The 72,089-nt window shown below is 37.9% G+C and overlaps 1 protein-coding gene and 1 pseudogene across 1 annotated transcript; both read right to left on the bottom strand.

The window, feature by feature from the left end:
- The window catches only part of LOC139742042 (uncharacterized), a 17,183-nt pseudogene extending 1,280 nt beyond the window's left edge, over window positions 1–15,903 (bottom strand).
- Window positions 15,904–21,676: 5,773 nt separating this feature from the next.
- On the bottom strand, window positions 21,677–65,095 carry LOC139742051 (protein O-glucosyltransferase 2-like). The gene is made up of 10 exons (XM_071652610.1): window positions 64,798–65,095; window positions 57,941–58,149; window positions 54,392–54,600; window positions 39,397–39,474; window positions 37,485–37,657; window positions 32,510–32,747; window positions 30,276–30,485; window positions 24,884–24,973; window positions 22,785–22,886; window positions 21,677–21,748 (listed from the first exon to the last, which is right to left on the bottom strand). Exons 1-10 carry the CDS (start codon window positions 65,007–65,009, stop codon window positions 21,731–21,733), a joined length of 1,539 nt encoding a protein of 512 aa, XP_071508711.1. The 5' UTR covers window positions 65,010–65,095; the 3' UTR covers window positions 21,677–21,730.
- Between the last annotated feature and the right edge of the window lie 6,994 nt (window positions 65,096–72,089).

The raw sequence follows: 72,089 nt of genomic DNA, 5'->3' as shown, positions 1-72,089 counted from the left end.
GTACATAGGCCTACAGTACCAGGTTGCTCACCTTCAGAATGTTTCGTTGCTCTTTCCCACATAATGTAGGCTCTGAAAATCCTGGAGCCAAGACAATCTCTTGGCACTCTTATGAAGATGGTAGTAGATATCAATCAAAATTTCTTCTCCAACCTCCAATTCCTTTCCAGCCTTTTCAGCACAAAGGTGCAAAAGATGGCAGGGGTAACCTGACAGATAAATGTTCTCCTGCTTCTTTCTTGTGAAGGCTATGCAGCCTTTGCTGTGCCCTGTCATCACACTTGCATTATCACTGCCAAAGGCACAACAGTTGCGCCAACACGTGTTCTTTTTTTTTTATTTCGCTTTGGAGCACTTGAAATATGCCCTCTCCCATCGCATCAGTGTGACAAGATGGAACAGAAAGAAGTGATATCGAAATTTCTGTGGTGTCTGCATCAAAGTAGCGGACAACAATGGGGTATATATGGCGCGCCAGAAGGGAATCAAATATTTATGTTCGACACCAACTAAAAAACTATTTCATCCAGTAAAATTTCATTCAACCAAAATATATTCGACAAAATATTTATTTTATTCAAGATTCAAGATTCAATCATTTATTGTCTGATTTAAAAAATACAGAAAATCTTCCTCCACTGGCAAGATAACAGAGCATAACATGACAAGAATAACAAACAGATCACATATAAATGCACATGCACATATAGATACATGATAATCAATTAACAATTCGACACATCATCAAACAATATATTGTAACTACTTAAACTGAAGTACTAATGAAATGAAATATGATACCTTCACTTTGCACATTATTTTTCTTACCGAGTATAGAATTTATATGAAACTACATCTTTTTTGAATTATTTTTTACTGAGTCAAATTTACTAAAATAATAACTCCTTTTTGCTCTTCGCAAACAAGCTGTAACATGATTACGTAATTTCTTGTATTTTTCATATCTATATTCTGACGAGCATTGAAGATATTCTCTATAAACTTTGTTTTTCTTATTGATGATCTTTAAAATACGAGAGGTTACCCATGGTTTCCTACTTTTCTTACATTTCTTCACATGCTTAATAATTTTCGGCAAGTGTGTGTTATATAAACCTGTAAATATTGCACAAAATACATTATATGATGCATCAGGATCATCTTCCTTATACACATCTGACCAATCTGTTGTTTTCAACCCTTCTATTAGCTCACCGATACTTGCCCTCGTTACATTCCTGTAACAAAAGGATACCTGCTCAACATTATCATCACAGACAGCTTCATTAGATAAATAGAATACAGGAAAATGATCTGATATTTCAGTCAATAAAATACCACACAGATTACAGTATCCCACATCATTTGTATAGATGTTGTCGATAAGAGTGGCAGATAATGAATTCACCCTTGTGGGTTTGTCTATAGTTGAGCAAAACCCGGATGAAACAACTGTATTAACAAAATCAAATACCTGTGCATTGTCTTGTTTTTTCATCAAATCAATATTAGTATCTCCCATAAGGTACACTTTTTTACTCTTCCAATCCTCAGTGTTCAACAAGTTATCAAAGAAAGATGTAAATGCAGACACTGATGATTTGGGCTGTTGATACACGACTCCTACAATTATATTATTACGGGATTTACGTTCAATTTCTACAATCAGATAATCAACACCTTCACATTCCTCATAATTATTCTTTAACGTAAAATTCAAGCTTTCATGTATAAACAAACCAACTCCACCACCACGGCCACTGGGTCTATCCACATGGACAAATTTGTAGCCATCAATCACAAATGGTAAAGTCAAAGATGAGTTTATCCATGTCTCTGATATTCCTATCACTGAGAACGAAAATTGGATACTTGAGATATAACTGTGAATTTGATCAAAATTTCGGGACAGACTCCTTGCATTAAAATGTAACATACTAAAATTATCTGTTAACATTAATTGCTGAACTGTTACATCAAACTCGTTAGCCAGATAATACTTGACTACACTTGAGTGAGTTTCTTCATTTTCAACATTTTCATTTTGTTCACTACAGAAGTAGTTGATTCTTCCAGAAAAACAGATGTTAAGGGAGAAACCCTCACATCATCATGCACTATTACTGGAGTATCTGTATATAAAGTATCTGAGGTTCCGTTGTCTTCGACCACTTGAGTAATCAAACTATTACAAGGCTCAAACATTTGGGGAAAAAAAAAGAAAAAAGAAAAGAAGTGCAAAAGTTATACAGAAAAACAGAGATATACAAGTGTGTACATATAATTCAAAAAGAAAAAAATATATACAAAATTCAACAAGTTACCCAATATCTGAGTGCCTATTTGGGATCAATTTAGGCCCATGTCAAAGCTTTTCCAAGTCACATTTACTACGGATGGTCTTCTTTATTGTCTTTCTGTTTGTTGCTGGCAAGAGTACGATGATTCGTCCATCCATTGACCAAGCGTCTTTGACCTTGGGATGTTTTTTTGCTGACCAGAGGAGTTCCTGATTCATGGGAGTGAGAGCTTCCATAACAGACATACCACTGCCTTTGAGTTTCCTACAGGCACGGATAACCGCATTGCGAATACGGTAAGAACTGAATTTCACTATGATCGTGCGTGGCTTGTTGCTGTTATTGTTGGAGTTTGACGGCTGGGATGTCGCGATGTCGTTGTGGGGGGCAACACGATGCGATCTGTCAAGATCATTGAGAGTAATGGGCACATCGAGCTGGTCGGAACAGAGCTGGCGGATGAGTTGGTCTGTGTCTTCTAGTCTGCTCTCTTTGACACCATGGAACTTCAGGGAGTTGCGGCGGGAATATTGCTCTGCTTCATTCATCGTCAGTTTGAGATTGTTGACAGCTGTTGCTTGAACATCAAGAGCGGTGGTGAGACGTTTTATTTCAGCATCTTTTGCTTTGAGGGATGCTTCCAGGTCAAAGATGCAGCCATCATGTTGATCGGACTTCTCCTTGAGACTGGTGCACTTTTGCTCAACTAGGTCAAGGCGCTAGACAAACTTTGTCATTTGTTTATTCATGGCTTTTTCAACAGCTTCTTCGATGGCTTGAAGGATTTCAAATGATCCGAGTAGGTGATGAAACCATGCGCGCTCGTTGCAAGAGTTGTAGGCGCGTTGCCACAGTACTGTTGTACTCGCGTTGTTGGGCACCATGGTTATTGTCTCTAAGTAGGTATTATGACGTCATATAGGTAGGCGTGGACCACTGAGTCTCATTTCTCATCAACCACAAGTGAAACGAGGCCCTCTTGGCACGGCTGCATGCTTCTCCTTCTACTTTCCTTGTCGTCCTCGTTCCACAACCTAGACGTCGTAGGACGTAAGCTAAAGACCCATTGGAGAATCCACGGCAGCCGACCTCTATTTTCCAAAGGTCTACCTTCCATCTCCGTTTTTGAATCTCCAAAAAGAGGTATTCGTATTTGTCACGTTTTCTCTCGCGAGCTCTTTGCATGCCTGCTTCATCTGGGACAGTCAGTTCAATGATAAACACCTGCCTTTTTTCCTCCGACCATATCACGATATCCGGGCGTAGGCTCGTGACGAAAACAATTTGAGGGAAGACAAGTTTTTTGTCTAGATCCGCCAAGATTTTGCAATCGTTTGCCTCATCTAAGCACGAAGAAAAGGCCCTCTGTGATTTTGTCTTGCTTTGTTCACCTTCCTTCACAAAATTCACATGACATCGTTTGGCTTGCATAGGTTTGGTGTTGCATTGTCCAATTTGATTGCTGCATGCCTCAGCGATAACGCGCAGAACTCGATTATGCCGCCAAGTGTATCTTCCCTGTCAGAGACTCGTGGGGCATCCCGCGAGAATGTGTGTAGTGGTGGCTCTCTCTTTGCACAGGTTGCAAGAGTCTTCATGCGCTATACCCCATCGTTTTAGGTTAACAGGTGATGGTGTGGTATTATACGTCGCGCCAAGTAGAAATTGAAGAAGTCTAGGACTCGTGTCGAAGAGATTTCTCCATGAAAGCTGTCTCTGTCGCACATTTTCCCACGAAGTCCATGCCCCTTGCACCGACATCTGGACCACGCGGACATACTGGATGTCGTCATTTTCCTCACAGCTAAGCCGACGATCTCCGCGCGGCGCTCATTAGGCTTAAGTTTAGAAACTGGTTTTCTGATTTGACCTGACCCTAGGTCCTGACGTCCGAACTGACCTCCTACCAAGTCTTCCATGCGAAGGGCGCCCTCGGCCCTTATATATATATATATATATATATATATATATATAATATAAATATATGTACCCTCCAAAATTTTGGGTACACCTGAAATAATAATAAATTGGCAGATTGTTGTTGTTGTTGTTCATTTTCCATCTGTGAAGATGGCTGGATAGCCCATATTCAGCTACACTAAGCTGGTCTTCCATGGGGTCCAGTTGGATGTGGGGTGGGACCACTTCACCGGGTTAGACACCCTGCTCTTTGCGATGAATGAATGAAGCGGGATCTTTTACGTGCATGAGTTGTGACTCTCTCATACACGGGACCTCCATTTTATGTCCTATCCGAGGGACAGAGTGTTTTGCCTCTTGCTAGAGGGGATGGTATGTTTACACACAACATTGCTCAGTCCAGACTCGGGTTCGAACCCGGGCCGCATGATCGTGAGGCAGACGCACTACCGACTGAGCCAACTCACCGCCCTAGATTTGAATACCAGTATTGCATCCTCCAGTCATGAAAGTTGGTCCATGAAACCATAGGAGTATTTTTAACGAGATTGCATCAAAATTTTGCTCAGGTACGGTCTGGATGACCTTTGACCTTCAGACCTGAACAACGGCCAAAAGCCTGGCAGAGGCTGTCCAAAGGGCCCAAATGGGGGGGGGGGGGGGGGGGGGGGGGCGACGCATTATTATCATCACTCAGCATATGTCAGAAGAGAGAAGAAACACGTGGCCAATAAACATTGAGTCATTGTCTGTCAGAAATGGTAATAGGTCCCAATTTTCTTTTGAAGGACTATTGAGCTAATTCTGGTGTCTATTTATATATTTACCACCCTAATAAATCCATAGACAATGTCAAAAATCCTGGCTGCGCGGGGGGGGGGGGGCAAATGTTGCCGTGCACGCATAACCGCCACGCTGCTGCATGACTTTTTTTCTTTCAAGTCTTACAAATATTTTGACACCAAGTTTGCGAAAATCAAGCCTCCTGTTCTGAAGTCACATGACCTTTTGCAACCAAAGGTCAATCTAGAAAGTGAGATTTTTTTTTTCATTTTTTGTACAAAACAAATAGCGAAGTTCATTTTTTTCTCATTTTGGCTTGTAAATCAGTAATTTTTTTCCGTTTTTGATTTGTACATCATTCATTCAGCTTGATATTGATCCAATGGAAGATCTCAAAACAGCAGAAACGATATAAACAAAATTAAAAGGATAAAATACATAATGAATTCATAAACAAAAAAAAATGTATAAGACTAAAGGCAAACTTGAAATTTGTTTCAATTTGTTTTCATGTTGGAAAGGCTCCTAGAAACTTCCTGCATTAAAAATATTGAATAGAAAGTGTATTTTATAAAACTATTAAGAAAAAATATGATTTATACATATAATTTGCATAAATTATAATAACTAATAAAGTATGTTTTATAGAAAAATGCCACCAAGGCCTTTCTCTTTACACAATTTCTGATTACCCAAACCTTGTATAACCAATTACTTTCTGGGAGTATTGAAAATATGGATTGTATGCAATCACCAAGTAAAAGGTTATTAATTATCAAGAGCAAGAATTAAAAAAAAAAATCCCTAGTATAACTGAATACATACCTCTGAAATAGATCCGGGCAAGGGAGATGTAGCCCTTATAAAAATGTCGCCCTGTCCAGCCAGATGCCGAATGGCAGCCCCATTCCATGTATGACATCTCGAAGTTTGCGGAGCTATAACTTGACAAGACTTTCACATTTTCAAATCTAATGAGGAAGAAGGGGATACAGAGGTATTTAAGTCTAATGGTCCATGCCCTCAAAACAGGGCTAAGTTTATGGGAAAATAGGAATTAGAAAAAAAAATTTTTGCTATTTTTCATCTTTCTACCAGATACACTGATGATACTCCAAGGAGTCCAACTTTGAAAAAATAGATGTATACAAATTTGTGGATATAATTTGTTGAGGTAACTCTCTTTCATTCTGCTGTTATTGCAATTTCTTTTCAAAATAGCTTCTAAATTAAAGCTTAAAGTCTAATTATACAAAAGTGTAAAATTTTGATAATTTCATGTGTACATAGGCCTGATGAGCGATTATCATTTTACACCACCATGTACTGCTAGTACTACAGAAGATTCAAAATAGACAAGAGAAATCCATAAATTTCTTTAAAAGTTTACAATTTTGTTTATGAACACATTTAAAAGATTGCAATAAACTAAATCGTGTACTACTTAAGTAAATTAAGTGCGCTTTAATATGTGGATGGCATTTTTTATATCATAGTTTAATGGTATTCTTACACACCAAAAATACAGAAATTTAGCTCAAACATGAATGAAGTGTGAGTGAATATTCCAAAAATGATTCAAGAGTCTCCAAAAGATCAACTTTCAATTTCTTTTTCAGCTTTAACTGCGATTTTACTTACAATTTTTTTTTTTTTTCTGAGCACCCTGTTTTTGTACATAACTTGAATGAGTCTATCTTGATATTTATTGATGGGTATAGGAGTAATAGGACTGTACTTCAAAAACTTCACAAATATTTGCCTTGTGTAGTCGTTTTATCTAATGTGCACTGCACTGGTATATAAGTAAACGCTCAATTTTAACACTTTATCTTTTACTTCACCCTGTACAATATCAAGGCCAACCCGTATGTTTGAACTTCATTATAATTTTTAGGATCCTTGTTGAATAAGCTTTCAGAGGATATATACTTTTATGTACTTCAAGCGTAAACTTTTGGGGATTTTTAGCCTCATAGGCAAGGAGGTAAGTACAGCCTCTCTCGAAAATGCACAATTTTTGCAATCTTTGTAATTCCTTTGTAATTCCACTGTATTCCTTTAGTGTAAAAATGCTAATTAAATGATGTATAAAAAGATCATGCAATAACAAACTGAAGGAGGAACACAAAACTTAAATTAGGAAGATGCATCCATGGACAAATGGAATAAAAAACCTAACCCCAAACAGACATCAATTGCACATTTATGGAGGCAATGAAGAAAAAAATACTGTTACCTTGGCCTTGGGAGATCTTTTAGTTCATCACTGAACAGTTCTTCAATAGCTTCAGCTTTGTTCATGCTTTTGGAAAAGACAACTGAGCATGCTCCGTATGGGGTACGGGGGAAAAAAGGAATCCTTATTCAAAAATTGGTAAGTCAAACATCAAATTTAGGAATAGATTAGACCCCAGTTCTCCATTTCGCATATAGCCGATATACAGCTATATCAGCTATCGCTATCAACATCCGGGTATTTTTGCTGGGAAGCTCACTTCCGGTAACAGCTTTGAAATGCAGCGCAGACGCGCCCGGGTTATGCAAGCACACAATCTTACTGATCCTTATTTTAGCTAGACGTGTTATACCCTCAATGAAAGTGCGAAGTTTCATTGTTCTTTTTCTGAACTGTTCACACATTCCGGGAGCCTGCGGGTGTGGTACATCAGCAGGAACATGGACATGAGATGCGTGGTGTGCTGCTCGATCGTTTCTTCTTGTGCCTGATCCACATCAAGACCAAAACTGTTCCAAAAGAAATATTTTGGAGGGTTCTTTTAAATTCCATTTGGCAAAATATCTGTCTGATCAAGGTGGCGTGAGCAAAGTCGCAAGTTTCGAGTTAGTTCGAACTTGTCTTTTCCCCGCAGCAGATTTCTCCATATCCTCTGTTGCTGCCGGTTGGTTGGAAATTTTACCCATGACAGTTCTTTCTTCCATGGGTATTTCATCATATTTTTCAGCTTGGCATCATCTGCCCAACACAAGGCTGCCTCGCAGGAAAACCCCATCTTTTCACTCCTGAAAAAAAAAAATACCAAGCTTGACTGCTTGAGGTAAAATCAATAATTACAAACAGTGTCGCATAGATCAAATTTGCACAGCACGTAAACTGATAACTTCGTATAAAAGCAAGAAAGCCGGCCGGCCGGCCATGCATGCGCATATATATGCATCGATCGCCAACTAGCGCGCCAACACCGGAAGTACCCTTCCCTGCACATCTGGGTACTTTAAAGGGAATCGATAGCTGATATCACTGGATATCGGCTATATGCGATATCCAGAATTAGGAATACATTAGGCCTAGATGCTCAATTAGAGCTGATCAGGTGAGGATAAAATGCCCTTTTGAGGGCATTTTTAGTTGTGAATTGACTTCGCGCTGCTGCACAGTACGTTTGAAAAGGCAACTGTTACAACAGAATCTGTCTCTGTGAGTAACTATGAGGAGTGCTGACCATGTTACAAGTACCAACATTAGATAAGCCCAATGAGAAGAGACAAATCTATCCCATCAGTCTAGGTTGCATATTACTAGCCTATCGTCTTATTAGTAACCTTGCAGTTTTATTTTGCACATGCAGAGCTGCCAACTTTTGGAAACAAAAATTAGTACTCAGCACCTCCAAAATTAGTATTTTTCCTCCAAAATTCAGATTTTTTTTCCTGGCCTTTTTTTAAACAAACATTAGGTATTTTAAAGCTTTATCATGTCTTAACAATGATAATGCATATAATGAGGTCAATATTTTGTTCTTAATCAAGTTTACACCATTGTACTTCACTTTAAATGTTCATCAGAACAATTTTGTCTGTAAACTCACATGCAGATCTTTCTAGTTCCATGTTCTCGCTTCAACCACAAAATCCCCTTACACAAGTGACTCCATATTAAAAGGTACACTCATTTCACAAGTTAAACACAGAGGTTCTTGCAAAAGGCTGCAATAGCTGCTATAGCACAGTTTGCAGAAAAAAAATGTGTCGATATGACCAAAAAAAAACTTTTAAAAAAAGTTGCAGAGGCGGCAAAAGTCAACACAGCATAATGTACATGTAGATAAGCAAGTATCCAAAGGAGTTGTAGAAGGCTGCAATACTGAACAGTCACTTCAGTCAATATTGAAGCTGAGCAAGGCTGAAACACTGCACATTCAAGTATGAAAGAGAAACCTACAAACATTTCAACTTAAGTTGTAGAAGGTTTTGAGTTCAGAAGTCTGCTGTAGCTAACTCTTTACTTGAAATTAATTCTGCACACTACAGTGTAGTCACGTCAGATAAATGATGCACTGAGTCAAAATGTGGCTCAAGTAAAAGACTGCAATAACACAGCTCACAGTTACACAGAGGTCAAGATGATCCAAAAGGCTCAAAAGAAAATTTGCAGAAGGCTCCAGTCAATACAGCATGGTGTACATGGAGATACAAAAGTTGTAGCAGGCTGCAACAGTCAGTACAGTCTATATTGAAGCTGTGCAAGGCTGCTGAAGCACATATCCCCCAAGTAAATGAAGAAAAAATAACCTGCAGAAGTCTTTTCTCAAGTTGTAGAATGCAAATCAGTCAGCTGCAGCATGCTCTGTCTGCAAATCAGACCTGGCTTCTGATACGTGTACAGATGAGACCTGGTTACTTATTGAAGGCAGCAGCAGCACCCTTGCACTTTCCCAAGAGTGAATCTGAGAATGTCATCTCATAACATGATCGATTTGTTGCTAAGGACATCACTTTCTGCGTAAGCAAGTCTGAGAGTGTCTTAGTAGCAAGGCTAGGACGAAACTCGGTGGAATTCTTCCTCACCAGGCTGAAAATTCGCTCATCTTCAGCATTGCTGTGCGGAATAGAGATGATGGCTAGCATGATCTTTGGCAGGTACACATACTTCAGCTGAGAAGTTGACCTGTCCTTCAGCTTCGAAATCTCAACCCACATGTCATCAGCTCTTTGCAATGGAGAAATGTTGACATCAGAGAGGTCATCCACTTGATGTCGGGCAAACTCCAGCTGGATTGTATCCCTTTTGTCTTCCAACATGTGAAATTGGTCAAAGAAGAAAGACACCAACTCAAACTTGGACACAAGCCTCTTTCTGGGGTCCGCGACGCTTGCATGTTTGAGAACTTCATTGTTGATGGGAAACTTCTTCAGAATGTAGTCACAAATGGCTGTGAAGAACTTCCTCACAGAAGAAAAGAACTCAGTAGTCTGAGAGGAAGAAAACTTGTGTGAAGCAAGGAAGGAGGTGACATCATGACCAACAATCAGTTCTTCATCCTCCCTCTGATTGCTGACACCTTTGTAGTTGCATGAAGCTACAGTAGTGGAAGAGGCCATGCTTGTTGGCTTCACAAAGTGTAGCAACATTTCTGTCAGAAAGTCCTGCAGTTTGTCATGAAGAAGGTGAATTTTGGGTGCATCTTCTTGCAGTTCAAGGTTGAAGCGAGTGAAAGTGGGGATGACTTTCAACAGAAAAAGACAATACAGTTTGTTGTAGTCGTTCAGCCGTCCAATGATCTGGCCTGCTTTGTCTCCTGAGGCAAAAGCAGGTCGTGACGGTGCTGTCTTTGTCCCAGAAACCAGCATCCCTGATGAAGTCTTCTTGGTAGCAGAACCTTTGGTTGATGATGGAGGCTTAAAGATGCTGGAAGCCAGATCTGTGGTCATCTTTGTAGAGGAAAGGACTGTAAGGAGATAAAGGGAGAGAAAAATTTGTTTAACATTTTATCAAAAAACTGTACAGCACAGACAAATCAGTCTTTTCTTCTTCTTTTTTTTTTTTTTGGTGAAATGTGTGTATATATATATGTATAATTATATACATACGATTTTCACTATGATTTTCTTCGTGAGACAAGTAATCTGTTCCCCTATCGTCCAAGTCTTCACTGCAATGGTCAACATCTTCACAAGTATATACATATAAATCAAATGACTGAGCTTCAACCAACCTTGAATTGTAGAGGGCAAGCTTTCGTCCTGCTCCTGAGGACTTTCTAAAGCCTTATGCAGTGGAGTGTTGTCTTGCAACGGCAGCAATGTCTCTCAAAGTTCCGATATGTCGGGTGAAAAGTCAAATCAAAAGTGGACGATCATCAAATAAAATAAAATGTAAGTTACGATGGCCTGGCACTGGTCACGTCTAAAGTTAGTACGTACCTCAAGACGATCGTTCGTACAAAAGTTCAAGTCGCATTACAGGCGAATCCATCCATAATTCGTATCATTCATAGAAGTCGTGCTGATAATCCCTTTTCAATCGCTAAATGCACACGGTAAATTCATTCAATTACTGTAAAAAAATGCTAGCTCCTTTCACTAAGAGCTCAAGACTCACAAGCTCATCGCCGAGCATCGTCGCGACGTGACGAATACGTATACCACGCCGCCCATCAGGAGATCGAGAAGTTGTAAACAAACATAAATGTTAGTACTTACTTGGTACGAAGTAGCTGCCGCTGAAACAGCTGGGGCCGGTGCACCGGCCTGGTGCAGCACGCTGGTTAGACATTCACCAGACCAGCACGTTGCGTGCGTGATGCCCAGGGTAGGGGATAACGGGATATTCAGTACTGTATTCAGCAAGCATTGTCCAGCGCAGCAGTATTGACCGATTCTGTGATGCGCTATGTGTATTTTTGGCTTGGGCGCAGCCATAGTGGGTGTATTAGCCGACCCCCCCCTCCGCACTCCCCCACCCCTCTCCCTACATTAGCACGCGCGCAGAATGAAAAACTGCTTTAGCCAATAGGCGTCTCGTACTGAGTGCGCAAATGCTTGCTTAGTGCGCGAACCTTTGTTACAAGTGCGTGATAAACATGTTGCCCCGGGGTGGGGGAGAGCAGGGGGGGGGGGGGGTCGGCTGATACACCCACTATGGCTGTGCCCTGTGCCGTAAAATGTCTGCTGCCCTCAACGAAACCGAATCGGTCAATAAGCATTGCTGTACACTCACACACACACACATAATTTGAGTACCTCCAAAACGGTCGTTAGGATCGTTAGGGAAACATTCACAGTCTCAGAGGGGAAAATACTATAATCTTCATCACGAGCTTGGAATTTGCATGAACGAATGCAAATATTTGTTTGGTGCAATTATGTTTTACTACAATAGTTTCACGATTGTTACTGGCGCACGGGTCGGTCAGTAAATCTTTCCACACTCGAATATAAACTCACTTTTCAATTGCAGAAATATATTGCAGTAACATTGTAAAGACCATACAACACTCTCAAAAGTCAGTCCGTACTTGGGAGGGTAAAGGAATAGGCGGACGAAGAAGTAAAGAAGAGCAAAAAAAATTGCAGAAATTGGAGGCACAATCCTGACTCTACCACTTTTAATACAGTTTACCTACCGTACGTCCACGTACACATACTGTACATGTTGCGTGCAGCTATGCAGCCGATCAACGCTAGCTGGGTGGTGGTCGACCGATCGGGGAGATGAGGCTGGGCTACCCACTGGTATATCGTACAACGTAGAGCTCTACCTACCTGCTAGCTGCAGCTGGCGATGCGATGGCTGCCCACAACGTGGACTGCAGTATATGCACGCATGCAGCCCATAACACGTGTTAGCGCACTTTTCTCTTCCGTGCCTGTCTACAGTTTAGTACAGTGCGTGCGCGCTGCATCGGCAAGTAGCTAGATACAGTACACATTACAGTAAGGTGATGCGTCTTTGTCATTTTATTTGTCATTTCTTTTTGCCCGAAATTTGTACTATTTGAGGGCATTTTCGTATTTTCGTATTCCCTTTGATTTTTCGTAACAAATACGAATTTTTCAGAATGGTTGGCAGCTCTGCTCAGACATTGAAGTACTGTGAACGACATGAGCGTGGTATGGTTCGTGGGTTCGAGCCCATGCCAAGCCCGACACGTTTGCCCTTCAGCAAGGCACTTTATCCACATTGCTGCTCTCCACCCAGGAGTATAAATGGGTACCCGGTAGGATGAGAAAGCTTATGTTGGTTGATCAGCATGTGCGCGCCTGTAAAATGGCTGCGACTGGCTAGAATGCTCCCCATGGAGTGGAGAATGAGCACTGTTAGTGCTGGTTGGAAATAATGTATCCAGTGACCGGGGTAATAATAGTCTGTAAAGCGCATTGAAACCCTGAAGTGTGTGAAATGCGCTATATAAAAACCAGCTATTATTATTATTATTACTTTTTTCCCTCTGCCTGCATCCAAAGGACCTTGTGTAGTATTCCTACTGCATGTAGTTGGGGGATGCTTGGAGACCTTGGATGGTTCTTTCCAAAGCAAACTTGAGAATGCACTCTCTCCTCTTGAAGGAACTTTCTGGATTCCAGGTGCAACTTCAGGACTCTTTTTGGACCCAGATAATAACCGACTCTGTTTGAGAATGACTTTGAACTTGCTTTGCAGAATTGAACTTGGTCTCTTCTTTATGGAGCTCTGTCCAGCACTTGCAACACTTTTAGACTGCTCACATGCCTTCTCTTGTGATACCTTTTGCTTCTTTGGATTCCCCTCTTCATTGTCTTTCTTCCGTTTACCTCCAACAAGCTCAGCATGTGCCTGTGAGCTTTGACCTTCTCTGTCTGAAGACTTAGACTCTTCAGTAACCTTAGCCTTCTGTTTTCTAGGTTGACTAGCTCCATCAGACTCTGCCTCCAATCTGAAGAATTCTTTGAGAGGCTCCCACTGTTCAGTAAGCCTTCCAACAGCTCTTTCCATCGAAAGCCAGCATGTACAGACGTGTTTCAGGATCGCATGGTTTTCTGCTCCCAACATCTGTTGTACTGCCTTGAAGGCTTTGTGTCTCTTCCTTGACTTTTCTAGGTAGTAAAAGACTGGAGTTAGCAGATCAACAGGCGAGAACGGTAGTACACTGGCTCCCTTCTCTGCAAATAGATAGGTGCAACAGGTGACATGGGCACCCTAAAGATGAAGATGTTTTGATTCTCCTTTCTGAAGAACGATGCAACTCCACTTTGAGATCCCATCGTTACTGCTGCATCGTCAGCAGCATATGCAATTACATTCTTCCAAGGGATATTTTTCACCTTTAACCCGTTGAGGACGAGTCCAGAGTATACTCAGGCAAGGGTCTATGGGAAATGCGTGTTGTAGCAAAATCAAACCGTCCTCAATGGGTTAAAACACTGTCCATACGGAGAAAAATGTTTCCCCTATTGAACGTTCCTTTGTTGTTGCTATTTCTAGGAGACAGCTCATAACTCTACCGCTATCAGAATCATAGTAGCATACGATAATGGGATAAAGTTGTTCCTCACATCCCCTGTCACTACTTCCATCCGTTGAGATTGAAAATAGCTCTTTTCTCAACTTGTCAACCAGTTCAGCTGTTGTTAAAATCAAACATAATGTAACATTACTAGTCTACATCTAAAAAGCTGCCCAATGGAGTAATTTCAATTTGTGTATTTATTATTATTATTATTATTATTATTATCATTTATTTCGGCAATTGAAAACAACATACAATAAGTCAAAAAATAAAAGCAAATAAATGATGCTGGCCAAACATGCTCAGGTTGCCTGGAAAAGGAAAAGTAAAACAAATTACTCTAGCCCACGGACTTTCTTCCCCTACCCAAGCATGCATGGCAGCATCAAACAACAATAATCATACAACAATACATATATAAAGCATACCATAAAAAAAAAACATTGAGAAGATAAATGAAATAAAATAAAATGTCAACCAGATCAGAAATTGTAAAATTTGTGTTTGTTTTTCTCTATGACATTCGTGTACCGGTACACTTTAATAATCATTGTATTCTGAAATTAGGTACATGTAGTTTATATAAGCTCCTAATTGTTTCAAAGGCAATCTTAAGGTAAATTATATGAAATCAAAGATCAAATCTAAAGATTGCACACATAATATCCCACAAAAAATAGAAGGAATATTACTTGAAAAATAATGAAGTAGATTAAAAATCCTAAAAACACCACCACCCCAGATTAAGGAGTATGATTACAAAGCAGCAACAGATACATGTAGGGGTCTAGTAAAAAGGATAATTTTCTGGCATTTTTTTTTTTTTTTTCATGTTTACTCATATTTTTTTCCTCAAAACTGAACATAAATAAATTGTTTATTTCTACTGAGATATATTACTTGTGTGTGTGTGTGTGTGTTAAGAAGTCATACATTTACAGGTACAACAACTTCATAGAACAATACATGGAACAACCAAGTATATGGAGAAGTGTTTAATGTCCCATCTAACTGGATAACTAATTAACTGAAGTTATTGGAAAAAATTACCAGAACTTGAAATACTATTAGAATGATAGAATTAAAAATAACTCGGCTGAAACCACAAATGTAAGATGCAAAATTATTCCAGTCTAATGACCATGTGCAGTTACATGTGTAATCCCAAACTTCTAAAAGTTTTATTAAGTCACTGATCTGGTTTGCAGAACTTAAAACTTCGCCTACCTTTAGCTTCTTGACCCAGGGTCCTTGCAATTGAAGTACTGTAAAACATGATATATTCGCGGCATGAAATTTTCGCGAATTGGAGCCGATAGCCTTTTTCGTGGCATGAAATTTTCGCGAATTGCCACTGGCGTTCAATGCATGTAGTGTAGACAAAAACTTTCGCGTGCATTTTAATTTCGCGAATTTTGGCGCTCGCGAAATTCGCGTAATTAAAATGCACGCGAAATTCGCGAAATTAAAATGCACACGAAAATTTCTCGTTTTACAGTAGTCTTAGTACGTTTGCAACTGAAGCATGCAGCGATACTGCTATCTGGGAACACGACTTTCACAAGATCCGTGAAATGATCGGCTGCAGGGAAAGGAATATTGTGTTCTATTAAGTAGTTTGTCGTCAAGGTCTCCGCCCTTATCACTGACAAATCCGCCTTTTGTTTCATGAAAGTAGCAATGTCGGGTGATTTGGGAGAAGCACTTCACTGTAAGCAATCCTATAGTGCATGTCTGTAGTGTACTCGCGCACGCTGCATACGATCTCTATGCATAGGAATTGCACACAACACAACGGCACAACCATGCATGCGCTCGTTCTCACAGCCAGTCTAGTCATGTTTGCATAACCATACTCGGAATTTTCAAAAAATTGATTTTCGCACAGAAAAATGTACGGACGTATTTTACTCCAAAAAAGTATTTATATGTTAAAAACGTACTAATTGGCAGCTCTGTATGTTTGATATGCCATTCTGTAGTAGTCAGGCTTCACAATATGCTTCCTGTATAATGATGCAATTCCTTTTTCTCTAATTCAAAGACATTTGTTTTATGGTTTAGCATTCAATTCAATTCAATTCAATCATTTATTGTCTGATTTAAAAAATACAGAAAATCTTCCTCCACTGGCAAGATAACAGAGCATTACACGACAAGAATAACAAACAGATCACATATATGTATAAAAAAAAAATCACAGCATGCTGTAATTCAAGTATTTTTTACACACACACAAATGCTTGTGTTTTGTGTGTGTGTGTTCTTTTTTTTTATTGAAGTGCTGAATTTTTATGTAAAAATGTATATTGTAATAAATTCCAGTAATTTGGCTGGTTACTGGAATAAGATTCTAGTCTTCTCCATTTGTTTGTTTGTTTGTGTTTTGTTTGTGTCTTGGCAATCTTGACATACCAAGTATTTGGTGCTGTGATTGTATAAAATGACTGGCTAATGGGAGTGTGTTGAATGAATAATGTACAATGTAGCCAGATTTCAGTGACCTCTTCTTTTTTTTCTTTCAGGGTTAATCCATCACAAACCCGACAGAACACTGGAAAACACGATACCATAAATCAAAAATCTATGTTTGAAGAGGAGTAATGAATTGATACACAAACATCAATATGCATCGAGAATTGCCTACCTGGTATTATGTACTGTACTATGACTTTGATCTTAACCCTGCCATAAAAGGGGAAGACTGTTCATACCAACTTGTCCTTGGAGTCAGATTAGTTAATAAGCTATTCTACATATCTTTTAAAGAAAAAGCTGCCCTCTTTAAAAAAACACAAATCAAATAAAAAAAAAAAGATGTGCTAATCAGGATTTTTTCTATCTGTTTTTTAACAGCATATGTAGTGTTTTTGTCAATCTTACCACTTATGAAGAAAGAAAAGATCAGTGTAATACTTCTTTCAAGTACACATACAACTAAGATTAGATTAGCTCATTCAATTTGATTACATGGTGCCCTCTTCCTGATGCTTATCAAGGTGTGGATTCAATTTACATGTATTACTCACCTCCAAACACAGATTGAGGACCATTATAGCATAAATGAAATATCCAGAGACCAAGGACACATCATAGACTGATAGAACAAATTGCACACACATACAAAAGAGGAAACTGTCTCTACCATCAATGATAAGAAAGATGTATTTTCAAGTTGTTAAGCCCCAAACACAGGGTACAATTACATAAGACAGGAACATCAACATGATATATGCAATGAGTAGAGCTTTCGTGTTAAATAGGTGTGAAAATATATAAGTATTTCGACATTAGACGCATTTAACTTATCAGCGTTAAATTATCAACGTCATACTCGACAGAGTTGCCTTTCACTTCCAGTCATGTAGAAAACCAATAAATAAAATTGAACACAAGACATCATCTATATAATTTACCCTTGTCTAAAACCTATTGCCATTCATATACTCCTACAATATATGGTGAATGCTCATTCAAAGACTACAACTGTATTTGGTACATTATTTTGTACACATACAATAAACTCCTTATAAAACTATGAGACACCCATATCCAAGAGTATTACTAGCACAATTTTCTTGCTTTTTTTAGTCTTTGGTTACCATTTGACATGAAAAATATCAATCTTACAAAACCAAATAAATTTCACTAGAGCATAGTTGTCTAGTATTCATCTGCCTTCCCTGACAATTGTTGTATTTCTCCTTAAGTTTGAGCAATTAGTTACATTAAAATAAAGCTCACTGATCCAGACCTTTGATCTGGAAGATAGACCTTTAATAACCTTCCTCTCATTACAATATCTTTGCCTATATTTCTTTACTTTCTATACACTTACCAGCTGTTGGTCGTTGCTAACTGTTACACGTGGACATGAATATCCACCGTCAATAACTGGTGACCTGTGACCCTCACCCTGTCATTTCATCTGATAATGAACTGTTGCTATCCTAACTACTATAAAAAATAATATAAACCTTAACTTTCAAAGCTTAGAAATGGCTGAATTATATATTTTGCCAACTTTATTTACCTTTATTTACCTTACCTGCAGGGAATTTGCATCAAATCTATAATAATGACCACATACACCACCTCAAATAGTGTACTTGGACCAATCATCATGAAAGACTTTTAACCCAAATAGTCAGGATCAAGGATAGATTAAATTAGCAAAAAAAAAAAAAAAAAAACCCAGAAAACATCATGGCTCTGGTACCCTTTCCTGCAGAGATACATGGAGTTATGACATTACAGTATTAGTGTTTGACAAAGTAGAAGCGAAATGAAGCATCATTTCAAGCTTTCTTCATACCACTGATAAAACAAGAGAAGCACTCTGAGAGCGCAGACCTCTATCTGCCAAGAAGCTCATTTCCACCACTGATCTTGTTCTTCCATTGATATTTACAGTGATTTCCACGCATACGTATGCACGCTGAAAGTCACCTGATTTCCCAATATACGATGTAGAAACCTTTTGCTACATCATCAAACTTCAGGTGGGCGACTTGCCTCACCCTAGCAGAAACTAGAGCACACACTTTAGTGCACATACGAAAACCTAAAAAATGCGCCGCTTGAACTCCTGAGTTCATTGACCTTACCAGCCAAATTATCAAAAATCCTTCATAAAAGGCACAAAAATTACCACATCACTACCAAAATTTAATCATCTGTTCCTTGTGTCATTTCCTGACCTTTCCTTTAAGTTTTATCCATATCTGTTCTCTTCTCTTTGAGTTATTTTGCACATGGACAAACAAACAAACAGTAATGAACACATAACCTCCTCTCTTAGTGCAGGTAATAAAGGAGACTATTCTGCTGGGCACAAAACATATTCCTCTCCACAAAGTAATTCAAGACTACTGTTTGTAACACCACTGTTGTACATTAGGAGAGACTTCCAATAACAATAAAAGGATTTGACAAACAACAAAACTTTTTTTTTCTCAGAAATTGTTCATAATCAATCCTTGTCAGATCAATATTAATGCAATGCTGTCAATATGTTAGCAAGCATTGTTCATTCACTTTCACTAATTTAATGTCACCACTCCACATGACTATTCATTTAGATACACATTCAGGGCAGAAAGGCCAAAACTCATATAACAATTATTCATTCATGACTCTGTTGTATATCGTCGCTGGGGCGACAGACCTTGTATCTACAAAATGTCAAATGTTCAGGATAGCCAAAAAACATGGCGGCCAAAGCACTGTGGCGAATGGGATATCCTTTCCTTTGACATGCCGCGGTGGCTTCAGTTTTGGAGTAAGACAGTTGGGATTTGGACAGGACATTACTTAACTCATTATTTGACCATTAATCCAAAAAAGTCATTTTCACCAAAATTGCAGATACAAGGACTTGTCACCCCAGTGATGATATAATTATGCATATATATTTTTGATAATGATATTGTTTAACTTGTGTTCAGCTCTTTAGAATAATTTACATATATCTCATAACAATGTCATCAAAATAATGAAAAAAAAAGAAGTTTAAATCCCCTGAATAATTTAGAATGTGCATCAGTGGCTAAAGTGACCTGAATTACATCTCCACCATGATTGCAATCTCTTCAGCTGGGTGATACTTACATCTCCACCATGATTGCAATCTCTTCAGCTGGGTGATACTTACATCTCCACCATGATTGCAATCTCTTCAGCTGGGTGATACTTACATCTCCACCATGATTGCAATCTCTTCAGCTGGGTGATACTTACATCTCCACCATGATTGCAATTTCTTCAGCTGGGTGATACTTACATCTCCACCATGATTGCAATCTCTTCAGCTGGGTGATACTTACATCTCCACCATGATTGCAATCTCTTCAGCTGGGTGATACATTATACAAGTAGTTATGGCAAGAAACTGTGGAAGGTTTTGGAATTCATCAACAACATTTTCAATGGGATAGTAATAATTTTGAATAACAGTAACTTGCACAAATTAAACATCTATGTAAACATGAAAAAAAAAATGATATTAATCATAACGTAAACCTGTTGATGAGGAAAACAACTGTTTTAGAATGAAAAAAAAAAAATTAAGTCTTCTTAATAATCAGAACATAGCCAGATCTATTAACATTTCTCTATGGGTATTCAATTGCTTATATGCAATCTTTGTCAGTGCAATAACATTTCATTTTTTTTCTTTTTTTCACAGATTGAGTATTCATGCAATTTGAATACATAACGAAGAGGAACATATTTACCACTCATACAAGTGACTGAAATAAGATATTTTGTACTTGTCAACAATATACAAATGCATTGCTTCTGTCATCTGCACTCTAGCGTACACTTGAATGGCTCCACTGAATTGCAATCATATTTAGCACTTTGAAAATTGTTTCATACACTGATACTCCATTTATACAAACTTTAACAAGTTTTGTACCAAGAAAAAAAAAATATGCACAAACACCTCACTAAAGCACATGAACCGATACATTGCGTAGATTTGCACGATACAATGTCTACAGTAATTTTGTTACTACATATCGTCTGCTTGGTGATTTAACAAAGGACAAACATTGAGGACACAACAGGACTGTCTGTGACTTTATGCATGCAGTAAGGACACTTTCTTAGAGACACTCTTCCACAATTACAACCAATCCTAACTAAAACAATTACTCACCTCCCCCCCCCCCTCGAGATGTCTATCCAACCATAGTGTGAGTCAATACTCCTGTCTCCTTCTATTGTTGCATTACAAATGAGACTTCTAGAGTTGTCTGGGTTTTGTTTGTTTATTTGTTTTTTGAAGTTGGAAAGTTATTCTCTCATAATGAAAGAAAAGAGGAGTTGTAGGAGTTGTAATTCAAAATTTTCTCAGCATCATCAAATTGAAAAAAGGGAGACAGACAATACTATCCTACACTATGAGACAGCACACGACGTGACTAAAATCTCACAGATAAAGCTTTACTGGTAATCACATATCAAACTATTTTCAAATGCTACACACCACCTCTCAGTCCCAACAAAAATTGTTCCCCTCAATCCTTCTCAGATATGGGGAGATAATGATGAGTCAATGAGTTGCTTCTTTAACCCTCATGTCAAGGGCTTGCACCAAGGTTTAAAAAAAAAAATGACCCGCTTTTCTTGATATCAGCCACAGATGAAATCTATCATTGTTATCATTTCAGGTATGTATCCATGTTGGATTTGAAACAGTAGGAAGGAAAGACAAATTTTTCATGTTGCATTCCTACACATTGATACAATACATCACAACTAAATATATAACTAGCACAAAAGAGAGTTGCATATATTCAGCCTGGTGAAAAAGGTATGTCACTGCTCATTTAAATACAAACTATGGCCTGTCTAGTTGAAAGCACATCTTCACTGGGTGAGGCGGGTGGCATCAACCCAACAGATGGTGGAACTTTTTGAGTGTGATGGAAATTCCTCATGTCTTATTGGATTCTTCCTTGTCCGATCAGATTCCATCGTCCAAGACTTTCATAACTCCTCATGTTGCTGGAGAGAGATAGGAAATTATTGCAAGAAGTCATGGACACTGGCCACATTCTTACCTATAGTGCTCTCTATGGGTAAAATATGATCCACTTTATTATATTGTTATCAGTTTTAACTGCAATGAGGTCCCACTGTACACTGATGAATAAACCAGTGTTGGTAAATCTGGCTGATAACTTTCCCCTTCACCAACATCATGGCTTATTACGGACCAGGTTCAATATGCTCTCTCTTCAAACGCAGCTAAGTACACTCTTTTAGGGCCCCTACCTACATCAATATATCTTTGTATGGTGACAATGCAGTCTTCTCAAGACAACTCTATGGAGGACATTCTGCAAGGTACAGTAGTGTATATACAAGATATTCCCTTCTCACTGGCTTCCTGCTTTAAATATTGCACTACTACTAGGAATAGAAAATGCAGCTGCCAGGCTTGTGACCCTTACAAAAAGATCTGACAAACAGATCTGACCACATCATGCCAATTCTCTGATCCCTCCATTAGCTCGCCATACATCAAAATATCACCATTAAAGTCCTCATAGTTTTTAAAATAAGATGTAACAATGTTGCCTCATTTTATCTCAAAGACTTTATTTCTCTCCACTCCTCTTTTAGACCCAATCTCTCCATTCTTTCTCTACTTTGCAATTATCATTAGATAGTCCTCGCATTTTTACCCGTTTTTACTCGATGATAAGGGCATTTTCTGTGGTTGCTCCATTTCTTCAGATCAAACTCCCCTCTCACATTCAAAGTGCTTAACATTCTAAACAAGAGTAAATCGGTGCTCAAACTTGCTTATTCAATCAATCATAAATTTTCTTCCTCTTCTCTTTTGCTATACATATCACAATGGTTGTAATCATATTCTTTATTTCAATTTGACTTTTCTCTTCTGTAGTAATGCTCTTAGAAATGCCCGTATGAAGCGCTATGTCAATTATTTATCACCATCGTCATTACATTTGAGTAGGGTATCTGAGGATAAAACTAGAGACAAATCTAAGGCCAATATGAAGTACGTCCTTACCCTCGAGTCCGGGCAGTCACACTCATTGTTCTGAGTTGGATGCTCCACTAGCTCCATGCCTTCATGTACCCTGGGAGTTCCAACTTGTCTGGCAGCATACTCCTGGATTATCACCCAATAAAAGAGGCATGTATGAGCAATGGTAACCTCTAAAATAACACATCTCTACCTCCTATCCTGAACAAAGCTAATCAAATATAGATCTAAATATCTTCTGTCTCTATATTTGAGAAGGAAAGAAAAATCATCAGTAACTTGTCTGAAAACAAGACAGGTTAGGGTTACAATTCATCTATTCCACAGGTTTGTTATTCTGAAGGTTCATTAATTAGAAAATGAAATAAGGTTTATTATTCTGAGGGTTTGATATCCTGAAAGTGAAATAAGGTTTGTTAATCTGAAAATTACATAAATTCGTTACTCCAAAGATTTGTTAATCCAAAAATGAATAAAAAAAAAGTTTGTTATTCTGAAGGTTTGTTGATTTGAAAATGAAATGAGGATTGTAATGTAAGGTTTGTAAGGGTTGTTAGTGTGCAGCTTCTTTTCATTTTCAAATTAACAAACCCTCGGAGTGCCGAACCTCACTTCATTTTTGGATTTAACAAACTTAATGTCATTTTTGTAATTGGGAGCATTTGGAATAACGCACCTTCGGAATAATGCTACAAATGTTGGGATAAATGAAAAGCTTGGTATAAGGAAATAGTGCGTTTCAGAATAACAAACCTTGCGAATAACGAACCTTATTTGACTTTAACATTAATTCATCTTTAGAATAATGAACATCACCCCAGGTTGAATAGCTTTAGGACAGTCAGCCTTTACTATTAATGCCATACAGTCACTGTCAAGACACAGCGATGCAAGCCTGACATGGTATTTTCATGCTGCCACTGGAACTCTCTTGGAGAACTGAAGACATCTCTTCAATGTCTTGAGTTTTGTCTAGCTTATCTTAACTGGATACTAAACACACCATGCTCACGTCAATTTCTTGAAAAATCCATATAGACATAATAGTCACAGCTTACCACAAGCACAAACATTGTTTAAACATAAGCACATGAATGTGAAATTCTTTCAGATCAGAGTCACAAAAACTGTTGATTAAAGCCATTATCTAAGCACGAGATCAAAATCATGAGTACGCTCCTGAACCCTGATATCTTTTGCTCTGAAAATCTTCTAGACCTTCATAGAGAGTGAAAGGTTGGTAACAGGGTCAAAGGGTTAGTCCATCTTGTCAAACAAACAAACAAAAAAGTTTCCATGAGGTAGAAACATATGGCAAACTGTTAAGAGTCCTGGCTTGGAGGGATAGTCTATAGTACAACCCTATTTCTTTCTCATCTATCTGCCATTTTTTGTTTATGTTCTAAACTTGCAAAAATGTGTGCATACAAATCCACCCTTAGTAGTTGAGTAGACAAGCAGCACCCTCCCACATGCATACCACCACTTGTCAGGTAATATCACCATCAAACTATTTGAATGCATTTCTGTTTATGCCTGCTGCAATGAATGGTTCAGGAATTTTGAATCATTGTTGATTTTGTGCAAATTTACAAATGTCTTGCTGCATGATTTTGAATGAGTTGTTTAACAGGGTTGCAAAAAAGTACATAGTAACTGCTTATTTGGAAAAAAAAAATGTGTATATATATATATATAGAGAGAGAGAGAGATTAAAAAATAAACAAACAAACCAAATGTGAATTTTCCTGTAATGATAAAGATACATAAATTTCAATTATTGGATTTTGAATTTTCATAAGCAACATTTTGATGGTTGTTACAATAAATCTGACATGACTGAAATATCATTGTACAGTATGAGCTCAGCAAGCATAGAGCCTAAATAAATGAAAGGAGAGGGATCACCATTGCATATGTCAAAGCTAACATATGGAAACACTGCACTTGTTAGATAAATCTCTTCATATTCTCTAAAATTTCTTAAATTTACTCACTGTTGAGAATATTTGGAATTGGTTACTATTAAAATTCTAAGTGTTTCATAAGAAAATACCTACCTACTTGAATGCAGAATGTTTCATATCTTCATTGAAAATGTGTGAATACTGAGATTATCTCACCTCCAAGACTTTCAAGTAGTAGCAGTAGATGTGATTGGAAGTCAGGTTTTCTCTCACAAATGCCTTTCCTGTCTCAGCTATTGTCCTTGCCTGTAAATCAAAGACAAAATGGCTGTGTCTTAGCAGATGTCATATTAAGTTATGTCAATCAGAAAAGTTTATTCCACAAAGCACGCACACGTGGAGGTAAAGCTGTCACCTGAAAGCAGCAAATTACACACACGCACAGACACACACACACACACACACACACACACACACACAATCAACAGCAAGGCATGAATGATAGACTTATCAGTGGTAATTAGTGTTCAAACCACCCAAACAGTCCATTAATACTGATCACAAATAGCAAATTTTCTCAAAATGGTGCAACATGATCAAATTGAAAATGTTAGAAGTGTTTTGATCCACAACATGTTAGGAAATAGAGTTACTACCTTTGGAATTTAGTTAATGTACACTACGGTGAATAAAAAAACGGTAGCCCAACCCATCTCTGTGAGTGGAAAAAAAGAAATCCAGTTTTTTTTTTTTTTAAACCCATTTTTTCTTTTGTATGATGTTCACAGAGAATATATCAGAAGTCAAGTTTCTTTGCCACAATAGCTTGCTCAAAAAGGGAAAAAAACACAACACCAAACAAATGAACAATCCTGTGCCACTACCACGTTCAAATGGCAAAGAATATGTTGAAATAAAGAGAATTTCAATAACATGAACTGACTGAAGCGGCAAAGATGTGAGACATCATGGGGAGCATTTCTGAGAGCTTTGGTATGTAGACAAACCTCATGAGAAGTTGCTGTAGTGATTTTTTTTTCATGGTATGCGACACTGACAGTGACCTTGTTTCACCAAGCCAATGACTTTGCTGTGCAAGAAAATGTTATGAAAAGCTGAAGGATTAAAAGCATTACATTCATCGCTACAGTCACCTGGCTCATTGCCAATTTATGAATTTATCCGATTTGGGATTGACCCTGGAGATATTTTTGTTAATTCCTCCACTAATTCAAACAACGGGCAAAGCATGTGACATTCTTTCAGATGAGCATTTAATGGTATCTTATGTGTATTGTTCTTTTACTTTGTATATTCCAATCGATGTTTATTATATCACATTTTATGTATCCTTTGTATCCTTTTAATGATTATGTGGAAATAAAGTTGAATTGAATTGAATTGAATTGAATTGAATTGAATTGAACTACTGTTCATGATTTCTCCTAGTGTCCATTATTTAAACAGTTACCTGCAACTTGCTCGATAAAAAAGGGTCGAAAGTAGTGTACTGACTGAACAGTAAAGTCAGGAGCAAATGCATGACGTATATTTGGTAGCTGATTTTCTCACCACAAACTCCCAACATTCTGTGCACCCTACGGCACACAGTAAACAAGTAAACAAATTTTGTCTGGTTGTCATGAAGTAAAAGTCACTCATGACTGAACTTGTTACTTTTCTTCCCTTAAACAATACATTTTGTCCTTACTTGGTACTGGAAGAGGCGTCTATAAAATATTTTTTACACCCACCAACTTCATCAAATTCACATTGCATGACGCTTGCCGTTCCCTACTCTCACAGGCTTGACACACTTACGAAGGGAAAAAAAAACACACACACAAACACACTGCATATGAACGCCAGGCCTGGAACATGAATTCTCAGGCAGTTTAACAATAGATAAAGAATCATTTTGGGCGCGGTTCACATATCTCACACTCATGGTGGTACGTCAATAAAGCCTTGGATCTTTAATGGAGCAGAATGGCCCCAAATCTCTTAGACTTTTGTCAGGACAGAACAACAGCTCAACATTTTAGGAGCTATCTCTGGCACAGTATTCTCAACCTTGCAAACTTTGAATTGAAATACATGTTGAATTTTACTCAATTACAAACTTTGATAGAAAAATCTAAAGTAGTGTGGCATTGCAGTATTCTTATTTCTGTAGAATTCAAAACTGGTTTTAATTACATCAATCGGTTTTATAAACATAGATTAGGTTGTGCACACTATCTGAAAAAAAACCTTCATATTATTGTATACAAGAAGAGCTGTGAGGGTCACATCTGAGGACAAGTCAATACTCGACAATGCTCATAAATGTTTCTGAGATATACTTTCTGTGGCGTTCTATCTCTAAATATCAGGACTCAATCTCCTCCCTTTGCCCACACTATTACATTATTCTATATCAATGCATTCACAGCTGTCAATGTAATGATATAACAAGTACACACGTCCAATTATGATATCCTCCTACGTATATGCATGTACACCACTAGTTTAATAAAACAACTAAACTAGTCAGTGAATTTTGATCTTTTACAACAACAACAAAAAAACATATTAAATTGAGTGACCTCAATGTAGGTCAAATTTCATATCTTTTCTTTTTTCCATGACAATTTACTAGCAGGCACAGTCAGTAACCATGTGACTGGTTAACACTACCCTCTGTGTGTAAAATCCTCTCAGTTCATAAATGCAGGTAAAATGAATGTTGAAGATTTCCAACCAGCATTTTTTTTTCTCTCTCTCTTGTTTTCAGCTAAAATTATCTCATCTTTTGTCTCCACGTGTCCTTCAGGTTTTTTTCAAGTACAATAATCAGTCGAAAATCCGATCAACAATGCCACTGATTTTAGAATATTCCCCCCTAGGATAGACTCATTGTTCTAAAGCAGACTCAACACTGCTCTAATGTGTAGGCAGGTGATCTTATACTATCAAATCAACAAAAAGAGATGTACGTGACCATGAATTGTTTGCATGTGAGAACTCTTTTGTCATATCACGCAGGGTGGGGTATCACTGTAGCATGGGTGGAGTTTTACAGCAGTACAGTTCTTTGTATGGTATACAAAGAGATAAATACCAGAGATGTGATTTCTGAGAGAATGATCGACATGTTTCATCACAACACACTTGTCTGGTAAACTAGGAAACTGTGCCTGACTTTCACACCTTTTAGTGAAATCATTCTCCCACAATCTATCCCTCCTTCATACAGTTTTCACCCATCCATCCACCTTACTCCCGATCCATGACATTTGCTCCTGTGACAATTGCTCCCATGAGATATTTGCATGTTAAGCCAAACATAAATTCTAACCACAAATATAACCCTAACCCTAATCTTCACATCAACCTAAACCTAATACCTCATCACAACCCTAACCCTAAGTCCTTTGAGAAAATAAGACTAGAGGAATTGTCAAAGGAGCAAATGGCATGTCACCTTTAGTCTATGTCATTTCTTATTCCTTCTATGAAATACTCAAATCTTTAAAATACAGTGAACAGAATTACTTATTTAACCTTTATCAATTTATGTGAGTTATATTGGTTGTCATTTGTTTAAGGAGGGCGGAGTTGTTGTGCTACATTAATTTCATGTATACTCATTCCAAACTCATTGAAGGAATAATAAGTGAAGTCTGTCACATAAGAGTACAAAGGTCAGTTTGCATGTCCAATTTCAGCAGTCTTAAAACATGCACTCAAGGAAATTGGACACAGTTAGTAATTAATAATTCACAATTGTATGTGTTTGTGACAGTATTCCAGTTTCTTGTCAAAATTATATAAAATACTTATGACTCCACTAATTTTCTTTTAGGCGGACTGTGGTAGGGCATTTGTTCAAAGAGTGTTCAGAAATTGCACTACATGTTACACTGGTGCCAACAACTGTAAAGTAATTGGCTCTAAAAGTGAGAGTCTGTGCAAATGACTTACAGCTAGATTCTAAGACCCCATCTCCCCCCCCCCCCCCACACACACACACAAACACACTCTTTTTTATCTTTAAAGGAAGGTTATAAGTGGTTACTGTCAGGGACCCATCTTTTAAGACGTCACCATGTAAAATTACAAACAAACAAACATTCAAAAAGAAATCTCGTCAACGACCCTGTAGGTGAGTCTTTTCATTGCCTCCGTGACAAAGCTAACCAGCCATCACTGCCTGTAGGCTTCTTGGGGGTGAATCCAGGTTTTCAGGTTAATAGGTCTTGCTCCATTGGTGCAAGAGTCTGAGATAGGGATTCATACTCGTTGCAGCCAGGCAAAGAATGAAGACTCTACAAAAGACCATTCCATTTGCCAGTAAGAGGGATAGGTGTTACTACAGCTTGAAAGCATTAATGAAATGATTATGAGTGATATGTGTGAGCAGTTCATGGTTTGATACATACAATAACTTGCAATGAATTGCACTATGTACACTATAGCAAGCTGTACAGATACACTTACAGTTCGGAGTATTGTAAAAGCTATTATTTTCACACACAGATATTCTCATGAACGAGGAGGTCACTGACATTTTTGTGAGATGTTGTTTTCACGATTTGACACCAAGTCCATCATAAGTGCACTAATACCTGTCCATTCACATTTTTGTGCGCTGCTAAATTGGCAGCCCAATGGTGATTCGTGAAATTTGCGAAAATTAACCCTTGTGAAAACAATTGCGTTTACAGTATCTTTCTATCATTTCTTCGTCACCCTGTTGAATCCTTCTCTTCTTACCCCTTTGCCAGTATCTGAGTCATACCCCATCAAACTGCTGAACCTCCTGCCCATCACATCCCCCTCTACTTCATGCTCCTGCCCACTCTTCTCCTTTGAACCCCATCATCAGTCAAATACCCACCGATTATTCTCTCAGCTCCCAGTCCCAACCCATCCTCCTCATCTTACCCTACCCATTATGTCATCCCCCTGCCCCAACCCATTCCCCTCATCTTGCCCCATCCAGCAGCCCAACTCCCAGCCCTATCCCATTCTCCTCATCTTGCCCCACCCATTACCCCATCTTCCAGCCCCAGTCCATTCTCCTCATCTTGCCCCACCCATTACCCCAACTCCCAACCCCAACCCATTCTCTTCATCTTGCCCCACCCATTACCCAAACTCCCAGCCCCAGTCCATTCTCCTCATCTTGCCCCACCCATTACCCCAACTCCCAGCCCCAACCCATTCTCTTCATCTTGCCCCACCCATTACCCAAACTCCCAGCCCCAACCCATTCTCCTCATCTTGCCCCACCCATTACTCCAACTCCAAGCCCCAACCCATTCTCTTTGTTTTCCCCAACCCATTTCCTCAGCTCCCAGCCCCAGTCCATTGTCCTCATCTTGCCCCACCCAATACATCATCTCCCAGCCCCAACCCATTCTCTTCATCTTGCCCACCCATTACCTCATCTCTTAGCCTTATCCCATTCTCCTCATCTTATCCCACCCATAACTTCAGCTCCCAGCCCCAACCCATTCTCCTCATCTTACCCCACCCATTACCTCATATTCAGGTCCCAACCCATTCTTCTCATCCTGGCCCACCCATTTACTTTGGCTCCCCAACCCACTGCTGTTCTCACCTCCTCATCATGTTCCATGGCCCATTCAATCTTCTCCTCCAAGTCAGTCAAATCCTGCTTAAAAGGCACGTAGTGGATCCAGGGTTCAAGCTCCGAGTAGAAGTGCTCGTAGTAGATGGAGTCATGTTTGAAGACGGTGCTGTCACCCGCCATGAGGTAGGGCAGTCTGTACGCTGCCACTGTGCCATCCACGTTGATTTGGTACTTGAACTGCAAAGGCATCAATAACATTTTGAATAGCTCCACAGAAGATAATTTAATACCAAACAGAGTATTACCCAATCCTTTTAGTTCTTTATTTTGTTTATTGTTTTGTTTTTGTTTTGTCTTGTTTTGTTTTGCTTTTTTTTTTTTTGCTTTTGAGTAATGGTGCATAGTTCAGTATCATAAATCATGTAATTAGTGGATGTACTTCCAGTTTGAAACATTGACACGTCGCACAATGTACAGTAAGAATATCTTCACAAATCTCACTAAAAAATGCTAAAAAGTGACTTCATACAAAATACAATAATATTGCAATGGTGGAAAAAACGATGAAGGCAATTTTTCTAACAAGCAAAAATAAAAACTAAACAAAGCAAGCAAACAAACTAACAAAGCCACCCAAAAATCATACTTTTTTAAATTTGTATTGTCAGATTTGAATATCCCTTTAGGATGTTTGGTATGCCTCAAAATATTTGACCTATATGAAAATGGCATTCTTGGATCAGACGACAAAATATTTTGGCTAGTTTGAGTTCTACAGGTCAGATTCTCTCTCTCTTCTTCTTCTTCTTCTTCCTTTTCCCTTTTCTCTCCTCTTTTTGAACTGTAATTGGCTCAAATACTGAGTGTGATTCTGCATTGAAAAAGAATCTGTATAACACGGGGACAGTGTTTTCATTGATCAGTAACCTGAAATGATTTTATTCATTCCTTGCGGCAAGTAGAATCATTACACTTATTTCCAGGTGGCATAACTCACAAGCTGACCACTGACTATGGTCTGAAGGGCTGCTGGACAACAACAAAATCCAGTGTCATTTTGACTGGTCAAGATGTCTGTTTTAGGCACCACCGTGCGTGCCCTCAATTTTCCCATAATTCGCACATGCCAACAAGAACTTTTTTTTGTCAGCTTTAGTTCTACCACAAACTTTCTTAAGGTTCTCAGGATTCCTTCAAAAAGCTCATCCAGACATAGGAATGGTGACACTGTTGTAATGACATTAAATTTGTCGCTATCTATAGTCACTTTGTTTTGTAGGAGTTTAGTAGGTAATTCCCACGAAAATATTGAAGGATTTTAAATCACACTAAAGTGACTAATAGCTTTTCTTTTTGTTCGTGTGTGTTTGTGTGTGTGTGTGTGTGTGTGTGTGTGTGTTCTGACCATGTACATGTATATCAGTAGTAGTGTAGTGATGTAGAAAGGCTTAAATGAAGTCAATTGAGTGAGTAGATTTGGGGGTTGCCAAGGTTTTTGTAAGGTCTCTCAGTTTTCTGTCATCTTTTTGAGGAGCACCAGGTGAAACTAGTTCAGTTTTGTCAAAATGGAATCTTTGTCCTGCCACATTTCTGCTTCAAAGAAAGATCCACAGCAAAATTGTGGGAGAGACTGACTTCATCCTTGGTACTTTAAACAACTGCAATTATAATCTTAAGTAGAATGAAGAAAGTGTCAATACCTTAATAAAACCTGATAGAGTTTCACTAAATATCTTAATTGTAACCTTTGATTTTAAAGGCATTAGAAGAATTAAAAACAGTGCCTAAGAGTGAATATAGACTGATGAGATACTGTAGGAGGGATATACTTCAAGTGCAAGGAGGAAAAATGTCTTCCCTGACACATCAGATAAGTTTCATTGCCATATATTGCATTAAAAACATTTGAACTGGACATTTCCATTAATCAATCATCAGAAATTATAAGGTCTGATTGATGTACTTCCATGAATCAGAAATATGAATTCCCTGAATTTAGAACAATTGACTGTATTTAATCTTTAAACATGCTCTAAGTGAAGTGACTTTGGGGTTTTGATGCACAATAAATGTTCAGTTCTCATCGGTTTAAATTTTAGCAATTATCAATGTTACTATAATTCTTAATACAACATTTTGTGAAAGAGGTCCAAATAATTAATTGATAACACAATGTCATCTACCTACAAAAAAAAAAAACCATTCCATTATGTTCTCATAAAAAACAACCAAAAAAATTCCAGTAGAGAATTCTAACTCACATTGAAGAAGTCAAAGAACGACACGTGCTTGACCTTTGGCCCATACTCCTCTTCCTCAGTTCGGAAGAAGAAAAAGTTGGTGAGGGCAGCGTCCAGAATCTCAGGCCGCCGTCGTGATAGCTTGACCAGATTCAGCCTCTCCCTCCGGCTGTCCCTCCCTCGCCAAAAAGCCTTGGACGTCTTGTTTTCCCACTTTGGTCCAGTATTGGCCTGCACTGACATGATGTCCAGTGAGACTCTGTCCGAAGGAAGAAATGGACAGAAGAAATTGACCGCAACCCTCTACTGGATTCTTAGACTACTACCAGCAATATCTCATTATACATCACACAGAAAAAAAGTTGAGTTGGAGGGAATACATACAGTACTTGCCCCTTCAAGCTCTCTATTTCTTCGCCTGAAAGGCTTTGATAATGAAACACTGAGCAATCAAAAGGAGCTTCTCACTCCATTTTTTGACCATGGGAATATCACTGTGGTGTATTTGCAGATAATACTGAATTACGTCAATACAATGTGGGCTGTTATTGTTTTTTACCATCACATCATTCCAAAGTTTTGAATAGTTTATGCTTGCCAACAACATACTGTATGTTTGTTTGTGTGTGTGTGTGTGTGTGTGTGTGTGTGTTTGGGGGGAGGGGGGTTGCAAAATTGCTAACATTTTTATCTAAGTACTAGAGAAATACACATCACTGATTGTAGTGCGCCATGAGCTTTAATGTCATACAAGCAAAGATTTTTTGCCTTTTCTGTCATAATACTGCAGTCTTCACTAGTATTTATTTTGTAGCTTTTTTCATCTGCTATACAAGGAACAAGTCACAGTTCACACTATGTGACTCTAAAAAACATGAAAGTCTGATGCAAAGTGCAGTTCTAGAAGATAAGCAAAGGTATTTTTCTGCTTCTTCTTTAAATGATATGAAACAATTCTTACTGCCTCAAAGTGCATAGATTCCTTTACAAAAAAAAAAAAAAAAATGTGAGAAGTACCACTACAAATAACACTCAACTTCAGAGAAAGGTATTCTGCTGAGAGGTCGAAAGTTAAGAAAATATTTGTTTAGAAATAAGGAGAAATCTGCTGCTTTCACCAACAAGTTGCTTCTTCTTTGTCAAAAAACAAATTTTCAAGTCAGGACTTTGTAATCCCTGGTGACAATAGCAGCATCTCTTGAAATGCCACTTGTTTCCCACTTGTACTACTCCATTTGGTATCAATGCTGTAAGCTTATCATGTCATCTGTAAAAGTACTAGAGTATTGTCACTCCTCAAGCCCCCTTCCCACACCAAACAAAGAAGGAACGCGTACTTGTAATCCTACATGAGGCAATGTAAGCTGTCGGTACTCTTTCATATATCCACAAACCTCCCTCAAACTATTGGCATGTCCAATACTGGATCCAGTGCTAGAGACTTTACTCAAACACAGACAAAGTAAACATGACTTTGTTCTTTAATACTGAAGAAAAGTTCACTGGTTAAGACCACTCCCTTCACATCACTGTCACTTGGACACCCAAAAACTGCATAGTTTGTAATGCCACATGTTGCTGCCCTTTAAGTAAGTCTATGTGAACTGATTAACTACCCTTTACATTTTTACAGCAGCATTCACACTGACACCATCATACATTTTGCAGACAATACCACTACATAAGTCAGTAGGTTAGGAAATTTCTGTCATATTTCACAGGTTTGGTTACACCACTACTGTAAAAGTGGATATTTTCATGTGAGTAATTTTTTTTTTTTTTTTTTTTTTTTTTGGGTGCTCGGCCAGGTAAGATCTGTTTTGCAGGTAAGATGAGTTTCGCATGTTTTTAAATCCATGGAATCAAGACAGGCACAACTGGAACACATAGCAAGCAAAAATATTAGCATGTTTTTATTTTAGCGCTGGTTTCTGGACATGCGAAATGCGCAAAAATTTCACCACCACAAAAATTTCCACTTTTGCAGTACACTAGTAGTATCACTTCAAAGTGGAATATTTCCTTACTTCCTTTGAGTGATAACTTCTCACATGCTCCAAATGAGCTTAGTAAGAACATTTAAGGAACAAATTTAACGTCTCTATGAAATGTAAACCACAAATCCTGTGCTTCCAACAAGTTCAATGAATAAGATCTCAGGTAAAATTGAAGCACTCTACATGCTTGGAGACACTATACGGAATGAAATCAATGAATTGTCTGAATTTGTTCAAATCGAAAACAGGTCATTTAATGTCATGGAAATGATGAGCAATGCAACAGCATATAGGACAAACGCATTCCCTCAATATGATAAACATGAGGAAAAGAGCTTTTGAGACCTCAGCGGAAATCCTAATTATCCACCTGTTTTCCATGACAACAGTTATGAGTCTGCCTGATTCACAACATTCACCCATCTGCCTGATTTACATTTACCAGTCATGCCTGATTCACACACATGCCACTGTGCGGATTATCGCACTCTTTCTCAAATTATTGTGCTAATTCTGAAACAATCACAAGATTTCTTGATAATTGGATTACAATGCTGATCATGCGCTATTTACTGGGATCTTTATTTCCACACAGGCAAAAATCTTGAGAATTGTAGCGTGATGCAAATCTTGAGATTGATTTGTATCCCGCTTATTTGCATCAGTGTGAATCCCACTAACATCAGCATGGTCAAGTGACGGTGCACTTGGAGAATTGCACACTCCTTTTCTATATGCTGTGATATTTCCCTTTAAGGTAAGGCCATATTACAGGAGTGGGGAGCAGGAAGGGAAGTTAGTGGTACAAACAACTTCCATGTGTCTGAATCTAACAGGAAACCACTTACTCTGCCTACAAGGTTTGCCATGGGGGAGATGATTGCACTGATTCTAGCTCCAATCCAAGCAATGGTTTGAGTCCCCATTGGAGACATGTTAGTACCCCTGCCTGGGGACAGGCTTCACACAGCTGAGAGAGTGACTGATCACTTACACTCGGACACAAACAAGTCTGGAGACAGACAGGCTCGCAAACAGACTCACATACTTTAGATACACACGTATTCACACACACCAACTATTTTTCCAGTCTGTCACCAGCCAAAATACAGCTATTTAGAGAGTTCTTGTATGCAAAGCCAGTAAGGGTTGGATGAACACACAAAGGTGTTGTTTTATCAAAATGTGTCATTTCTGGTGCAAAGTAAGTTTTCCAACACCCACAAGAGGTTAGGATTTCTTGGTGAATAAAATGGTCAAGGGAGGGGGGACTTATGAGTACATTTCATCAAAAACATTGCCTTCATTCATTCGGTCAGACATTAATTATTACATTTCATGATTTACAGTAACTTATGCTGGAATAGATACTGAATGCATTATTCATATAATGTTACTTCTCATCAGGATGAACTTGTAGTATACTGTAGAAGTTGTACTAATAGTAGCAGCAATAGTAGTAGGCCTAGTTGTAAGAGTATTAGTAGAAGTAGTTATGATAGTAGTAATCATAGTAGTAGTAGTAATAGTAGTAGTAGTAGTCACAGTAGTAGTAGTTGCAGTAGTAGTGGTACTAAATTGTAGAAGTTGTAGTTGTTGCTGCTGCTATGTTGTTGTTGTTATTGTTGTTATTGTTGTTATTGTTGTTATTGTTGTTGTTGCTGCTGCTATGTTGTTGCTGTTATTGTTGTTATTGTTGGTGTTGTTGATGTTGTTGTTGTTGTTGTTGTTGTTGTTGTTGTTGTTGTTGTTGTTGTTGTTGTTGTTGTTGTTTTGTTGCTGCTGCTGCTGCTGCTGCAACTGCTGCTGCTACTGCTGATCAACAGTAGTAGTAGTTAGTATAGTACAGTGTAGTCATCTTTGTTCGGGCTAATTTGCACATAATATACTGATTCATGCTTGGTACAGAACTAGAAGATTCCCCAAGAAGCTATCAGCCATATTAGAGAGAGGTATATGTATCGTGAAAAATATATCCTGTTACACCCGAGATGAGAACTTGGCAAGAATTTTGGCATGAAATGCCTTCCTGCTTGCCAGTCTTCATGGCTTCACCTCCCCTGTCACTCCTTGTTTGCTTATCACAGATTTCATAATTTAAAGGACAAGTTCACCTTCATAGACATGTGGGTTGAGTGAATGCAGCAATATTAGTCGAACACATCAGTGAGAGTTTGAGCAAAATCGGACAATCCGTTAAAAAGTTATGAATTTTTGAAGTTTCTGCTCAGTCACGGCTGGATGAAAAGACTACTATAGCTTGTGATGTCACATGAGTACAACGATATAAAGAAAGAATAAAGAAAAATCAACATATTTCCATTTTTCTCGCATAACAAAAGAGCACTCGACTTCTCTCTTTCAGAAGGCAGGGGGAATAATATTACCCTTAACATATACGTCAGTAGCAAGTCGAAGAAATGTGCACTTTATTCAAAAAGTAAAGTTTTGTGAAATTCTCTTTTTCTTTTCCTTATATAGTCAAATTCCTCAAACTTTCACTGATGTGTTCTACTAATATTGCTGCATTCTCTCAATCCTTATGTATATGAAGGTGGACTTGTCCTTTAAGATGTCCTCATTAGTAGTTACAGTATAGTATCCCTGTTTGCTAATCATAGATTTCACAATGTAAGAAATCCTCAATAATTTGTGAACTCCTGCCTTAGCCTGTTACACAATGAAATGTTCAGAATGCCGTAACAAAACTACCAATCCTGAAAACAATTAGCTTAACTACGAATTATAAATCAATGGAATATGACGTCAGCAAACAACTGATATAAATCAAGGAAATACGACATCAGCAAAACTGCTGTAAACTTGATTGATCATCAAAATGATTTTCAATCAAGTTGCACAAAAAGAAGCCACTTGGGAGTATATAGAGTACTGTAATGAAGTATCTGCAAGAATATGGCATCCTCATTCATCTTGAGCGCTGCATTAATTTTTGGAAATAGAAAACATACGAATCATGAAAATAAATGGAAGACTACCTTCCCATGGTCTCCAGAGTGGACTCTGTGATGTCATAGGTGGGCAGTACAATGTCCCGAGAGTCTGTTGACCCACACCAGGAGAGAATGGGCAGTGGTTCATCCTCTGGATCTCTCTTCTCTAACGGCCAGTCTCCGAGGTTGATGAAGAATTCTACGTCCGGCACTTTCACCTGTTGTCATGTCATGAGATAATATGGGGCCCAATATCAGTTGTGGCCTGGTGCCTAGCTTGGCCAAGGGCCACCAAAATTTATGTCGGGCCACCAAATTTTACAAAAGGTTATCTTTTGGTGACCCGATCGGGCAACTACGATATAAAATGAATTGATATGGCTCCTTTAATTTCGGGCCACCAAAATGTGACATTCAAAGAAATTAGTAGCTTTAATGGGTCACTACAGAAAAAAAAAAAAGAGTTAGTGTTGAGCTCTGGATAATAGATTCGGATGCTGAATCTAACATCAACTTCTTATTTTCAAGTTTTTATACCTTCCTTAGCACATCCTGGATAATATTCTTCACTACCCAAAAGTCATATAGCAAAGCTTTTTATAGCTCTAGTGCACATGAGTATTACTAAAAATACTACTATGATGTACTACTAATAATTGATAGCTAGAGTCAATAGATATTCAAAGATGTACAGGAAAGAATCATTCATTACTGAAATCAAACGCCCCTCATTTTTTTTCCATGACATGACTGCTTTAAATCATGACAAAGTTTGACTCCAAGTTACAGCAATCACAAAATGCCCTAAGATACAAACCAATTTGTCCCCACACTCCAAACCCACACTCAAAAAAAGACAAAACAAACAAACAAACAAAAACAAGATGAAAGTTGCAGCAACTGGTTATTCTCTACCATCCTCCTTCCATTTTTTTTCTACTAATGAAATCGTAGTTTTCATACAGGCAAATACAATCTAAAGTACAACTGACCTTAAAGACCTTTCATGATCTAGATTTCTTAACTTATTCATTATGCACATGACACAATTATCATGATTCATTTGATATGAAATCAGGGAACGGATATCAACCTCTTTTGACCTAGGTGATATCAATCAGTTCCATCCAAGACCACCAGGTGTGATCAATCAGGGGTCTTGATTGGTACAGAAACTTGTTTCTTGTTTTCGACATTTTGATGGTTCCATTTATGTGGCATTACTCTATACACTTGCCATGGATAACTTGTAACAAACTTCACCTAAAGGAATCAAAAGATCTAGGAGAAAGTATCCAGTTTTCTGGAGACATTATGGGAGAAGCATGAGATTCTTTAGTAAGCTTCTCAGCTTCACAACATCCTTCAATTCTATATCTGGGTTGACAATTGACCCTAAATCCTATCTGTCAAACTGTTGTGGTAGAGGGATAAGTAATACCATGTGGACCATTTCTAAACTTCAGCAAAGTGTGAAAACAGTTTCCTATGCACATCTATTTTCTCCTTTATGACACCCCCCCCCCCCCCCCCACCCCATTTTTGTTTCTGTCTTAATGTTCCTTTACTGGTCTATCCAGGGAGGTCAGAGAGCCCCATCTCCCTGGCTCCTTGCCCCGCTCGTCTTTCTCTTGATTTTAGTTTCCCTTTTAGGTTTATCCACATGCTGAGGATAAACAAGTCATACATGAAACAAAACTCAAACTTAGTCCCCTTACTTGTTTCACAAAAGAACCAACATCTGTGAGTTAGTGCAATGACTAGAAGTTTCTAATTAAATGATAATGCTAGATAAAGTTACAGTAAAGGTTACATAGCAAATTGAATGTGAAGAATCTGTGACAGAAGAATGCATCCATACTGATAGTACTTCACTATCTATTTCTTATACTTGTTTACTTTTCCCAAAGTCTACAGATGAAGCATGCATCTTTCACATCAAAGCTTTTTGACTTACCTTGCGAGTAAGTGATAAAAGGAATGCATCTGAAAACATCTTGAATCCAACAATACTCCCTAGCGTCTTCCTGTATATCTGGGATTAGGAAGTATACAAAGAGAGAGAGAGACACACATGCACAGCAATTACTTTTAGTGCATGATAGGAATTAAAACTAAATAGACTTACCTTGCCATCTAAATACAATACTTCATCCCTTAACTCAGAAAAGCTTTATAGTTTCAGGATTGGTGATAGGGTGCAATTAACTCCACAATGGGTTGTAAAAGCTGCTGACCTGCAAGGGTCATCAAAGCACTGTGCCATGCAGAGGCAAAAACTCTCCAAAATTCATCTTCAAGCATCTCCCTTATCTTAGTGGCAAATGCCCTGAAACTTTGCAAGTACATCTAACATGGCTATGTTATGTGCTCCATGCAAATTTTTGTGTATTTTTTGAGATATTGGCATCTTGCTGTTTGAGTCCTTGGTGTTCTCTGGCTCATGTTTCTGTGCATATATTCACTGATTTTGTGATTTGCGATCATGTCATGCACCATCACAAGCTACGCAGAGTGTGAAGTGCAAACATCAGATACTGTGCAACATTGAACCTTTACTACATCAGTCATGAAATCAGTATGACTGATATCTGACCTTGCATGTGACCTGCTTTCAACCTCTGACCTCAATCAACTCAAACTACAGAGGGCTCACTCCACATGGAGGAAATGATTCTCATCTCATCTGACACATTCACTTCCTCCCCAAAATTACCTTCACTGTGACATCACATCATTTTGCTGCACTCTACACCTATTTGTTTGACCTTCTCTGACTTTAGAAGGATCAGGGCAGTTCATCTACTTTTCCAACCTTTATTCTTTAGAATAACTTATTCCACTGAGGATTGCTGGAGAGACCCAAATAACAGCATGAAACAAAACCTCAAAGACAGTCTGGAATGGATTATCAAATTCATGGCACTAAAGTTATGGGGAAATGAAATGTATGACAAGTCAACTTATATAAGCTGAGTATCCCTGGTACTTGGAAGTAGTACTGTGCAGTGTACACTAGATGCACCCTGACTTCAAAGCCAATGAAAATATGTCCTACCAAGTTATGCAGAATATATCTCTTAGTGCCAAATACAAGACTTAGTCAAATTACTGTAGCTTGAAATAAATAATATTACAAACAATAATTGATACCAGATAACCTGATACACACTGTCCCTTGAAATTGACTTTCAATAGAATTAAGCAGATATTGATTTTTTTTTCAAACGAAAAAAAAGAAAAATTTTATCTAAATTTCAGTGTTTACAACAATCGATAACATTGTTTGCCAAGTCATTGTATAACCAATTTTCACAGAATTTTGTAACATTCATTTAGAATGCCATACCACAACTTAAACTTCAAGGTCCCTATATCACTGAATAACAATATAATGGAACAGAAGAGTCGGACAAAATACAAACATAGGTCCGAGTCTTAAGACTGCCTTACAGAAAAAAAAAAAAAAAAAATCTGTTAAATTCAAGCTATTTTCAATTGACTACTGTGGGCTTTGTGGGCTTTTTTGTCATTTGCTGATATCAAATAAGGCAGCACAAACAAATAGAAACAAGACAAAATTCCTCAGGATTCAATGAACCTGGTCACAATCACAGGAATTTTCAAATAATTTTTTACAGTACGTTGGTTAAGGTGCTATAGCTTCTGACCTTTACAATATGTACGGTCCAGGGTCACTCAAAGTACATACAGAGTGCTTGGTATCCAAGCAAGGTTTCCAGGCAACACTAGCTCCACCAAAGAATTGTGTAATCTGGCTGGACCAGTAGCCTTGAAAACACGTACTGTTTGATAAGCTTACAAGCTCACCTCCAATAGCAATATTGACACAAATCAGAATGAATAAAGGAAGCGTGGGATGAAGCGAGCATGGGAAGAGGTGGATAGGGAGGAGAAAGCAGTATGTGACGTAGAGAGGGTGGAGCCAGAATACCAAGAGTGAGAACAGACTTATCTACTTGAAAACAAGCTTTTCTATCTAAAGCTATAGGAATTTGATTACACATGTTGATAGCCTATACTATACTACTAATACTACTACTACTATTACTACCACTACTACTACTACTTCAGAAAAAAATGAAGATGTATAGTAGTAGTATTAGTATTAGTATTAGTAGTAGTAGTAGTATTAGTAGTAGTAGAAGAAGTAGTAGTAGTAGTAGTAGTAGTAGTAGTAGTAGTAGTAGTAGTAGTAGTAGTTTGTTGTATGTTTGCTTTTAATTGTGGATCTGCATTTTCCTTGAAACATGAATATATGACAATAAAATGATCTACAAATTGACGTGAATAAAATCAATTGCAAAGCAATAGTTATCAAAGAGTTACAAAGTGTCATCAGTCTCATACTATGATACCTTGTACAATATCATGACAAATTCATATCTTGGAAACAGAAAACAAGAGAGAGAAAAAAATGTGCAGGAGACTACTATCATAAGCAAAGCTAGAAGAGAATGGAGGCCTACAAACAAATAAGGCAATCCTAAAAATAAAAAAAGTTAACAAAAGTCAAAAAGAATGATGAAATGTGCATGTGAGATTAGACAAGTGTGTGTTGTTAGCTGCAAGTGTGTTTGTGTGTCTGTGCTTGAAGAGGTGTGTGTGTGTGTGTACTGCAAGTGTGTGTATGTGTTTACTTACATACATTGATGAGTAAGGGGACAGAGAACCAGGGGGGTGGTTTCATCAACGTTTGTCAGCGCTGACAATCACCATAGTAACAGTCAGTGACCAGAGCATCTCATCCAATCAAAACCAAGGATTTTGCTGAAATTGTCAGCGCTGACAACTTGTCAGCACAGACAAACGTTGATGAAACACCCCCCAGAAGGTACAATCAGATTTGTTAAATCATGCTTGTAGGGCATAAGATGTAATAGGAGAAAACTGGTGGGGTATACAATACATTGAGAGAACAATACAGTCCCTTACAGATTAATGCAAGTATGTGTGTGTGTGTGCCTGTGCATGTTTGCTTGTATTTTTGGTATGAACAAAATTCAGGTATGTGTGATTAGAGTGAGGAGATCTACAGCCCTTGTCTCATTCAGTCATTGGTATCTTAGAATTTTACTGTGAACAGACAGTAAGTTATCGGGCTTGAATGAAACTGTGGTAATAAAGTTGTTGTTTTTTCTGCAATGCATCAAAAGAATTAAGTTTGTTGCACTGTTTGATGTTGTTCAGTATCGGGAACTCAAAATATTTGGACCATGGCATCTCATTGATTTTTTTTTTTCTTATTGATTTTTCAGAAGTTCTAATTTATTTTGTTCGACCTGCAGTTTAGCATTACAGTAGGCCTACATATCATGGGAAAGCATGAAACAATGATACAACAAAGACATTGACTTTTCTTTCAGGAGAAATTTGAGTCTACAGAAAACTTCAGTATTTCTGGACACAGTATAGTAGTTCTTTGTTGTAGCACTGGTAGTACAAGAAAAAACAAGAATAACAGTACGAAGAAACATTCATTCCACTCTGCTTAAAAGCAAAGCAAGTCATCATTTAACATGTGAACAGGGTGGAGCCTGTTGCTACAAGAGATGCATGAGAAAGTTGGGATTTTGAAAGCAATAACACATGCACAGAAAATGTCACAAAGACACGCTTTTTCACACATTTTCAGACAAATCTCTGAAAATGTGTATTACAATGTCCACTAACATGCATCTTCTTGATGTAGTTTTAAATGTAGGCCATGATGACCTTCAACACTTGCTCTTTCTCTAGAAAATACAAAACAAAAACAAAACAAAACAAAACAAAACAAAAAAACCTCCAAAAAAATCAATCAATTTATTTCCATGGAATGTTTGGGTCAAAAGTTTCTCTTGATGGAATTGCTTTGAACAGTTCTTTAGTGATAAATAAAATTCATAGGTTGACCTGTGCCTTTAATCTTCGACAGTTGTATGCAACATAGTTGGATACCGTTATGTGAAACACCACTAACAAAATCATGTAGAACAGCTAAATATAAACTGCAAAATCTGTAATCTTAAAAAAGGAGAAAACAAAATGATCTCCTAATGATATTGATTGTTTACCTCTACACACTTTATATCATTGTATGAAGTTTGATGAAACACATATTGACAACAAATTCTCAGTCACATACACACAATACACATAAAGGGTATGCAAAGAGGTTGGTAGAATGGAACATATAAATACAGCATGATGAATAACATCAAGGAAGGGTCCATGTTTTATTCTACCATAGGGTAGGTCTATGATTCTACCATGTCTGTTTATATCGCAGATTTACCCACGAAAACATTTACACAAAGCAACCCTTGAACAAGAAGTATACAAATTTGCTGCCTCATTGAACTGCATTTTTTGAAACCTAGAAAGTTAGTCAAAGATCTAAAAGCTGATCAAAGTTCCTACAAAAATACATTGTCTTTTTCAAGACAGAAAGAGGAGAAGGTATGGAGAGAGAAACAGATATGTGTCAATGTCTTGTTATATTTATTTTGTCCTTTTTCTATGGTATTGGATTTGGGAAGCTTGACAGATCATATTGATTAAGCTGAGGATTTGATTGTAAAAAGAAAAGAAAATTAGCTTCTTTTTTTTCATATAAACAGATCTCGCAGATAACCCATGCAAAACAACCATAATGTGGCAAGTCTATTCTGCTTTCTTATTTCACTCGTCACAATGAAATAAACTCACATGTTTTTATCCATGAAAAGAGCTCCTAAATCAATTTCTCTGTATAGATAATAATCTAATCTTGGTATCTTGAACTAATTGAAGCATTGTGTTCTGTCTCTGGCTAATACCAAATATCAAAAGAGGTACTGTACACAAAACATTAACAAAAAATGAAATCTGTCCTCAATTTTAACAGATTGAGACATTGCTTACCTCAGTCTATGAGTGTGTGTCTAACAAACACCTTTAAAAACCAGGAATGTGGGACACATCAACATGGAAACAGACCCAAGTTCAAATACAAGAACAAAAACGTTTGAATAGAGCCAAAAAAAAAGAACAAAATGTCACTATTCCTATTTCACTATTCATTCATTAGTAAGGAAGCAGGAGTACATTCTTACAATACCAAGTGAAGGGTAACAATATGTAATAAGAATGAATTAAAAAATGGCTCTCGTAAAGCTGTGAAAAGATCATAAGGTTGCAGTAGATGTATGCAGGTAAAACATCACATTTAATATATCAATTGTCATCTTGTCTTATGTCAACCCCAGGAAACATTTGCCATTCAACTCACTGCATATGACATCAAAGATCAGAGTGACTTCAAACTAAATTATCTGGCACCCAGTCATCACTGGCCACATTTGGTGGAAAATGGGGCTTTGAAATACCAATTGCTCATACCCAAACACCCTTCTGCTTTCTATCTGAAAACTCCTAATGATTAGAATGATAAATAGGTAAGAAAAATGGCCATGCCGTACTTATAGCTACTGCATTACATGGAAACGGTCTGTGAACATCTTGAGAGATTGACTAATGGGTCATTCCATGGGGTTGGGTCTTCTCTAGATTTTCATGTTGTGCAGGGAATAAAAGTCATATTCTGAGAAATTTATCAAATAATTGTCTGTGGTTTGCAAAAATATTCTTGAAGAGAAATGTGTGAAGAATTATTTGATGAAAAAAAACCAAGCCTGTGTACAAATGTATTTTGTCTATGACTGTTTCACTAATGATGTCCCATGGTTTTTTGTGGTTTATGTTGTGACATAAATATATGCCATTTTCATGGCAATGTAAAACAGGAATATACAACCTTTCAGCATTATGCCTATCATAATTAAGAGAGGCAAGGTGACTTCTTCAAAGACTATACGGCACATAAACATTTGTAACAAAATAAGAACACCAGAGCATCTTCAAGCAACCTCATACCTACGTTACAAACGATGTCCATGGCAATTTTTGTTGTAACATAGGTATTGCATGGTTTTACATACACTTCCAATCATAATATGATCAGAAACTTTATTTCTATAATGAGATTTATATTTCAGAAGTATTCTTATCCAAAAATTAGCATCAAAATCCTCCAAATAAACGAGAAAATACGGAACATATCACTGTACTTCAGTGCGATGTCCAGCCTCTTCGTGTAACGTAGGTATGGAAAGACGCGTCTCGCGATAAAAAGAAGAGCTACTAACTTCAGCAATCGTATTCATGTCACTGGCAGTCCTCCCCCAATGGCAGAAAAACTACTTACAGCCAATATACACCTACCTGGACAGCACAAGATCTGTTTTTCTGCCGTTGTCCATGTAACGTAGGTACAGGAGTTTTAATGTTTCTGATGTCAATTGGTAAGATTTTACGCTATTTTACAAAAATAATAACATTTGTCATATTCTATAACTCTATTAGAGGAAAAAAAAGACATCTAAACCTCTGAACTGGCCAAAAATACTGTGGACGATGATACTGTAGTCCCACATACTGAGATATTTGTTACAGGTTCATGTTCATAATTTTGATCGCCAAATTTTCCGTCCATGCCGGTCTCTGCAAAAGGAGCATATAATTCCTCTCTTAGAAAACCATACAAAAGTATATCAGTGTATCTTCACTGCAATATAAATTTGTTTTACCTCCCGATTATTGTGAATTTTTGGACCCTTTTGTCATAAGGTATCTACCACGGTAGACGTGCTAGAGTTAGTATTAATCACTATATACTAGTTGGAAAACGTAGATGTCCAGACTGCATCTGAACTAGAGAAATAGAGTTTGCCTTATTTTGCTGGTGATATCGAGGGAACTAGGAGCTGTGAAATTCTTTCTCTTTAACAGATTTACTTCGAAAATGTAAATGTTTTCCTTCCAAGATTTCACTGATCTGTTAGATGCTCTGATGAAGTTGTTAACATTTCACGAGGATTCACCATTTCCATTCCATGTTCACCCACTGTGAAGTCTCAAAGCTAAAATGCCAGTGTCCTATTCAGTTTGGGTGGGTAGTGGGTAGGAAAGGCTTCAATAAAATTATGAACCCCAATCAAAATTGGACTATTATTGCTCTACACTATCATTCAAAAAGAGGGCGACAATTTCGATGGGGGATGAATATAAAATAGGGCCTAGTATTATTTTGGGAGTCTATTAAGGACTATAACCGTAACCGTAACCCTGACCCTAGCCCTAACCTTAGCTAGGACACTGGGGGCAGCGACCTGCCCTTCCTAGCTTACATCAAAACAAGTTTTTAGCATAGAGTATGAAAATGATATTTTCCTATGTTTTACATGCTATATTATTATTATTATTAATATTTACATCATTTTAAGCATAATCCATTTTTTTTTTCCAATTTTGGTGGGAGGTACACATGGAACTCTAGCTAATGGGTATGCCAAGAGGTAGAAATGTAAGCAAAATTGTTGAAATTATTTAATTCCATTCATAAATACACAGATACATCAACAGGAATATATAGTCAATCCCGACAAAAATTTTCTTTTAATTTTTTTTATTCTATTTCTCTTTACACCTTTTGTTCAGTTTGTTGATGAATCTGCCATGGCTCCTCCTCTGCCACCGCTACATTTTAAACTACCATACATGAAAGAGTGAAAAGGACACATCCACAGCACTCCACAAACAGAGAGGAAGCCGACAAAGCAACACCCAAGAAGAGCGAATGTAACAAACTAGACAAGAAGAAAACTGCACAGAGGGAAAATGGACAGAAGAAAAACAAAAATCGAGGGCTAAATGGACATTGGACAAAAGAGCAGAAATTAATTTCAAACAAAGAACATGGAGAAGACAAGAAGACTTGTCTGATTTCTCTTTATTAGTTTTCTTAGTTAGTTAACAACTAGTTGATGATGTTGTTAGTGCATATAAGGTCAAATTGTGTAAAGCTTCACTTTCTTCTTCTTCTTCTGATTAAGTCTGCCTTCTTTCATACCAGAGTTACAAAGAATTGAAGTCTGTGTAACATTGGTATTGTTCCACAGGTGTGCAGTAGATATAATTCCAAAGAACTGTTACAATAGTGTTATTTGTGGGAACATACATAAAGTCTATATGTGTAGGTTTTAACATCTCACACCACAATAAAGGAAATCAGTTGATATGTCGTAGTGTACCTATGTTACAAAGACATACTGTCCGTGTAACATAGGTGGTACACTGTGGGCGAGGTTGTTGACTGAAAACCCCTGATTATAACAATAAAATTATGTTTTCACTTGAATACCCATACAAATCACTTGCTCCAATTGTGGTGCTTTTAAGAATATTGCCATTGTGTCACTCTTGATGAAAAAGTTAAACCTTTGATTGAAATTGTTAATGGCTTGTAGAAAAAAACATGTTAATTAAAGTGGCTTGCAGTTGACATCAGAATATACAATCTTACTAATAATGATCTCATGCGCCTCTTAAATAACATGCTGATGTGCTATGGACGAAAAAAACGTGGATGTGTTCATTGTTATCATTTCAGAACACAAAATTATGAAGGATGTCAACAAATGAAGTCCATGTAACATAGGTATTTTGCCATACCTGTTTACCCATGCTGACTGAAAGTGTGCGAAGTAATAAACAGATTTCTAGTGGAATAAGTTGAAGAAAGGGAGTAACAAATCAGGGGGAAAAAGGAAATTTCAATTTACCCAACTTGAATTTTCAACTTGTATGTCACAATTTCAGTCCCAACCCCATGGAATTACCCTAATAGCACATGTACAACAGAGCTCAACATTAGCGCTCATCCTGCTATCCCAGGGAAAGTTAGAGATAATATAAAGTTTTGGTACCTCAAAAGTTTCCCTGAATTTTTGTGTTTCAGGTTAAAGTACCTTTCATATAACTGACACTGTGAGACTTACTCGCCCCAAAGTGCTCTCATGTCTTAGTAATCATGCAATTAACTGCGACAAGCAGCCCCATACGCATAGCGACCAGCAGCCCCATTATATGCATAGCGTAATGGGGCTTCCCATTGTAGCATTCAGGATCATGGCAGATGTAGTATCGCGGGTAAATATCAACTTAAAATCCATAAATTTCTTCAATTTGAAGACTTACCAATTAAGTTGAAGTATTTAAAACAGGCTTCGGGCAACGTTTGGTTCTGTCAATAGTCCCTTTCTGTTCGAATTGATGACTGAATGTGACTCGGTCGAGAGGACCTTGGGAGAGCTACATACACTGAATACTACGGCCAGCGCATGCGCACACATCACATGCGCACATGTGATGGGGAAGTGAAGGAAAAACTAAATGTTAGGAACTGCATATAGCATCTTAATACAGACTAAGTGATAGCAACTCAAGGCTATTCACTCATGTGTTAGACCTGCCAAGCTTACTAAAATTTTGGCACTCTATTGAGTCAGCAGTGAATAAGACTAATCAAAGCTGAGGATCAAAACAAATATGACACACTGTAAAACAAGGAATATTCGCATGCATTTTAATTTCACTAGAGCCAAGATTCATGAAATTAAAATGCACGCAAAAGTTTTAGTCTACACTACTGTATAAGCTGTTATTTTCGCGAGGGTTTAATTTTTGTGAATTTCACGAATCACAGTTAGACCGCGAATTTAACAACACATGAAAATGTCACCATATGCTAAGCTATGCAGTGCGCTTATGAAGGCCTCTGTGTCAATTCACGAAAACAGCATCTCGCGAAAATATCCATGACCTCCTCATTCGCGAAAATATCTGTACGCGAAAATAAGAGAGTATACAGTATATGCATTGAATGTTAGAGGCGACTCGCGAATAATTCATGTTGTGAAAAACGCCATCGGCTCCAATTCTGGAAAATTATTCCGGAATTGTTCTGAATTATCATTTCAATTATCTTCAATCTTCTGGATCTACCACTGGCCATTTTGTTTTAGTTGTTTACTGCAAGGCAAGACTTGAATAAAGGCTATAGAATAAAGCCACATAAACAAAAAAAGATGTCTGTCCTATTACAAACTACTTTATTTCACTGGGCCTTGCTTCAACAAGCTTCCAATTGTCCACTGTTGACCTGAATTGAAACCCATACCATACTAGCAAACAAACATATAGTCTTAGCTAAATGGTTCTAGCCATTCTATTGTCATGGTGGCTTCAGTTATTTGAAGTTTCATTTATAGCAAAACAACAATCCTTGATGACCAAGGCCCTGGATCGGGTACATTTAGGGATGGTTAAGTAAATCTTTGCCTTGAAGCCAGACTAGCACCATATCGGCAACCTGTCGTGGAATCTTGCCAAACCCTAGCAGCTGGCATTACTAAGAAGTCATACCACTCTACATGTCCTCTATGGGAGATGCATTCACAAAGATCACATAACGTGAAGAACCAGCACACAAAAAGTGCAATTACCCAGAAAGTTCCATAAAAGTACCTAAAAAGTACCATAAAAGTACCCCAAAAGTAGAGATCATCGAAACTCAACACATGATTAGTTGTGTATGACACACCCAGCAACCTCTTTAGTGGAGATAACATGTTATCCTGCATAGTGACAGAGCAAGACATTACAGAAAAGAAGAGAAAAAGAAAGAAGGAATGAAAAAGAGGGATGAAAGACTGACAGAAGGTTATAACTTTCAGAGATCCACTCTTTTGAGGGTCTAGTAGATTGTGCCCTTCTAAGGAGTTCTACTACCACAGTTTTAACCAAGAATGTGAACAAAATGCACACTGAGTTATGCATTTTTGTTGGAATAACACTGCACAATGTGCAACAAATTCAATCATAATTCAAGTGCAGAAAGTGCCAGAGAACAGCTTCAGATCTCTTCTGTGTCACAAGGGTATCATATCTTGACATTGCTTGTAAAAACAGATTTCCAGTTCAAACAATCCACAAGTTTATTTCATTTTTCAAAACAAGAAAAGTAGGAGAATTGTGGAAGAGAAAAACATCAGAAAATAAACCTTCTCTTTTGGTTACATACCTGTAAATCCCCTGCAATTTCTTGAGAACTGATACCATGGGTAGGATCGAGGAACACATAATATTGAAAGGGGGAAACGAGCAATGGTATGCATATTAAACACTACAAATGTTGGTGCTATTGATTTAGAAACTTAAAGGACAAGTTCACCTTCATAAACATAAGGATTGAGAGAATGCAACAATATTAGTAGAACACATCAGTGAAAGTTTGAGGAAAATTGGACAATCGATGCAAAAGTTATGAATTTTTAAAATTTTTGTGTTGGAACCGCTGGATGAGGAGACTACTACAGCTTGTGAGTCATATGCGTACAACAGTATAAAGAAAATGTAAAAGAAAATTCAACATATTTTCACTTTTCTTGCATAATAAAAGAGCTCTTGACTTGCCTCTTTCTAAAGGCAGGGGGAATAATATTGCCCATAACATTTGTCGGTAACGAGTCAGGGGAATGTGTACTTTTTTCAAAAGATGGAATTTTGTGAAATTCTCTTTATATTTTCCTTATATTGTTGTACGCAAGTTATTCATACACTGCAGTAGTCTTCTCATCCAGCGTTTGCTGCACAAAAATTTTAAAAATTCATAACTTTTGAACGGATTGTCTGATTTTCCTCAAACTTTCAATGATGTGTTCTACTAATATTGCTACATTCTCTCAATCCTTATGTTTATAAAGGTGAACTTGTCCTTTAATATGACAATGGGTCATGAGCACTGAGACTGTGGACATACACATTGTAATACTACCATTTGGTTTACCACATAGTCTTGTCAAATCAAACCCCTGCTTGTTTCATATCTCAATATCATGGTACAGTCAGAAACATGCACAATGTAAAAAAATTACATTTATTCCCCGTCAGATGAAAAATACAAAACATGAAGTGAGGAAAAATTTGCTGCAGAGGAAAATCTTTTTATCAAGCTTTAGTTTTTCAATAAATTCTGGGTGGTCTAGAATTGAAAAAAAAAGGCATGGGTCATTGCAATAATATTTTAATCATGGCTAATTCTTAGACATCTACTTATTTGGTTTCATCAGTGCTCAGTACAAAATAAAAGGTGGTTTGATTTTACTGTTTCATGCTAAAACTTAACACGTAAAATTCTGATGCTATTTGTATTTACATAGTTGATATCTTTAAAAAAATACATGATGGGAAAGAGATAATTGTGGGCTATCATTTTTGTTAAAGTTACACTATCGCTAACAACCATTTGCTGTGGACTTCATTGTAGTGAATACAACTATGTGCAACTCCTTGTCAATGCCTTGGAAACCCAGTTTCACAGACCATTGGGTTTCTACTCTAATGTGGATGTAAAGGGGACCTGTTTCGGTCTGCGAGTTACAAAGACTAAAAAGCTACCCTGGCATCACTCTCTGCTGAAAGAAAGACACCTTTACAATTCTGCCTTTTCTATCCTTCCATGAATACTCTGTCTTCCAGCCAACATCAAATCCTTTGAAAGTCACACTCACCGACTAAGCTTTTCATTGTCGCAATGAGCTTGCATAACAACAAGAACAACAAAAACTAAAGTTTGCAAACAAATTCAGACCTACGAATAGACTTCACAGAATGCATTGAGAGATATGCCTCACTGCTAGGCTGTTAAACCAGACAAGTTTTATCAAAATAAAGAAATAATGTAAGCCCCGTACACAGTCATCAAATCTATTTTTATGCTTCCCAAATAATGCATCCTGGTAAACAAGAAGTAGCACACTCAAGCTCTCTTTAACATGTACCTGATTTCCTGCCAAAATACTGTGATGACATTATTCATCAAAGAAATTAATTTGAAGAAAAAAAAAATTTGTTAAGATATCTCAGAGTTATCATTGTGTGAATACAAGATGCAAAATACTAGTCCAAGAGTCTAAAATCATTCATTTTATTGACCGATTCTGTGACACGCTATGTGTATTTTTAGCATGGGCAGCGCCATTACTGCGGTGTCTCAGCCGACACCCCTCCCCTCTCCCCCACCCCCTCCCTACATTAGCACGCGCAAGGAATGAAAAACTGATGCATGGTTGCTTTAGCCAATAGGCGTCTCGTACTGAGTGCGCGAATGCTTGCTTAGTGTGCGAACCTTTGTTACAAGTGCGCGATAAACATGTTGCCCGTGGGGTGGGGGAGAGGAGGGGGGGTTGGCTGGGACACCGCAAAATGAGCTAATGGCTGCTCCCAGTGCCACAAATTGTCTGCTGCCCTCAACGAACCCGAATCGGTCAATAGAGCTAGGGACAACGTGAACCCTTATAATCCATTTTATGTGCATATCCAAGGACATCAATTACCGCATGCACTTCCTCTCAGCATACAGGAATCTATAAAGATTTTTCCAAAAGCTGGGGGTTTTTTAGCTTCTCTTTGTCTTGTGTGACTATGAATGACATAGCATTTTATCCTAAAAGAGGCAATTACAGACAGGAATTAACAAAACAATGGAATATAAATCATATGCGCTCAAAAGTTGGTAAACATATATACCACTCTGTAGCATGCCATGAAAAGGTAGTTATGAGAGAAAGGTGCTCTACTTATAAATCAATTTGCCACAAAGATGCCCTCGGCTGAAGAAGACAAAAAAAGTTTCACCTTGCCCTCTGGTACCAGAGACCACATACTTCATACAGGCTTTTGAATACTGTATACGCTATATATTTCGCGTGGGTTTTATTTTCGCGAATTTCGCGAGTCGGGAGCTATTCGCGAAATTAACAACGCGCGAAAATATTACCTTCCAAAATGAATCCCTTGCCTTGATGATACGAACATTTCAGTACTAGTATACCATGTCACGGCTTACCGAACAGACCATACTGGCTAAGCTTGTTTACGTACATATATTGCGCCACAACGTTTACAAACGCGCGGCGTGTCACCCTTGGATTACATGTACCGTCGTATTAGCACTAGCTCTTGCGTTTGCATGCCGCTACATTCACATGTCAACTTTAGGGGCCGGGGCTTCGTATGTTCCCACTGGTTGCCGTTGAATTTTACTCGTACCCCTCGTACCACTCGTCAGAAATCTAGCGCGATGGGCTCAACCATTTCAAAAATGTTGAATTCTAACTTACTAGTTCGCAGAGTTTGGTATGTTTTTTCCATGCAGTGTATAACTAGTATCATTCTTATTTGCTAGTAAGTTGAAAATTCACACTTTCTTTGCCACTTCATATTTTCTCTGGTCCCCCAATCGCCAATTTAACCACTCGCGAAAATGTGCGACAGCGGCAATTCGCGAAAATTTATGTACGCGAAAATTATAGCGTATACAGTATTGACTCCACTACTCACAGGACCTTGAGCTACTGTTCTATTTAATGGAGAGCAAACTGGCATTGTTGGAAGAAAAGAGCTGCTCACTAACCGTAAGAATGATTAGCCCCTATAAAGCCGTTCCACAGTTGTCTTGTATCTAGAGCAGGTACCACACCCCTGAAGCCAGCTTACTTCTTTTTACCAGGAGCCCTTCAGGACTCTCTTTTAAAATTTGACCAAGAGTGTATTGAACCTATCAAAGTCAAAAGTGGATTTGACTACTGTCACAGTGAGAAAAAATTTACACACTTGTACAACAGAGGCACTTACAACCTTGGATTTAATGTCATGCAACTTTTACTGGCAATGCCCAACATGTTAATATACACCTAACCAGCTGATTGATGTATTTCACATAAAATTATGATCTGTCGGGCTATCAATCCCTTTTGACACTACTGAGTTAGTCCTACCTGCTTACGACATAGATCATATACAGTATCATTACATCACTGTCACTACAATGACGACTTGACATGCAGATCAGGGAATGCACGTATAAATGCAGCATTTATCAGCAAGTAAAGCACAGATCCATAAAAACAACATTTGCTCTGATACAAAAATCACCATTAGTAATCCCAAGTGTCACATTGGAAACCATCCACCTATATATGCAAAACTTCTTTAAAGAGATTCTTTACCTTGTTATTGATGATGGTGTAGTGACACAGACTGTGATGTCGAGCGAATCTTGATTCTACATCTCTGTGTAGCGTCTTGAGATTGATAGAGGGATGGATGGCAAAGTCACTCTGGATCTGGCGTGGGATGCCGGCTGGACAGAACATGTTACTCCTCCATAGGTCTCTGTCTAGAATGGGGCAGTTGCAGTTCTCACTCTTTACAAGGCCTGGATGAAGGAATTTAAAGTCAGCGGGTTGAAATCACTCTTTCATCTCATTTCAATTATCGCAAGTCTCCTTTAATATCTCGTTTTGTTTTGGGGTGTTTTGTGTGTGTGTGTGTGTGTGTGTGTGTGTGTGTGTTTGTGTGTGTGTTTTTGTGCCTGTTGTATGTTTTACTCTCTCCATGTTCCTGTGATATTGTCAGTAACTTTTATCATTTTGTTTCCTTGCTTGTTTTAGTATGTTTTAGTCTCTCTGTGCCCCTTTTATATTGTCAGTTTGAACATTTGGTCAATAACTTAAGGGCGCATTCTGTTTTAACTAGCCTCTGACCTTCACTGAATTGTACAGTCTGCTACATTTTGGAAACATATATTACTGTATTTCCATATGAATGTTATTACTGAATAAATGTATGAATTGAATTGAATTAAAAAGGTATCGAAGATAATGAGTCATGAATGTACACTGTATGTGAGAACATTACCAAGAGTAAACATTTTTTGAAGAGAGTAACACCAATACAATCTAGTCTTTACTGTTATTTACTCCTCACATCAAACAGTATCAGGTACACACAGTGGGACATTCCAAGCAAGTTTCGAGAACAAAACTTGCAATTTGAGAAAAACTCTAGATTCACACTGTAGTCAGAGAAAGGCAATTCAGTATAAGAAAAACCAGGAGTGACTAATTTTAACAAGAGTAAGCAGGCAACATTTCTACCTCTCTCTCACGTTTGCTAGAGGCATTGAGTCTCAACAGCTGACTCTACAGCCATGGTGGGTGACAGAATCCAAGAGGGGTTACAATTGACATGTCCGTTGACAAGGAAAAATTACAGTGATGTGTTCAATCACCTTCCCTCATGAGTCCGAATTAGTTAGTCACGTGTGAATCATAGCTCTACAGCACAAGAAATGCTGGACAAGCATACTTTTGAGATCATACTGGGGTAACTGGCAACTATATGCCAACAGACTTACGAAATAATTATCAACTGAAACTGAGAAACTTAATCTTGTTTTATAGATTTCTTGTACTGGCATTAGGAAACACCCAAACAAAACATTCTCAAGAACTAAAAAATGCTTTCTTTAAAAGTTTATTCTTTCTCACATTTTTGGAATGTTTCATTCCTGGTCAGCACAAGAATTTGGCAGGAAATTTCTGTTGAGTGAGACCTAAAATGGCAGCAAACAATGGCAGATAAATCATAGAGTCAACTCACACCTGGCCTACAGCCATCAGAGCTGAATTCCTCCACAAGGCAACACGAAATTTGTCATTCTTAACCTTTAACCTTCCAATCACGGAGAGGAATGTGAAACTTTCAAATCAAATCACTAATCTCCCCCATGCATTTGTATCCCACCCCCATGTCACAATTGCTATGATATCACTGATAGAGAGAAAAGATATACACTGTGAGTGGAACAGTTGCAGCCACTGCTATTGCTGCATACAGGTGTTTGATTTGGCTTACTACGCTGAACACTCACATATGAAGTCTGCATTAAAACTACATGGTTCATTTTACTGCTGTGTGATACAATGACAACTTATCTTGAGTAAATTCTAATCCTGTTGGGGTAGCAAAGAGTTATCCTTCTAGTACAGTGAAGAATTCCTCAAATACTCATAAATGCATGTCATACTTTTGATTGCACACTTTTTAACAAAGAATTACTTTCTTCATGATTTCTGCTCAGGTTGTATATATGAAGGGTGAATGCTCCTAAACAATTTCATTATCAAATAATATACTGAATACAATTTCTTTTTCCACAGGGGAAAAAATGTTACTGAATATCTATTGAAGGGCAACAAGAATTTTTCACTGCTTGTGGCTGACTTTAGCCTATAATCTTGACCAAACTGACAGACACCTGATATGTAGACAAGAGACCTCCTTCCTATCTAAATTTGGTTTCAGGAAGTTGTGTCTGGCTATCACTCAGACATGGACAAAATTACAATGTACATGGCACTTGTGACCCTTCGTATTAAAAGCCTATGATATAGAGGGCAAGATCCAAGTAGAGATAGCCTTTTACACTCTTCACCTTATAAATGTAACTGTAAGCACACAAGCCCAGATATCAGTACGGTAGTGGGAAAAGTGCAGAGGAGTGGAAAGGGAGCCCTATCTGCGAATAAGCACTCTTTTTCTATAATGAAAGAGATACATTTGCACAGATGATACATTTACCCAGTTGATATGAAAGTATTGTAAAAGCCTCTGGACTAACGGATGGAATGTATTGGTTGCTGCAACACATGCAACTTGAAATACAAAAAAAAATAGATTGTGCTCTCAACAAGAAGGTGACTCTCCAGTGACTTCACAGATGTCTTCAAATAAGGTGATAATTTGTTTGTCCAGAAGTCACAAAAACGTCTCTGCAATGTCTCCAGTAAGTCGCCAATGGAACTCCACAAAGTCGCGGAGATGTCTTGGAGACATCACAAATAAAATTTGTCTCCTCGACTTGCCCGTGACTACAGGGGGATGTTTCGCAGATGTCTCTACGATCAGCTGGAGACTGGAAAGAGTCTCCAAAAAAAAAATTGAACATGTTTGATTCTCTCGCAACTCCCCAGAGACTCGCCCCCTATTCAGACCAAGCCATTTTATACCAAAACTCGATAATGAAACGACGTATAAAGAATCATCATATAGCCGACAGACCGTTCAGACACTAATTTCAACCGTTCTGGGAAATGTCGTGTAGATGTGCTGTTTCCCACTGCGCATGCTGTTAAAGTCATGAGTGACAGCTGTGGGGTCACCTTTCGTGCGCGCTCCCATTAAGCCCCGCCCAGCTATACCGTTCTATGGTCGCCATACGTTTAGACGCACATGGAATGCTGATTCATTATTGAGTTCTAGTTCGAAACGATGCTCTGACCGTCGTTTCGCTATACGTCGTTTCATTATACGTAGTTTCGTTAGTCAGCGTTCAGACATATAAATTCATCGTATAGCTATACTTTGGTATAGCTATACCATTCTAGAATAATTTTTTTGCGTCTGAATGCCCTGTCGGCTACATTTCAGGAGACGTCTCCATGACTACGGAGACTCGAGTCGCCACCAAGCCACCAATTAGTCTCTAGCCCATTGAGATACCCACATTAGAGTGTCAAAAAAATCTAGTCTAATTTTACATATCCCGAGCCTCATATCACATCTGCTGTATTTCATGACACTGCAGTCATCTTTCTCTTAGTTTACACTCCACATCACTTTGCTATCTCATTCTTTGCAGGATTTCATCATACCTTGAGGAGTGTAGTGAGGAGGAGGATTGTTACAAAATGTATGAAAACCAAGAATCTCACCTTTAAATTTGTAGGGAGAGTCAGCCACATGTCTGCCAGTGCTCTTGACCTCAATTTTGATGCCATTGTCGTAAGAGGTGTACAGTCTGTATCTGACAATGAATGTGCCATCATTTCGGTCCAACATCTGCACCCAGACGCGTCCTCTGGTGCCATCGATCGTTTTGACCACAACCTCGAAGGCGTTCTTCCCAGGAGAGTATGTGAAACTGCCAAAGAAACAGAACAAGATTTGCATAATGAAATGTGTTTATATTTGGAATCTGTTACAGATGATTTTAACGTGATTACCCTCACATGGAATCACTCCAGAAATGTTCAATACAGCAAAGAATTGTTACTGGTACTATGCAATGCTTTCACATTCTCTAAAATGTAGAAAATACGAAACTTATGAAAGAATTTATTTGTTTTTCTTGTAGGAATTTCGAAAAGAAATATGGTCAAACACAAATTAATGAAATGAAGAACTAAATTTAGAAATGTCGCTATGGCAGCTGGTATGCCTGCACCATAATGCATGATTCTCCAAATACAAAGTAGGTCTATAGTACATCTTGACAATTTGTGATGACAGTTTAACATAATTGGCAAAATATCAAAATGACATATTGGTCACAAATGTGTTGAATTTTCACTTTCCATGAACATGGATTAATGGGATAAATGGCTATAGATATTTTCTAAGAGAGCATGGATTTGAGGATTTTACTTGCCTTTTGATCCTTTTATAAGTTTTATATTAACTGAGCAATTTTCAAGGTATGGAGAAAAAGTGCAATTTCAGCATTAAATAGTGAATTCTTAGCATTTTTAACCTGACCTTGGACCTATTGCCTTTGACCCTATGACCCTAAAATTTCAAAGAAAATCTCTGGCAGGCAGAACATACAAAAAAATAAGTTACTAAGTTTCATGATGATACCTTGAGCCACTTTATGTAGACATGGAAGAAGGAGTGTACTTTCACTTGACCTTTGCCCTTTTTGGTAAGAAACTTCCCATAGAATCTCCATCGTAAGTTTACAGAAAAATCCTGCAGACATAAATATTAGCCCACTCATACATATACATGTCAAGTTTGATAAGGATGCCTCAAACGGATTTTTAGTTATACTGTCCAAAAAATTGATTACAGACGGACAAACAGACGGACAACCCAAAAACGTAATGCCTCCAGCAACACTTTGCGGCGGAGGCACAGAAAGTAAAAAATTACTACAGTACATTGAATAGTAGACAAAAAGATTATGTTGTCTCTTGAAGGACAGCACCCACACAAAATTTGCTGACTACAGATTTGGAATACAGATGCTATCAGAAACTAGATATATCGCTACGGCGACTGATATGCCTCCGCCATAATGCATGGTTCTCCTAATAGGTCTATACACATGTAGTACAATGTCTTGACAATGTGTGATGACAGTTTCACACAATTGGCAAAATATTAAAATGACAGGTTTGACACAAATGTGCTGAATGTTCACTTTCCTAGAACTAGGTTCAATTGGATGAATGATTAAAATGTCAGAGTGCAGGTATTTGGGGAACTGATGATTTTTACTTGACTTTTGACCCTTTTATAAGTTTATGCATTGAGTAATTTTCAAGGTATTGAGAAAAAGTATAATTTCAGTATCAAATGGGAAAATAGCATTATCTAAACCTGGCCTTTAACCATTGACCTCACAGTTCCAAAGAGAATCACTGTTAGGTTGAACATGCATAAATATGTCAGTTTCATGATGATACCTTGAGTTACTTTTAAGATATGGAGGAAAAAGTGCAATTCAGCACTCTCACTTGACCTTTGACCTTTTGAACTTTTGACCTTTTGGCAAGAAACTTCCCACAGAATATATATTGGGTAATACATGCATACATCAAGATTTTAAAAAAAAACCTTCAGGCATTGCATAAATATAAGGAAAGTAGTGATATTTTGATGAGTTGACCTTGACCTTTGACCCCCTGACCTTTGAACCATGACCCCCAACTTCCCTAGATAATCACTGCCCATTGGAACAAGCATACTAAGTTCCATGAAGATACCTTGAACCATTTGCGAGATATGGAGAAAAACATGAATTTTCAACTTTTTTTTTTCACAAAATAACCTGTGACCTTTGACCTTTGACCCCGTGATCATAAAAATCAAACAAAGTATTATCCCCCCAGGATATACCCTCATACCAAGTTTGATGTAAAACCACCACACGGTTCTTGAGATATCGACAAAAACAAAACGGGACGGACATACGGACAGACGGACGACCCGAAAACATAATGCATCTGGCCACTTCGTTGGCGGAGGCATAAAAATAGGAAAAATCTGATATCATCACTAGTGTACTCACCACACCCTCCTCTCCTTGGCCAAACTCTTTTTCATTGTTTCAAAAAATACCTTTCTCTCTCTCCTCCCACCTCCCTGCTCTCACTCACCCTCTTTCCACTTCATCCCTTGTTTTACACAAAAATATATCCAAAGCCATGAAGCCAGGCTGAACGTGAATTGACGTCAAAGGAGAGGCCTGACTATTAAACAATCTTGAATAATCTTTTTTTTTTAAGTTCCTCAGAGCCCAAAGACTCTGATATTTGATGAAGCATGAAATTACTACAATCACTCCGGTCTGGCACACGCCCCCTTGGCAAACAAAAGATGCGTATCAGTGAATCCGTAAAAGTCACAGTGCTCTGTGATAAAGTAGTGCAACATATTTGAGATACAAAATATTCAATGATTTGTAACAAAGAGATAACTGGTATTCTATAGTTCAATAGATATCAGTGCTATTCTAGGCACAAACTTTGCCATATTACCATGGAAACACACAATATACATCATTTATTCATTGCAGTTGGCTCTATACTTTTGCACCAATAGAAAAAAATTTAGTGATTTGGAGGGGTTTGTGAAAAGGAGCGATTTCCTTCAGATTGACATCAAACATGTTCCAAAATAATTCACTAATTTTGTAGTTTTATTTGTTGCTTACAATAATGCAACATATCAGACAATGTTGCCCACTTTGCAAGTATCGTATGCATTACTAATGGTGGTATGTAATTGACGACTAAATAATCCCGCCATGATGGGGATCTTTTTATTTCTCCATCTCCACAAATCTCCTGCCAAAGACGACAAGTTGCAACCACAATTATTGGTTTCCCTATTTGCATAATGTTCTTCAAATGTGTGGCTTGTAATAATAAGAAGCCCGTTTGCTTGTTGCTTCTTAAGATTTTTGGAATATATTGTACGCCAGCACTTTTAGCTCGAATCACCCCCATGGATGTTGGGATGGCAACAGATACACAAACAAGATGCATCTATTGCAGCTCAAAATGACTTGTATTCAAGACATTCTCTTAAGAGCAAACATTTAATCTCTGGAAACCAGAAAAGATCTCTCCAAGTTGGTCTCTTAATTCTCCAAACTAGTGAAGCACAACAAAAGTATAGTACACAACTTCTTTTTTACAAACCCATGAAGGTGCAAGAGTGAAAGAATTTGTTCTTTTGCTCTGTTAATGATACTTTTCCCTAAAACCGGTGAAGCAAAATAACAGTACTTCCTTTTTTTTTTCTTTTTTTTTCCTTTTTTTTTTGGGGGGGGGGGGGGGGGTATCTTTTGATGGTGAGAGAGTGAAAGCATTTGTTCTTTTGCTCTGTAAAAGTTATTTTCCTTTTGACTGCACTCCTGTTCTACTTTGCAGCCCAAATACAGTAATGAGATTCCTTTCATGATTTCTCTCTTTTAAGTTTGACAAAAGTCCAGTCCCAAGCATCATTGCAGCTAAAATTTAACAGCGTTTCAAATTGGGATGTCTACGTAGTGCCCGTATGATGCCTTCAGCCTTAAAAGGTCACAAGACAAACTCTGCAAAAGTTTCCATTTCCTACTGCAAGAATATAGAAGAACAAATTATGATTCAACAAAAAACAGCATTAAGTTTGATATTTGATCATCCTTGATAAATGTGAATACTTTCCCACAAAAGGAGATTGCAAATCACTTGTAACAATTTATCCTTTCAGTTGAAGAGTCATTAGCTGGGAGCTAGCCATTTGCAGGGAAGAAAGGCTCTGCAGAACAAAGAACCTATATATGCACATCTAAAAAAACATTAATGAATTTGAAAAAAAAAAATAGCCAAAAAAACATTCTGCCTACAAAATGAAGGAATGGTACATAAATCATACTGAATCTAAATTCAGATATCATGTTTTTGTTTTGTTTTGTTTTTTCATGTAAAACCCAAACCTTCTACTTTTGGATGAACAAAACACATACTGGTTGCCAGTGCTTGATTTCTCTTTTAAATGAAAAGAGATTAACTCAACATTTCTTGATAATCTAATAATTTCCATCAAGACTCCATCTAGTTCATAGACTCTTTAATTTTCGTGATAATTCCTGTATTTTGAAACCTCAGTGAGAGAGACTGAAAAAGCACTGGGCATTGTGGTCACTTCACATGAATGGAAGACTAACCCTGATTAAATCCTGATTGGCCTAGAATACAAACGGGATATTACTTTATGCTTTATTTACGATCAAACTTTTTAACCTTAAATCCTGTTCTGTCCACCTATCAATTTCTTCATTAGTTCCTTTGACACAAGCAAGAACAAGATCTAGAAAGAAACAACAGACCAGTCTAGGTCTCACCTATAGTGAGCAGCACACTTCATCTTCATACAATTGTAGCACTCAACCTGATACAAGCTACTTATAAAATCTTGAGATTCGGTGACTGCTGCAGATCCCCTTGTCAATGTCCTCCAAATTTGGGGTATTTGGGCCCTTCCCTACGAGCCCTCTGGTCCTGCTAAGTTTGATAAAAATCTAGATACATTCCTTTATGTGTACCAATTTTGAGTTTAACAAGATGAAATGTCATCACATAAATTGTGTTATTTGGGATATTTGGGCCCTGCCCTAGGGGCCCCTCTGGGAGCCACCTGAATTTGTACAAACTACAATCCCTCCCCCCCCCCCCCATGATTGCCGAGTTTGTCAAATCCATACCAGTTTTCAAGAGGAAATTATGTTTCTTAAGCATGACGCACAATGCCCGATGGATACCAGATGGTGAACGATCACAATAGCTCTCTTGAGCCATTATGCTCTCAAGTGGGCTGAAAACAATATCAGTGTTGCTCCTTCATTACATGTATTTGTACTGGCACGACAAACCTAAAACAGATGCAGGACATGGTGAATGTATTAAACTCCAGAGTGCTCCGTTGTACACAGTACAGGTATGGTACATTGTATTACCGGACAGCATGGTAATTCCAGACGCACACATTTCTGCATACTAATGACATTCAATACATGAGGGACCTTGTACACTAGCCTCAAAGAGCGTTGTATGGGCTGAAATTGCAAACAAAAATGCTACAGACAATGCAAATATGTAAAAATGCTAAGAAATTCACACTTCACCTCAGATTTAGATGAAGATGTCAATTTATCACAGGATAAAATCCTCTGAATTGTTTGAAATGTTGAATGTTAGACCTTTTACCGTACCTGTACAATACGAAATTTGGGCCTTATTTGCAGATTTATTCTTTATCGTTCACCTGGTAATTAACAAATGTGTACGGTGAATCATCAGTATGAATTGTGATTCTGGTGCAAGGACAAGATATGAAAGACGTTGATTATTCCACGACAAAAATTGTGTCCACTAAAACAATTTTTTGGAGAGAGCTATACTCCAAGTCATACATTTTCCAAAAATGGAAGTTAATAATTTTTATAATTTTGCTGAATTTGTAATTTTCAGGACTTTGTGAACAACTGGTGCTATGGCTTTGGCAGCAATTTCATCTTTTGAGAATGGAATCAAAGAAGTACAAGTACATACCTCCTTGATAGAATTCAGAGGTCCGCGAAAAAAAAAAAGCGTCCTGTAATATGTGATCCATTCTCTTACCGTGGGAGCAAACGCTTCACATTTGGACTGGTCACAGTTAGAATGTCAGCATTCATGATTCATGCTTAATTCAAATTGATCACACAAGAAGCATGCTTCTGATTGTTAAAAGCTACATTTCTGAACCGGGTTTTATTCTCTGATATCAATTTTTTGCTCAGTTTGACAGCTATTTTGAATGAAAGCTTGGCATGCCTCGGCTTTTAAGAAAACCCCAAGTGATCACTAATGTGACGTGAGTAATGATGTAAGTGGCAATCAAGGCTATGGACAGCTTTCTAAGTAGGGGAATGTCACTCAACATCAACAGTATGTCTATAGATCGAGCAGGGTTGTTTATCGATATTGTCATTACTTTTCATTAATTCATTTCAAATAATAATGAAGTTACACTATCTTATCCCATTCCCAAATTACTGATTAAATTCATAAGGGATTGTATAGTTTTGGTTGAGACCTAACCTCGGGTTTCTAACATTTTGGGGTGAGATTACGAGAAACCTCTGTGATGAAATATGAAAGAGCATGTGATTCCAAAATGAATTCAACATTTAGATCTATTTGATGAAAATTTATTTTGAAATGGCTGAGATACCAAAAACAGCAATTCTAATAAAATGTGGGGCCCAGCTTTTATTATGATCGCTTTGTTTAACTTTATTTTTGGATGTCTCAGCCATTCCAAACCCGATTTTCATCAAATAAACTTTGAATTCGTCTGAGAAAGGTACGCTTTATACTATTTACAAACGGTTTCTTGATACCGGGTAAATTATCTCGCAAAAAGTTAAAAGCCCAATTCTCACCTCTACCAATAGAGTCGTCTGTAGATCTACCATCCCTTTAATATTCCGAAAATAAACTACACTTTTGTACTTAGATCTAGATAGAGTACTTACTTGTTATTTTCAAAATCCACTGCTTGAATGTAGAAAAATCTAGCAGGGACTACAAAATCTTTTTCCAAGCCGGGACCGAACACCAGACTTTTAAACGGACAGGCAACGCGTTCCCTGTCGTATCCAGTCACCACATCCTTCACAGCGCAGCAGACGAGGATCAGGCACATGAACACTACCCCCGCCAGACTTTCGGCAGCAATGCGGACCATCTCGCGTACAGTTTTCTTGCTGCCTCTCGCCGTCAAAGAACTGTCAGATTGTGTAGCAGCGTTCACAAGAGACTGAATTCAATGCATCAATGTGACACTTGTCTGCAAAACGATCATCGCTGATTAGGGTGACCGCCAAGGCTAACTTTGATGGTATGCATTCAAACCAAATAGTTTAGCACTGTGAACTGACGCTGTATTTTCGGCATTATCGTGATATAGTCCCCACCTCGGGTATAACGTCACCAGTGGGGACTAATAGAATCCCCCTTGCACACAACTGTACATGTAAAATCTCCCTGTGCTGCGCTTGTCTGCTCCGGTTTTACTCCGCTCTCGTCTTGATTGGTCACCTCAACGCGCACGGGAGTTCCGTCTTCACCATTGGTCTTCACACTCTCTGATCTCCGTGTATCTCCGTCTATTATGGTCGTGATATAGTCCCCACTCTATGGGAAACTGTGTGCGAATTACACGGTGATGGGGACGATTTCACGACCATAAAGTAGCTCCTCCCTCTGTTATGCTCGTGATATAGTCCCCACACAACGATAAACTGTGCGTGTTTCGAATGGAGATGGGGATTATTCCAACAGTATTATACTCGTGATATAGTCCCCCCTCCACAGGGAACCCGTTGCGTTATATATGGCAGTGGGGACAATTTCCACAAGGTTTATCTTGCTTGGATTTATCGGACAAATGATTGCTTTGTTGTTGTTGTTGTTGTTGTTGTTGTTGTTGTTGTTGTTTTTGTGTGACTTTCAATCATTTGGCCTTTTGCGCGTTTATATTGAAATGAATGCGGGCTCGGCCGCGGCCGAGCCTCGCACTGTAAACGAGGTCATAATCACGAATTTCACAAGGTTTATCTTGCTTGGATTTATCGGACAAATGATTGCTTTGTTGTTGTTGTTGTTTTAGTGTGACTTTCTGGAAGTTCGAATTGCCTCTCGTCAATCATTTTGCTTGTCATTTTCCTTTTCTATGTTCTACCGATTTTTGTTTACATAATATTGTGACTTCATTTTTTTTCTTCTTTACACGTTTAGATCATTGTACCGGATTCCTCTTTGAGTGGAAGAATGAGAGAGAGAGAGAGAGAGAGAGAAAGAAGAGAGAGAGAGAGAGAGAGGGAGAAAAAAAAACCCTGACTCAATTACCGCCAGAATCCATTTACTACACTGAACTATGTGATGAAAACAAGTAGCCTATGATATATTTTCAGCAGAACAAAAGTACCGTACCTCTAGTTAAAAAGAAAAAAAAATGTAACAATTAAGGCATAATGTTGAGAGGCCTTTGTCCAAAGCAAACGATTTGCTTATTGATAACGTTTTCCCCCACTTGCATACTTCACGTATTATTTCACATGATAATATATTTGTCATGCGAATTTTTTTTTTTTTTTTGCGTTTTCATGATTTCACTAGAAAATTAATTAAAATGCAACTATGTAATTAAATACAAATCCCAAATCAAATGCAGGTGTATGAAATCACAACTCATTTGCCTTTAAAGACAACTCTAGAAATAAAAAATGAAAAAAAAAATCGCTGTATTCAAACGCAAGAGCGTTGCAGAGATGTACGTTTTCATACGAAACTATAGAAACTGCGTTTAAAACCATCCCTGAACATACGGAAGTCCGTTATTGTTGAAAAGACTTGCATTTTTTTTTATTTACTAATTACTACTACGTAAGAAACTGCGTTTAAAACCATCTCTAAACATATATATACGGAAGTGCGTTATTGTTGAAAAGACTTGCATTGTTTGTTTTTTTAAATCAAAATAAATGCAAGTCCATCAAATCACACGAAACGCTGTACTAGTATTTCAACGGAAGAGCACAGCCGCCAGAGAAGACTTGCGATTTTGTACGAAACTATAAGAAACTGCGTTTAAACGCATCTCCAAACATCAACGGAAGCAACTGCGTTATTGTTGAAAAAAACTTGTATCAATTGTTTTTTTTTTATTTCGTACGCAAAATTAAAAATCAAGATCCATTCTGAAAATCAAATGCAAGTCCATCAAATCACACGCAACGCCAGGCTTGCGTTTGAAATCATATACGAAACTATAAAATTGTAGGAAACTCAGTTAAACTCAGTTGCGTTCAAACGCAACTGTCCATATTATGCAAGTCCATCAAACCACACGCAACGCTGTATTTAAAACGCAAAAGTGTTGCAGAATCTCGGACTTGCAGTCTTTGTACAAAACTAATAAAAGTCTATACGGAAGTGCGTTATACATTGTTGAAAAGACTTGCATTATTTTTTTTTTTCGTAATGGCTACAGGAACTTTCGCCGTGACCGAAGTTAATCTGCACTAGCACGGGAAAGAGATCGCAACATTTACACATTTCAAACTACCGAAACGCATGCTGTTTCATGAAATGTCAATGAAGAAAAGGTAGCAAGTTATTGTTACAGTTCGCTATGCCGAAGGTTTAAATCTCAGTCCAAAGTTATTAGTCCGACAATGGAAAGATGTTTGTTTTTTTACGAACTAGTAATCCGAAAATTGTCGTTTTCAGATTAACAAACTTGACTTTTTTTTTAAATTTCAGACGGGCCTGCACCGTACAGCGCGGTTAAATGTTGCGAATCGGAGCGCGAGAACAATTCATTTTCCGAGTATGGCAATAGAAATTTATAAGCAAAACAAATATGGCGACTTAAGGAAGGAAAATCACACATATTATTTCAACTCAGTCGGCACTGAAAAATTATCTCGACAGATTCATACGAATTCACACGCATATCTTCGCCGCAACGCACAATGAATATAAATCGCAATGGTACTTGCAATTTGGGGAATTTGCGTTTGATCTTTCAAATCAAGTTTAAAACGTAAAGTGTCTAGAAACGGGCACAGGTTTCCGATCCCGTTCTCTCAAAATCTTTCTAGAGATTTTGGAATTGTACGTTGTCGTCACTAATCCACGCGAGATTTATGCATGAACTAAAACATTATTGTTGCTAATGTCGGTATTGGCATGTTTTGGCGGCAAAAGGAAGGAGAGAGATTTGAGTAGCGATCCGCATTTAAAGGCATTGTGGAAATTGTCCCCACTGACATACATAACGCAGCCGGTTCGCCGTGGAGGGGGGACCATATCACGAGTATATATACTGTTGGAATAGTCCCCACCTCCATTCAAAACACGCACAGTTCGTCGTTGTGTGGGGACTATATCACGAGCATAACAGAGGGGGAGTGGCTACTCTATGGTCGTGAAATTGTCCCCACCACGTGTAATTCGCACGCAGTTTCCCATAGAGTGGGGACTATATCACGACCATATAATAGAGGGAGATACACGGAGATACGCAGTACTGTATGAAGAGTGTGTGTATCACTTTAGCGTGTGTTGTCTCACGGCTATTGACCAATCATGACGTCAGTTGCGTCAAAATCCGCAAGACTGGTACAGCTGTACACACTACGCAATACGTGCTACACTCTCAACTAGGTAGGTACTAGGTGGGATTCTAATAGTCCCCAACGGAGAGGTGGGGACTATATCACGATTATGCCGTATTTTCGTTCTTTGGCCGTGACAGCACTGTTGATATATTGCATTCATTTGTTTGGTTGAATGACCACAGTCAACCTGCAATGCTAATGCATGCATGCACGTGCTGTGTCATGTCAGCAGCTCGCAGTAGTAGCAACAGATGGCATTGTTTATGGAAAGCCACAAGAACCATTATTGTAATCGACACAACAAACGGGCTTGCGGAGAATTATTGCACACGATGATCTTCATAACACATATTTAGCCTGTCTTAATTGAATGAACGAATTAAACGGGTTAGGGGCGGATCCAGGAATTCCGTAAAGGGGAGGTGCCTTTACAAAATTAAAGGGGGTGTACGCCCCCTATTTATTTCCTTTTTATTTCTTTTGTTATAAAAAAATATATATATAAATGGGGCGCGCGCCCAGTGCGCCCCGCCTGGATTCGCCAGTGCGGATTCGACTGTTTTGCTGGTCTACTTATTGTTCCTGAAGTAATTTACCCAGGACCATCCTTTTTTGAATTCGTTACTTGGAGAAATGAGAAATAGCAAGAAAATTTAAAATCTAAAGTGCAATGGTATCGCGTTGTTTGAAGGTATGCATGGTGATGTACTAGAAAATGAAGAAAAGAGGTTTGCGGTAACACCATGTGTATTATACACAGTCCTTGCAGGGATAGTAACTGTTTCAAAAAAAAAGAAAGAAAAAAGCTAGAAATATGAGAGTGGAGGAGGGAAGCGACATAGGGAGTGTGTAAGATAGGCAAATAGTGAAAAGTGAGGGGCAGCTGAAAGATGAAGTTGTACTAGTGGAAACAGGAGACTATAAAGGGGACAGGGTGAGTTGTAAGGAAGTAAAGAGTGAAATCAGGTAATTATATTCTGAAAGCGTTGTATAAGGAGAAATATTAAACAGAAAGAAGGGTTAAGAGAGTAGTTAAAGGTTGGAAAATCGTGGAGATAACAGAGAAGTGAAATAGCTGTGACATTCCGACAGATTTCTCACGAGACGAATGTAAAAAAAAAGGTGATCCACAGGCTTACAAGCTTTGTTTTTCACTATAGTGTAGATCATTCTTTTTCATAGCTTTATTTACCTTTGTCACTATTAAATACTGCAACGTGTATATGTGCATTGTTTTCTCGTTATATCAATTTGTACGTATATTTTGAAGTATGATTTGTACTTCTTGCAAATTGTAAAGCAAAATGAATTGCTCAAGTACATTTGTATTATTTTTTGTTTGTTTGATAGAAATATAGCATAATTGAATTGAAATTGAACTGAACTTTTAAGTTTTATCTTTCACTGTTAATTTGTCTCTGTTTGTCATATCAATCTCTTGTATTGCCATTCTTTGCAGTATTGATATATTTTGTATAGTAACGGCACATAATCATTCAGTGCAAGTGTACAAAGTGCATTGTTATATAAGTTTGCCTCGTGGAGCTGGACTCTGACTTTTCTGTGCATGAATAACGAACTTTTGCATACTTCAATGTGCGTGAAAACATGGGAACGAATTGTTATACACGTTTGAAAAGGTCATTTGATTCATCCATTAAGGCGTAAACGTATATGAATGTTAGTTCTATTCAGACAAAATGATACCAGTCAGAGATTGGATGTGAGCTATATATCGTTATTCTCACCCATATAGATACACTGTACGATGTGGCTGTAATTATGTCGTTCCGTATATTATAATAATATTCTAAGTCTTATTCTTATTTTTTTCTTTTGTTTTTCCCGATTTCTTTTTCTTTTCTTTTACTTCCTCTCCCCTTTGTACCTTGCTATTTTAGCGTTCATTTCGTTTCGTCATTAGTAGGCCTATACTTTGTGTCCTATCTCCATTGCAAAACAAATTTGCATTGGTATTTTTTCCTGGAAACCGCGTTTACAAGCTTTGCTTTTGCGGTTTCTTCATACTTCACATGTTATAGAGAATTGTCTTATTTATGTACATTATGTATGCTGACACACCATAACCCGTTTTATATCATATTTTGTATCTTGCTTGTTTGTATCTACTTTGTTGTTACTTAGTATACTGTATTGATGTCAAGTGAAATATGAAATTAAACGTGCTGGAACTGTTCGTTGTATTTTGAGTGTAAGACCAGTGCAGTTTCAGTAATTCAATTCAATATACAACTTTGCCGCATGTTTGATAATAATATTCATTATCAAAGCAATACCAGACGATCGAAGGATGAAATTTATGGCGCAATCGACAGAATAACTTGTCGTATCTTTTGCACTGCTACTCTAAATAAGACTAAAAAGGACAGAATTAAACAAAACAAAGATGACCGATGACTTACAGCAATACTGAAAATCATGAAGAAATTCATAAAGCCAAACAATTTATCTCAAGTCTTCTGAGTAAAGATTTCAGGGTCAATGGAAGTTTTGTACTAAGTGAAATGAACGTTTTGTCCTAAGTTGAACGTAAGCTGTGTTAAAGTAGTTTGACTGAGTTAAATATTATAACAGATCATTGTTTTTGAAGACTATGCAGAATTTTTTAACCGTAGGATTTCCAAAGTATTTTGCGAAAGTCATGATCACTTTTTATCTTTAATAAACCAGTATAAAACATTCTGTTCCGTCCTAATCATCCTGTAAATCCCGCTTCCTCGATTATGATATGTACACAAATAGTGGTCCTAATGACTTTCCATAAATTTCTAGTGCTGAAGAGGTGCGTTTTGTCCGCACGCTAAATAAAGTCATCAGCGTGTGCGCGCACGACAGAGGATCGACAAAACTCAGACCCAGTTTGGGTGCTAGCGCTAGTAGCCGATAAAATTGTACGGTAGTCGTGGAATTATCGTAGGGTGTTTACCGTTGAGAGAGTGAGAGAGTCCACGAGCGGAGAGCTCGAGCGCGATCGATCGGTAATCGATCTTCGAATAGCGAACAACGAATGAAAAAGAAGTAGGGTCAGGTACTAGTATACATTTTAGTGGTCTTGTCGAGAGTGCAATGTTTGATTTTCTGACTTCGTTTGACCGCATCTTTTTATGCAACAGGGCCGACCCTGGTCAGATTGTAAAGGGATACTATCTTCAATCAAACGAGCGCATCAGCTTCTTTTTCACTATATAGTTGCAGGCATCAGTCAATCAGAGAATTGAGTGTTTGGAGACTTATGCTTGATTTTCTGACTTATGTTTGATCTCAACTTTTATGCAACAGGGTCCAATAAGTACAATACACTTTCCAACTGTTTACCCGATAACTATCGCCTTTTTATGATGTTTTCCATGCCATATATTATGACATCACTCATAATGACAGCAAAGAGTCAAATGACTCATTAATAGCATTAGGATTGAACTGTTCCCAACAAATTTCACACTCGGTTTAAGGCATTAATGATACGCTGCATCAGTTTCTGGCGCTGATGTACTGTTGGATGCTTATATCACGTGCTCATCCACTGACATTAAGATAAGTGCAAATATTAGCCTATTAGGTCTAACATGCTGTCAATCCCTTGTTTGAGGCGAGACCCCACTTTCTACGAAGCTGATGGG

This window comes from Diadema antillarum, unplaced genomic scaffold, assembly GCF_040938485.1.
Source record: "Diadema antillarum isolate AM-2024a unplaced genomic scaffold, OU_Dant_1.0 seq00000975_RagTag, whole genome shotgun sequence".
NCBI lineage: Eukaryota > Metazoa > Echinodermata > Echinoidea > Diadematoida > Diadematidae > Diadema > Diadema antillarum.
Note: the sequence above shows the minus strand (reverse complement) of the source record. Positions and strands in the feature narration are given on the sequence as shown.

Bases quoted from the DNA above. Each gene is read 5' to 3' on its own strand.
- LOC139742051 (XM_071652610.1), bottom strand. From the start codon at position 65,009: ATGGTCCGCATTGCTGCCGAAAGTCTGGCGGGGGTAGTGTTCATGTGC. The intron at 32,748-37,484 runs GTAGTCTTCCAT...TCCTTCGGACAG, and splicing joins ACTCTGGAGACCATGGGAAG to AGTCTCACTGGACATCATGT. The intron at 24,974-30,275 runs GTGAGAACAGCA...TTTGATTTACAG, and splicing joins CCATGGAACATGATGAGGAG to GCAAGGACAATAGCTGAGAC.